The sequence below is a fragment of the Neofelis nebulosa genome, chromosome X (genome assembly GCF_028018385.1).
Source record: "Neofelis nebulosa isolate mNeoNeb1 chromosome X, mNeoNeb1.pri, whole genome shotgun sequence".
In the NCBI taxonomy this organism is placed as follows: domain Eukaryota; kingdom Metazoa; phylum Chordata; class Mammalia; order Carnivora; family Felidae; genus Neofelis; species Neofelis nebulosa.
The window spans coordinates 121,439,685-121,511,773 of NC_080800.1; the positions used below are offsets into that span (position 1 = coordinate 121,439,685).

Sequence of the window (72,089 nt, forward strand, 5' to 3'; positions counted from 1 at the left end):
CAGAGGCTGGGAGGTGGGGTTCATCAGATAGTCTATTCTGGTGTAGGATAAAAGAGAAGCAAAAACTGAGAAAACAGAGTCTAGTTAACAACAGAGTTCTGGAGTGGAGATCCATGAATAGTTTCATCTAAGGGTATATGACAAGAAAACCCACCCTTGGAGCAGCTTTCTTGGATACTGAGTGACAGCTGTCAGCCCAGTGAGGTTACTCCTAGTCTATAGTCTTACAACAAACCCTAATTACTTAAGGTATCTCGAGTGCTTCTCTGCTCTTCAAAATCAAGAGAGATTAACAGACCTGCAGAAACTTTAGTCCCAAGTGTGGTATCTGAGCCTGCCTATTCTCTACTCTACAGGATCTTGAATTGCATTTATCCCAATCCAATATGTTATGGTTTTAACACCAAACTAGTAATGTTAACTACATGACTTTTTGGCCCCTCCCAACCCTGTGAGACTTTGATACTAGGAATATCAGGCATTATAGCAGGTACATAATGAATTTAAATCTGCTATTCTGTTGTGGCTATTTTGGCACTAAACTATTCTGAGTGCCACTGTACCCTTCTATTGCCATTATAATTTTGCCACAACTCTTCATCCATGCAAAATAATTTTAAGAGATGAAATTTTTTGTGCCCAGATTTTGATGATGGTGAAGTTCCCATAAATTTTGATGTTTATGATAATAATTTTACACTAATACAGAGCTCTTTTAGTACACCAACAGCATCTGACATCTTTTATACAACTCATCAGTGGTTTTCATATCAATTCACAGTGTATTAACAGCAATCTGGCACAAATTTTGACCATAAGTAAAAGGGAAAAATTAGTTGGTTATGGCCATGAATTAATGGGAAATTCTTTAGCCCACAGAGGTATCTGTTGCATTTCCTCTATGAGTTAAATAGTTGAAATTTTTAGGATCTGCATTTTAGTGTCACCACAAAGTAGGCATGAAAAATATGGTGTATGGTATTTTTTAATATAATTTATTGTCAAATTGGTTTCCATACAACACCCAGTGCTCATCCCAAGAAGTGCTCTCCTCAATGCCCATCACCCACTTTCCCCTCTCCCCCACCCCCCCATCAACCCTCAGTTTGTTCTCACTATTTAAGAGTCTCTTATGTTTTGCCTCCCTCCCTCTCTGTAACTTTTTTTCCCCTTCCCCACCACCATGATCTTCTGTTAGGTTTCCCAAGATCCACATAGGAGTGAAAATATATGATATCTCTCTTTCTCTGACTGACTTATTTCACTTAGCATAATACCTTATTTGGACCTCATCAAGATAAAAAAGCTTCTGCACTGCAAAGGAAACAATCAACAAAACTAAAAGGCAACCGACAGAATGGGAGAAGATATTTGCAAATGACATATTGGATAAAGGGCTAGTATCTAAAATCTATAAACAACTCACCAAACTCCACACCCGAAAAACAAGTAATCCAGTGAAGAAATGGGCAGAAGACATGAATAGACACTTTTCCAAAGAAGACATCTAGATGGCCAACAGAAACATGAAATGGTGTATGGTATTCTTATACGTGGGATGACAATCAGTGCCAATTAGCCTTCATCAAATACCACATTTCCTTTTCTTCTAATTTTTTTGAGTATAGTTGACATACAATGTTGTATCAGTTTCGTGTGTACAACACAGTGATTTACCTTCTCTATACATTATGCTATGCTCACCCTATCTACCATCTGTCACCATAAAATGCTATTACAATATCATTGACTATATTACCTAAGTTGTCACTTTTATTTCTGTGACTTATTCATTCTGTAACTGAAAGCCTATATCTCTCACTTCCCTTCACCCATTTTGCCCACCTCCCCACCTCTCTCGCCTCTAGTAAACATCAGTTTGTTCTCTGTGTTTATAGATCTGATTCTGCTTTTTTGTTGGTTTATTCATTTGTTGTTTTTTTTTTCTTAGATTCCACATATGAGTGAGATCATATGGTATTTGTCTTTCTCTGACTTACTTAACTTAGCATAATACCTCCTAGATCCATTCATGTTGTCCCAAATGTCCCAATCTCATCCTCTTAATGACTGTGTAATATTCCATTCTGTATGGAACATCTTCCTTATCCATTCATCATCAATGGATATTTAGGTTGCTTCCATATCTAAGCTATTGTAAATAATACTTCAATAAACCTAGGGGTGTGTATATTTTTGAATTAGTGTTTTCATTTTCTTTGGCTAAATATCCAGTAATGGAATTATTGGATCATATGGTATTTCTATTTTTAATTTTTGAAGAATCCCCATACTGTTTTCCACATTGGGTATACCAATTTGCATTTTCACCAACAGTGCATGAGGGCTCATTTTTCTCCACATCCTTACCTGCACTTTTTATTTCTTGTCTTTCTAAATTTAGCCATCCTGATATGTATAAGGTGATATCTCACTGTGCTTTGATTTCCATTTCCTGGAGGATTAGTGATGTTGGGCATCTTTTCATGTGTCTGTTGGCCATCCATATGTATTCTTCACAAAAATGTCTATTCAAGTCTTCTGCCCATTTTTTGATTGGATTGTTTGTTCTTTGCTGTTGAGGTGTATAAGTTCTTTATATATTTTGGATAGTAACCTCTTATTAGATATAACATCTGCAAATATCTTCTCCCATTCAGGTTGCCTTTTTGTTTTGTTGATAGTTTCCCTCACTGTGCAAAGCTTTTTATTTTGATATAGTCCCAATAGTTTATTTTTGCTTTTGTTTCCCTTGCCTTAGAAGATAGATCTACAAAAATGTTGCTATGGCCTATATCAGAGAAATTATTACCTGTGTTCTCTTCTAGGATTTTTATGGTTCCAGGTTTCACATTTCGGTCTTTAATCTATTTTCAGTTTATTTTTGTGTATGGAATTAGAAAGTGGTCCAGTTTCACTCTTTTGCTCATAGCTGTCCAGTTTTCCCAGCACCATTTTTTAAAGAGATTATCTTTTCTTCATTGTATATTCTTTCTTCCTTTTTCATACATTAATGGAGCATATAAGTTTATTTTGGGGCTCTCTATTCTGTTCCGTTGAGCTATGTATCTGTTTTTGTACCAGTACCATTCTGTTTTGATTACTATAGTTTTGTAGTATATTTTGAAGTCTGGAATCGTGATACTCCCGGTTTTGTTTTTCTTTTCACGATTGCTTTGGCTATTCATGGTCTTTTATGGTTCCATACAACTTTTAGTATTATTTGTTCTACTGTGAAAAATGCTGTTGGTATTTTGACAGGGATTGCACTGACTATAGATTTCTTTGCATAATATGGACACTTTTACAATATTAATTTTTTTAATCCATGAGCATAGAATATCTTTTCCTTTATTTGTGTCATCTTTAATTTCCTTTATCAGTGCCTTATAGTTTTCAGAGTACAAGTCTTTCACCTCCTTGGGTAAGTTTATTCCTAGGTATCTTACTCTTTTTGGTGCAATTATAAATGAAACTTTTCTCAATTTATCTTTTTGCTATTTTATTATTAGTGTATAAAAATACAACAGATTTCCGGGTATTAATTTTGTATCCTGCAACTTCAGTTAATTCATTTATTTCTTGTAGTAGTTTTCTGGTATAGTCTTCAGGGCTTTCTATGTATAGTATCATGTCATCTGCAAATAGTGACAGTTTAGCTTCTTCTTTACCAATATGGATACCTCTCATTTCTTTTTCTTATGTGATTGCTGTGGCTATGACTTCCAGTACAATGCTTAATAAAATTGGTGAGAGTGGACATCCTTGCCTCATTCCCAATCTTAGAGGAAAAGCTCTCAGTTTTTCACCATTAAGTATGATGCTAGCTGTGGGTTTTTCATGTATGGCCTTTATTACATTGAGGTATGTTCTCTCTAAACCCACTTTGTTAAGAGTTTTTTTTATCATGAATGGATGTTGGATCTTGTCAAATGCCTTTTCTCCATCTATGGAGATGAACATATGATTTTTATACTATTTTTTGTTGATGTGGTGCAAATACCAGATTTCTTTATTAGTGCAATAACACTAGGCTATGGTATCAAATATAATCCAAATTTCCATGTACTTAACACATCATAAGTTTATTTCTTGTTCATATAATAGTGAAAAGTGAGCATATCTGTTTTTACTGACAGCTTTCCTCCATGCAGTATTGCAAGGACTTAGGCCCCTGCTAATCTGTGTCTCTGTCATCTTCAAGATCTTACTATTTGCATCTAGCCAATGAAAAAAGGGAAAGAGGATAGAAAAGTCATCCATTTCATAAAAGCCTTAACTCTAAAGTGAAATACATAATTTTCATTCCCATTCCAAATAATTAATCAATGGCCACAAGAAGCAATGAATTCTGGAAAATACAGTTTCTGACTGGTCAGCTACCATTCAGCAACACCTGAAGGAATATAAATTGTGCTGCCCAGCATGGTGGTTAATCCAGAGATGGCTCCAAATGAACAATTCTTCACATTACTCATGAATTTGGGTAGGCCCTACCCATAGCAAATCTGGGATGCTCTGTGTCTTGTTTTAATCAACAGAATACAGAAGTGACCCTGTACCTGTTCTGAAACAAAACCTTAAGAATGCCTTACTGCTTCTGCTTTTGTGCTCTCGGATGTACTGAGCCACCATGTAAGAAGTCCAGCAACCACGATGATGAGACCACATGAAAAGGCCATGTGGAGAATGGGTGACCTAGATGTTCCGTCAGCCCAGCCAAGCCCAGCCTTCAGCAATACCCATCAAGGTATCAGACTATGTAAGTTAAAACAGCTTGGATAATTTAGCCTCAACCATCATCTGACTGCAGTCATGTGACAGAAGCCAAGAAAGTCCAGCAGAAAAATCACTAGACTGAGCCTAATCAATCTACAGAGCCATGTGAAATAATATGACTATTGTGCTAAGTCACTGAATAGGGGTAGTTTGTTATACAGCAATAGGTAATTGAAACACACAGCTAAGCTATCTTTGCTACTATTTCCAGACAAATGACCGTCCTTTACTTGAAACGTTTTTCCTGACAAAGACCAAAGACCATATTTTTCTCAAGAGAGAATAAAAAAAACTCTTCCTCCCCAGAGTAAAGCTTCAGTATCACACAAAAGTACCAAAATACCCATGGCATCCAATGGCCACACCAAAATGTCCTTCTTTGGAGGGTCAGGCAGTTTTCTTTGGGAGGAGAGGGTCCTATTGATATTTTCTAGTACTACTTCACAGGTAGCTGAGTAAATTGCTTACTTGTAAGCCCAGTGAAGGAAAAAAGCAGCAGGGAAGAGAGAGAGAAAAGAGAAAACAGGAGAAGAAGTAAGAAAGGGGGGAAGGAGAAAAGGACAGAGAGAGATCTCATGAATTGCCATGCAAATCTCCTGAGGAAGAAAAAGAAAAAAGAAAACCAAAGAAGAAAAGAGCTACCTATTGAGTCAAGAAGATGAAAGAAACTTAATGTCATGTTATGTAGTTCAACATGGGAGAGTAAAAGAAAGAGAAATAGTGTATTTTATTTATCTCCGTGCAGCCTGAGTTATAGTAATCTGAACCGAGTATGACATACACATTTCTCTGTAGTGTGTAATAATTTCCAGTAAGTATGCTCAATTTTGAGGGAATTTTCCTATTGAAACTCTTTTAAGCCTGTTTAGCATTTCTCTGTAGCCTACTACATGTTTGCCACAAATCTGAAACAGTAGAGCAGCTTCAGTTAAAATTCAAAGATTGACGATAATCCATGCATTGAAATCCCACAGCACCAGGATGAACCCTATGTGAAAAGTCCTACACTATACTCTGATAGGAAAAGCCCTATCAGACTAACATTATCTTGATGAATTACCAAGGTAGTTCAAATGTCTGGACTTCAATGTTCTAGACTCTGAAATTTGATTTTATCTTGTATTAGCCCACCTGAAATGGAATGGATTCATCTCCCCAGGGCAAAGCCACATTAAGCAAATCCACAGATACTGACTTATAAAACCAGAGGCCAATATACTAATTTATAAGGAATAATATGATTATCACTAGTACATCTTTTGTTAAGCTTCTACCACTAACAACCCAAACAGCTTTTGTACATACACATTCTTTCATTTGATGTGTTACTATCAAGCTACATTCAAGTCCTGCTGACCCGTGAATCACTGCATTACTTTAAGGTGACTTTGTATGCCATATCTCCTTTATTCAAAGGCACCTCTGATTGAAATGTACGATTGATTCAATAACAGCTCCTAGGAAATAAAAGAAACACTACATAGAATGTACACACTGTAAATGGCATGCAAACTTTCAGCTACATTATTTATACCTCACACTAGGTAAAGGGTTATTGGTTATATTTACCCAGTACATACTATGCACCAGATGTTTTATAAGGCTCTAAGCGTACAATATTGAGCAAGAATTTGCATGACCTCTGCCATCATGAAATTTATATCCTAGTGGGTGAGTTAGACATTATATCAATCACAATGTAGAGTAAGAAACTATAGTAAATGCCACAAAGGAAGCCAATGGAATGCTATGAAACATAAATTGACTGAATGGAGGCATAGACAAGTAAGCTATGGCCTAAAAGATAGGTAAGAGCCAGTGAGTAAAGAGCGTTTCTAAAATATGTTCTCCACAAAACTCCTGAGGCAGGAACTGGTCACCTTGAAGGAACTGAGAAGCAGCCAGTTTAAATGGACCAGAAAGGGCATGGAGGAGAGGATGGGAGTTAAAATGACCACAGGATAACTATGTAGGGATTTTGAGGGACTTTGGCTTTTAAAAACACTGAGTGAAAAAAAAAAAAATAAATAAAATAATAAAAAAAAAAATAAATAAATAAAAACACTGAGTGAAATCAAGAGCCATGGCAGAGATCTGAGAAGAGAAGTAACACGATCCTGACTGCAGTTGCTAAAGAATCCCTTGGCTACTCCATGCATGTTAGACTGAAGGGGCACAAATGAGGAAAAAGAAGTTTAGTGAGGAGGCCATTGCAGTAACTGTAAAAGAGATGATGATGGCTTAGAATATAAGGTTGAAAGAAGGTTAAGATGTGGCATGGATTTAAGATAGTTTCAGGAAGAAGTGACAAGCCAATATCCACTCAACTGATGCTAGAGGAAAATACTTGCTCAATCTTAACTAGTACCTTAGCTTCAATCCACTACTTGCAGCCTTGCAATTAGCAGGCATTCAAGAAATATTTATTGAGTTGAATCTCCTGAATATTAGGATCTACCCTTATAGCAGCACGCCTTCCTCACAAATCTAGGCTTAATGGCTTAGTGAAGGGTAGTGGGCAGAGAAGGCAGGAAAAATCTTTTCCTCCTTTTTCTTTCTCTCTTTCCTTCTTTCTTTCTTTCTTTGAGAGAAGGCACAAATGAGCGAGGGGCAGAAAGATAGGGAAAGAAAGAGAGAAAATCCCACAAGGGGCAGAGAGAGAGAGAGAGAGAGAGAGAAGTGGAACTCGTGCTCACCCAATGTGGGACATGAACTCACGAACCGTGAGATCATGACCTGAGCCCAAGTCAGATGCTTAACTGACTGAGCCACCCAGAAGCACCCCCCTCTCCTTTTTCAAGGTACTGAAGTGAAAAGAGGGGCCTGTCCAGAGTTTTTCTGCTATCAAGTCTATCAAATTGTCTGGTATCATTTGTGTAGCAGAAGGGACTATGATGCCCCACTGGATCCCTCCCCAAAAAGCCAAACACATACTTCACAACACAGACCATAATGTTTCTCAAGGCAAAACGCGTCGCATCGGGATAACAAGCACATTTTTTTAGTGTCTCAAATTATCTAACTCTGGTCAAGACTTAACTACTTACTCTCTTGACTTAATATACCAAATATGCAAATATGCTGCCCCCATCACTTCGAAATCCCTCTAAATTTTATCTTCAGTCAAGCATTTCCTGCATTCCTATTTTATGCCTGTGGTGCAAGATGAACAAGACACAGTCCTACTCTTTCAGAACTTGGAATCTATGAGGGTTAGAAAGTATGCTGCCCTTATCAATATTAACTGCAGTTTATAGGTTTTATTACAAGGCTGTGATCTTTTTCACTTGCTTTCTCTCAAGGATTGCCAAGGGTCTGGTATTGAACTCTACTCTGGTATTTTAACTTGCTCCCCAATAAAATGAAACATGTAAAACCTAACTTCTAAAGTTCATTTACCAGTATGATTTTAGATTTGCTTTGTCTTAATTTCTGATTGACATTTCTTCAGCAGGGGCTTTTGGTTTCTTACTCAGTTGAGTAATTCATGACGTACAAGCAAACATTTGAGAGGTCCTTATTTTAAAGGACCTGCCATCCCTTTTGTAATGAGAGAAATCCTTTTTTTAGGTGACTACTTTCATCTTCATAATGCACTTTCTTCCAGCCAGCAATTAGCCAGACTTTTACCCCCCACTTCTCTTTATCATTTACTCAGGAAGCCTGCATAAAGAGCAATTAATTGGGTTAACCCATTCCTCCTGAGAGCCCAGAGACAGCTACAAACCATGAAAGCCAACTCATGGCTTGTGAGTGGTGGGGCACCTCCATGAAGGACACCTGTGGCAACCTCTTAGGCATAGAGCCCAAATCACTTCCTTTAATGTTTCCAATTCATGTTTTCTTGCTATTTTAGACTTTTTCCTTCTAAACCAGTTATATCTCTTACAGAATTTATGTTCTGAGTTTCCAAATTTTTTCTGCCTCTTCCAGTTTTCCTTTTGATTTCTCAAAGAAACATCTCCAGTAAGTGGATGTAAGACAAAAATAACAAACATACCTTCCTAGAAGTGCCTGCGCTCTTGGCAATAACAGACTGGCAGTGGATGGAAACATGCTTTGGAAACTGTTAAGCCCTAAAATAATGTACGTGCTTATTACAATGACAATGATTATAATGATGAAGGCAGCAACACGGTCCTGACATCATTGCTGATCGCAAAACCCCACCTTTCCTTCATTGAATGTCCATCACATCCTTACTAAGGCTTTGAAAACAAAGCAGTACAACCATTGGACCAATACTACTTTAAACAAGTCAGTGAAAATACACTGCTATATACCACTCACGCTGTTTCTAATCACACAGTGTATGCTACACTCTGTCAGCTGCATACAAACCTGAGAATTGAGAATGTCTGACTCTTGTAACTGACCTTGATAACTTACATACACTCCTAAAACCAAAGTTCTGTACAAATCACAACAAATGAATAGAATTATCAAGCAGAACTACTAAATCATACCTCTATATCAAACCAGGTTGAGAGGGCATTCATTTGTTTCACAACATGTTTTCCTATTTCAGCTAAAAAGCAATTTCATAACAGCCCTCTCTTATGGGTGCTATCATAGTGAACGCTCTTCTGCCATTCCTGGAAGCCAAATCCTGTACTTCTGAGTGTGTGAAAAATGGAGATGGTAAAATGCACTTCCCAAGTGTGCAATTAGATCACCTGCCCTTGCTTTCTCACATGAGTGTCCCAGCAAGTCAAAATGAATCCTCTTGAAGATAAGCCATATAGTACTTTCTGTTTTCTATCAGACAGTTTGCATGTCTGCAAAGTTGGGAATAGGGTTTGTTCTCCAAGGATGAGAACATTTCCTTTGTGGTTTCAGCGAATGGAATGCCAAGCGTGAACAGAGAAGGATCTATAAGAGTAGTAAGAGTCTGATAAATGTGTTGAAATAATGCAAAAGAATTTCACAGGAACAGATTTATGGTTCCTCTTCTGGACAGGAATAACTATGGACAATTCAACATTCAAATTCAAAATCATTTACTGAACCCCATGCTAGGTGCCATGCACTGTGCTGGGATCAGGAATGCCTACATCATTTACAGATCCCAGGGCAAAATGAAGATGAAAGGCCACTTTTTCAAAATCATTATGAATTTGAAGACGGTGACAGCAGAGCATTAAACCTCGTGAGAGACTCCTCTATGTGTAGGATGCTGTGTGACCGTAAAGATCATACACTCGGACTGGGGTTCTGTAAGAGTATAGAGAGGGAGTGAGGAAAACTGACTTGGCTCTGTCCATGGGTTTCAGGCAAGGTTGCTCAAGGGAGGTAGTAACTAAGCAGGATCTTGAGGAGGAGGCTTTCTCTAGAGAAAGAAAGGAAGAGGACCCTGGGAATAGAGAGGCATTCTACAAAGAGGGAACAGCATTTAAACATTCATTTACCAGATACTGAGCTCCTACTTTGTTCTAGACACTATGAGGACCCAAAGATGAAAAACAGCTCCTGCTCTCCAGGAATTTATAGGCTAGTAGAGAAAACACACAGAAAACACAAGCCTATATGGAGGCTACTACAGACTGAATGTTTGTCTCTCCCCGAAATTCATATGTTGAAACCACATCTCCAGTGTGATAGTGTTTGCAAGTAGGGCCTTTGGAAGATGAATACATCATGAAGGTCAAGCTCTCATGAGCGGGATCCGTGGTCTTATAAGAGATTCCAGAGACCTCCCTTGTCTCTTCTGCCATGTGAGGACACAGCAAGAAGACAGCCATCTATGAACAGGGAAGAGTGTTTTCATCAGATACCAGCACTTTGACCTTGAACTTCCCAGTCTCCAGAACTGTAAGAAATACGTATTTGCTATTTATGCCACCCGGTCTATGGTATTTTTGTTGTAGCAGCCCATACGGACTGAGACATTCATCCATTCGTTTGATAAATATTGAGCATCAACTGTGGGCCAAGTACTGGGATAGGTACCTGGGGTACCATTGTAAATATCTAGACTTGGTCCTAGAGTCTATTGAGAAAATAGAGCAAGCAATTTAGCAAGCAATGATAATGAAGTATATGTGCTATGATTGGAGAATCCAGAAAAAAACATCTTAATCCAGTGATGGTAGGCATGGAATGGGAAATTAAGGAATGCTTCCTACAAGAGCTGGGAGAGGGGAGTTGTTAATCATGTTTTAAAATGTAGACTTTATTCTAAGGACAATGGGAAACCTTGAAACTTTCAAATAGGGGTAGGACATAATGATTTTTAAATCATTCTGGCTACTATGTGGATTGACAGGGAAAAGCACAGTATACTTGAGGAATATTCTGAAGGGGAAAAAATGCACATTTCTATCTTCCAATTAACCACTAAGCAAAAATGGCCTCTCTCTATAATCTGCTAAGAAAAAAGCATCACCGTGGCGCTTGGGTGGCTCAGTCGGTTAAGCGTCCGACTTTGGCTCAGTTCATGATCTCAGTTTGTGAGTTCAAGGCCTGCGTCAGGCTCTGTGCTGACAGCTCAGATCCAGGAGCCTGCTTCAGATTCTGTGTCTCCTCTTCTCTCTACCCCTCCCATGCTCATGCTCTGTTTCTCAATAATAAATGTTAAAAGAATATATAGAAAAAAGTATCACCTATGACTTTGTGTCATATTAGCCAGGCTTGGACAAAAAGAATGGCTGTGTGTGTGTGATGTAACAAACCTTATGGTATCATCAAAACTCATCATTAGCTCTTTCAAAATGCAGGCATTTTGCCAGATTCATAAGTGATTACAATGCACATGCTGAAATAAACATGGTGCCCAGATAGGTTGTAGACTAGATCCAGTCATTCTTCAGCAAGGGACCAGGTTTCTTATTTTTGTTTTCACAAGTACAGTCTTTGACAGAAAATGGGTGCTCAATAAATGCTTGCTGGCAAATTCATCTGCTTGGCATTTAAGAACACTGCTCCAAATGATTTGATGTAAGATTACATGGTCATGCTTGCAAGCTATTTCTACATCTCCGTTATCTAACACAACAGGAGAATGTCTGCCATGATATTTGAACAATGTTTTCAAAGAAATTGTTCATGAGAATCTCCTTTTAAATCAGTGACAGACGTGCATTTGGCAACATTATTTATTAACAGTCTTTGTGAAGAGATAATATGGTTTGTGATGTGACTGCTGTCAGGACCGGGATAGGGTAGAATTGTAGTAAAACACCCCTAAGAACTTAGAAATGGGGAAAATAAGGCTACCCTCTGAGTTAAACTTTAAAATCAAAACATAATGAATCACAGCAGGGATATGCAATCACCTTTACAATACAGAAGACCTCCCAAGCCTGCAGGACTATACAATAACCGGAATGAACCCGTTAACATGACTAAAGAATGTGTTAGTCAGAAGAGGACTTGGTTACCTAGGAAATCAGGAAGACATTAAGAGTAGGTGAGGCAGGGGTGCCTGAGTGGCTCAGTAGGTTGAGTGTCTGACTCTTGATTTCAGCTCAGGTCACGATCTCATGATTCATGAGATCAAGCCCTGTTTCAGGTTCCATGCTGTCCACAAGCATTGGGATTCTCTCTCCCTCTCTCTCTCTGCCCTTCCCCCACTTGTTTCTCTCTTTGTGTATCTCTCAAAAAATAAAATAAAAATAAACATTAATAAAAAAGAGTAGGTGAGGCAAATGTTAGCTGGATCATCCAAACTCTGTCACAAGCTAAGACTTTCTAACCCCATCAACAAGGCCATCCAGGCCACCCTTGCAGTGAACATGAATGCCTGAAAGCATTATTCATTCAATTCACATAACTCATCCACTAGGTTTTGGTTCCATTCTCACCATGTAACTTTCTGATTCTGGTCTACTTCCCCTGGAGACTGGCCTATAGCTGCCATTCTCAACCTTGTTTGCAAATTGGAATTGCCTTAGGAACTTTAAAAAAATACAGATGTCTCGGTCCTACCCCAGAGATTCTAATTTAATTTGCAAAATGATCTAGTTTAATCTGCAAAATGACCTGGGATGAGGATTTTAAAAACTCCCCAGGTTATTCTAATATGCGACCAGGGATGTGAATCACTGAGTTAAGAAAAAAGAATATGTGCTTCTACAAACTTAAGGTACTCGAAGTATACACTGTGACAGGTGGCAGGTATGAATTACTATCCACAAACTCAGAAGTATGGTAAAAAAAACTTTACTTTTTTCCATAGCTATGATTAATTGCTATTTTGAATCCCAGGTGGGAGTATTTAATCTTGGTTGCATCCCTTTCTCCTGAGTTGCTAAATTGGTGAGAACATAATAGCATGATTGGTTCAGTCTTGTCCTTGGTCTCATGTTCCTCACTCACATCCACTGAGCCATCTTCATTTCCAACTGGCCTTTGGTCCTCCCTCTGTCCACACAGATCACTGCCACATCCTCCTTGCCCTGACCACAAGACTTCTTCAGGTTTACCATTTCTCTGTGCCAGGTCTGTGTATCTCCCATGTACTCAATAAACATTCTCCTGCTCCTGCACTGCACTGGACTCTGGACTCTGGACAGTCTATGAGGCTGTCTCAAGCCCACCCACTAGCCATACCATTCAGACATTTCTATCTTGGCGTGTCATTGATTCACTGGACTCTATCTGGGAAAAGGGAGTGGAAAGTGCAGGTCCTCTCTGCTCTCCAATAACCCAAAATTATTTACAATGACAACTGTGCTCCTCTACCTGGAGGACTCAACCTAAAGAGGCAAGCATAAGGCCACTTACTCAAAGAACCCACCAAAATCGAAACTCTGGCTTCACACTGACTTCCTGTCCCTCAGTCTGAAGAATCCTTAGCTGAGGCAAATAGTACTCTCATCACAGCCAAATTTAGGGTTCACTGTTGCTGCTCTGGTACTTACTTCCCACCCACCACCCTCCCCAGGGCTAGACTTTTTGAAACTCAAAAGCCAAGAATAAATTTCTCCAACCTAGTCTGTCATCTTTCCCCTAAAGCAAAGAATGGTACAGCTGGAGCAAACAAAATGAAGAGGAGAGGGAATGTTGAAAATACCAGAAAAATAAGCTAAGGTTAATTGTTCAAAAATATTATCTTGTCATACCATTAACAGTTCTCATTAAAGAAAGCAGGGGCGCCTGGGTGGCCCAGTTGGTTAAGCGTCTCACTTCAGCTCAGATCATGATCTCGTGGTTCATGAGTTTGAGCCCTGCGTTGGGCTCTGTGCTGACAGCTCAGAGCCTGGAACCTACTTTGGATTCTGTGTCTCCCTCTCTCTCTGCCCCTCCCCCACTTGTACACTGTCTCTCTCAAAAATAAGCATTAAAAAATAAAGAAAGGACATTTAGGCTCTTTCCATAATTTGTCTATTGTTGAGAGTGCTGCTATAAACATTGGGGTACAAGTGCCCCTATGCATCAGCACTTCTGTATCCCTTGGGTAAATTCCTAGCAGCACTATTGCTGGGTCATAGGGTAGATCTATTTTTAATTTTTTGAGGAACCTCCACACTGTTTTCCAGAGTGGCTGCACCAGTTTGCATTCCCACCAACAACGCAAGAGGGTTCCCATTTCTCCACATCCTCTCCAGCATCTATAGTCTCCCGATTTGTTCAGAGCCTAAATGTCCATCAACTGATGAATGGATAAAGACATTGTGGTTTATATACACAATGGAATACTACTTGGAAATGAGAAAGAATGAAATATGGCCTTTTGTAGCAATGTGGGTGGAACTGGAGAGTGTTATGCTAAGTGAAATAAGTCAGGCAGAGAAAGACAGATACAATACGTTTTCACTCATATGTGGATTCTGAGAAACTTAACAGAAGACCACGGGGGAGGGGAAAAGGGGAAAAAAAGTTACAGAGAGGGAAGGAGGCAAACCATAAGAGACTCTTAAATACTAAGAATAAACTGAGGGCTGATGGGGGGTGGGAGGGAGGGGTGGGTGGGTGATGGGCATTGAGGAGGGTACCTGTTGGGATGAGCACTGGGTGTTGTATGGAAACCAATTTGACAATGAATTTCATATTAAAAAAATAAAGAAAGGAATTTAAATTATAATTTGGACTTTCCTGGCAGTGTACCTACAGTGATTCTTAACCTTTACATCATTCATAGACCTCTTTAGGAATCTACTAGAACTATAGACCCTCCCTCAAGAAAAATGCAATAGACATATATTTTGCATACCATTTTCAGATGTTCTATGATCATCTGAACCCCAAGACGCCAGATTAAGAAGTGCCAACCTAAGGGAAAAGAATATGTTGGTCATGCCATTCCATATTTTCACTCCTGTGAAGATTATTTCTCATTGTATATTAGTAACTGCTCATTCTGGCTTTATACATCAGTCTTATGAACTTGGTTACTGTGAGTTCAGCTCTGAGGACTGAATTTGCTCTCAGTGAGTTAACTAAGCATGTTCCTGTGCTTGCAAGATTGACAGATGGCACTGGACTAATGCCAAACACTGTAAAGCCTCCTGTGTTAGAACAACAGCCTTGCCTCCAGCACACATAATTTTCCTCTCATTTGAATTTTTAATGAATGAAGCATCTTATCCCCATGGCAAAGCCACCTAGCACCAAGGATGCATAGAGCACTGCTATGTGTCAAAGACCGTGCTAGAGAAAATAGTCATGGCCCTCAAGGAGTTTACAATCTAACATAGTAGGAAAAAATAAACTACAGTCCATCTAGGACACAGCTTGGCCAACTACAGCCTATAAGCAACATACAGCCCAGCACTGCTTATTTTTGTAATACACTTTTATTGAAACACGGCCACACCCCTTCATTTACACGTTGTCTGTGGCTGTTTTCATGCTACAAGGCAGAGCTGAGTGGTTGCAACAGAGACCATATGGCCTGCAAAGCCTCAAATATTTACTATCTAGCCTTTTACAGAAAAAAAAAAAAAAGTTGCTGACATCAGCCCCAGAGCCATGCTTCTCCGACTTTCATGAGCCTATGACTCACCTAGGGAATATTGTTGAAATGTAGATTCTGAGTCAGTGGGTCTGAAGTGGGAGCAGACATTCTACATTTCTGACAAGCTCTCAGATAACATCCGTGCTGCTAGTCCAAAGACCACCCCTTGGGTAGTGAGGATTTAGAACTCTGAACTGCTTGTTGGGTTCTTCACTGAAGAGTTCCCCTGTGTCTGAGGAAGTTCCGTAAGGAGATTTTCTCATCTTTACAATAGGGCAAAACATTTACCTTGCACAGTTGTTGATTATATACAAAATATATTTAAAACCTCACACAGTTCCTGGAACATAGTTGTCTCTTCATAAACAGTAGCTAGTGCAATAGAATGTTTTGCATTTTATCTCTCCTTTTCCTAGAAGAAGAGGTGATGGAAAATTCTCACATTGGGAAGGACAAATCACTGTACAAATATTAAATAATCCTATTATTTTCCATAGATCTAGGCTTTCAAGGGGTAAGTTCTACTATCCAGTTTTCTAGACCTTTCCCAAAATGGTTGAGGGTCTTGAAGATCTATCTTAACCTTTGTACTATAAGCCCAACTCAGGCCCAATTTATAGAAAGAGAAAATATTACTCCTGACTTCGGTTTTCCTTTTCAACTACTCTTTCTGTTCTTTTAGAACGTATTAAAAGAGTCTTATGGCCCATATATAGCCCATAACACACAAGGTACAGGTATGTATAAAATGCCATATTCAGAACAGGCATGACAAAATATATACTGTACCCTGAGTTCAAACGTCTCACACTGTTCCCTATCAAATGTTTATGGCAACTAAAAACAAAGAAAAAACTGCTTTCATATGTTCTGAAAATGATGCCTCAAGTTGTCTCAGTTGCTAGTGAATGGGGACAAAAAGTATTTTGAAGTATTAGGTTATTTAAATAACATGACCTTTCAGTGGACCTTGAAGGTGATACACCCCCTTAAGATACTAGTATCTGAGAAAGGCATGTCTGAAGCTGTCCCTTGGTAAACAGCAGTTCCAAAAGCCTCAGTAAAAAATACATCAGATATACAGAGTCCCAGCACATGGCAAGCCACAGACCTCAACATGATACTGGTCGAATTCCACTAACCATAGAAAACTAAAGATCTTCCTGAATTTAATGTATTCTAAGAAATCATTATGAATAATCAATCCAGATTTGCCAAACCATTTCATGACCGTATTCATTATTTCCCAATTTTCTTTGATCTCCAAGCCCACCCTTCTACAGTTGGTTCTATGATTCTGGGGCTGGGAGTCTGCATACCATATTTTCCAGATTTCAATGCCAGCTGGTTCCTTGATGGTTCTGCTGATGAGGAGAACTAGCAAGAGACTAGAAGGTAGGAGGAGGGAAGAACACACTTCTTTATTGTTTGTGCTTACCACTGGCATGGCTTCAACAATAGAGAACAGTTTTGGGTCTAGCATCCTGCTTATTTGGGAACCCCAACATTGCTATAACCAGTTCCCCATATTAAATCCCTGCTATTTGAAACACCTAAAGTGGATTGGTTTTCCTGACTAGATCTAAGACAAAGTTATCCGGGCGAGACCAGTAAACCAATAAAGGAAGAAGTCCCCAGGACAAGGTTCTCAGCCTCCTCAGGTTCTCTCCAACTTCTTCAGAGGGAGAGAGAGGTCTGTGATCAGAGGTTCAGACAGTGATAGGATGTTGTATACAGGCATACGTTCTAGCACTAATGGCTCTACTAAGTCCTGTACTGTGCACATAGATACCAAATTTGAAAGTTTAGATGGGTTGCTCAGCCACTAAGACAAAGGGAAAGGCACTGAGAGTCATTCACTGTGAGAAATACTTCGGCTAGAAAAGGTGTGGAAATCCAAGGTCACTATTTACCACATACATGAAATCTCCAAACACAAAGGTTTTTCTTAAAACCTGTAAATTAGGGGTGCCTGGGTGGCTCAGTCGGTTAAGCGGCCGACTTTGGCTCAGGTCATGATCTCACAGTCCGTGAGTTCGAGCCCTGTGTTGGGCTCTGTGCTGACAGCTCAGAGCCTGGAGCCTGTTTTGGATTCTGTGTCTCCCTCTCTCTGACCCTCCCCCATTCATGCTCTGTCTCTCTCTGTCTCAAAAATAAATAAACGTTAAAAAAAATAGAAAAAAAAACCTGCAAATTAAATTGTGGGCATAATCCCAGACTGAGCAAAAAGAAACCAACATGACATTTTAGAACATGACTGATAAGTACCTGGAATGATACCACAGGATTTACCTCATATTTCTTGATATGTAGGGGGGAATCTGTGGCTGCTATTCAATTTCTACTTTGGAGTAAGTAAGGCTAGAGAGACTTCTGGGAACCTGACTCAGAATACATAGGACCTTAGAGACCAATTATAGGACTCATGTTGGCCAACTTCTGAAAGAACACATCTAATTCCTGTGTTCAGGTAGCCTCAGGAGCCTTCCTGTGCTCAAATACTAAGGAGTGAGCGAGAAAGGTGAGAGCCAGCCGCAGAAATTGCTTCACGCCCCAAGGAGAACTAGTAGGGGAAATTGCCCCCACCCATATATGATGAATCAGAGTCAGGGAGGTATCTGGGTGCAGCCACCCAAGCAGAACTTGAGGGTGTGCTTCCAGACTGAGGGTGTGGGAAAGAGGAGTGAAATTAATAAATCAGTAAGGAGATTAGGGTAGGAAAACTACCTTTGAATTATAGGAATGCTATAGAGGTAAACCGAGAACCATGTAAATTAAAATTCTGGCCCCAAGTGGCAAAGGAAAGCAAGAAAATCATCCAGCATCCAGGCTCAGCTACACAGCAGTTGGGAAGCCTGGGGAAAATACCACCCACATACCAGAGCACTGCTTTCTATGTGCAAATTTCCATTCTAAGGATCCGGATGGAAAACAGAGCTAGGAAGACCTTGGGAAAAATGTTTTCCATTCCCTGAAGACAAACTAAGGAGGGAGATGAATACAAAAAGATTTTTAACCTGGGCTTTAAGTGAGAAGGGTACCAAGAAGTCACCTTGGTCATATCTCAAAAGACAATCACAGTAAGCAAACAAAACGGGGATAGGCAGAGATAGACAATCCACCGTGCCCTTCTTCCCTCACCCAAACATGCTGAAAATGTGAGTCCCATCTTTTAAGAAGACATAATAGGATTCTGAGGCAAGAATGCAGGGCGTTGCTCAGGACAGTAAAGGATGGGCATTTGAGTGCATCTGGCCCTGCACTGTAGGCTGAGGCCCCAGAGACAGATGCCAGCACCTGGGGGAGGGGACCTATGGTGAGTGCTGAGCAATATCACAGCCTGGGTCATAGCCCGCCGAGGCAGTCCACCACCATAATGACCCTCAACCAGGGCAGCTGCAGGAGACAAAGCCAGCCCATCAGCAGTCACTACCTCCCCGTGCCTGTACTTAGGTGGCCGTGTTCACTGTTTCCCTTAGTCGCTATGTGTGCTGGGGGCTGGAGCTTACCTTACACACTCTAGGGATGGACTGGAGAACACTAGTGCCCCCAAAGCTGGCAGAACAAAGGAATGGCCATCCTGGTTCCACCTTTCTTATGGTGACCCAGCATGGTTTAGAAGAAAGCATACAGCCTCCTGAGCCACAAGGAGCTATTTACATGTAAAGAAATTCAATTCAAATTTTAAACGAAGTTCCTCAGTTGCACTAACTAGTGCATAAGCACTACAGGAGTTAGTGTAAAGATAGAACATCTCCCATCATTGCAGAAAGTTCTTTTGGCCAGTGCTGCTCCAGAATCTGAAATCCTAGCCCTGCCACCTCTTAATTATGTGTCTGGGCAAATGATTTTAGCTCTCTGAGCCTCAGTTTTGTCTGTGAAGAAAGCTAGGAGGAGAAGCAAACTCACAGAGAAGGATCCAGTGAGGTCACAAAAGTGAAGTACTCAGCAGAATGCCCGGCACATAAATAATAACAAATCATTAATCATCTAAGTAAACTAAAAAAATCCTTGAAAGGAAATACCATGCAGTCTGGTTCACTGGCATGTTCTCCGGAGTCTTGCATAGGGCACACACATGGCAAATATTTACAGGATGCCCTGCTAGACAAAACAGTTGGTAAGAAATGGAACTGCCCTTTTCAAACTGTACCCAGGCAGACCAGGCTGCCTTTGACGCTTCCTATTTCACAAACAACTGTGAAGGCTTCCAGTGAGCCGCTGTTCATTTTGAGAAGTGCCAGATTATTCCAGTTTCATAAGAATGAGCTTTTAACCACGAGCAAAGCAGAAAACCAGCCAGGTTTAAGATAAGCTTGGAAATTCTTAAGTAACAGATAAATTACCTCAGATAAAAAGTGGCCAAGGAAAGAGGTAATCTCGTGGGAATGATGAGCTTGGAGCATTTGTATTCAGGCATTGACATTTTCCCCAAACACTTTTAATTATCGTTATTCCCAGTACATTTGCAAGAGAAAGCCTCAAGCAGACTCCGGAGCTAAGAGGAAATATTATTGGCAATCCTGGCAGCAGCATCGGTTGGGACCGGAGTCCATCAGCTGTGGCTAGTCACATTTTGCGATACGGGGGTCAAGCTATGTGACTTCCTCCACCCCCTCCTCACTCTATATCCGTAGCATTTGTCCCAACCCACAATCCTAGCCCCACATTCAGAGTATGGCACCCACTCTCCCTCATCCCACATCTCTCTTCAACTGCAGCTGCACTTCTCTGCTCCCCTTAACAGCAGGACCATGTTTTCCTCAACCTGCTCCAGTCAAGCTCTCTGTCTCCATTTCGCCATTGAAACCATTTCCAGAGCAATGACTTTTTCCACATTGCCAAGTCCGATACCAGTTTCTGATTGAGAATCAATCATTGGATGTAACCTCTCACTAGCGATCAACACAGTTGCCCACATGCTTCTTTTTGAAACTCTTTTTGTGGCCTCTTCAGCTCCTGGTTTCCCTCCAATGTCCCTGGCTTCTCTGCTCCCTTGCTCAGCTCCCTTCTTCACATGCCAGTCAGTGGAAACTTGCTCAGAGTTCATTTAGATTATGTTATTTCCCTGCTTGAAGTCCTCAAAAATCTTCCTACTCCACTTAGAACGCAATCCCGACTCCTTAGCTAGGCCAGCAGGGCCTCCTGTGATCTGAGTCCTAACTCCCTCACTAACTCCGTTCTGCCCCTTTCATCCTTGTCTGTCTTCAGCAACACTGACCTTCCCTTTGTTCCACGTGTGCCAAGCTCATTCTCACCTCTTGACTTCTGCCCTAGCTTGATCCTTTACCTGATCCTTTACCTTCCTCGTGATCTTTACATGGCAGGTGCCATCTTGTCATCCAGATCTCAGCTCAAGTGTTACTTCCTCCACAAAGCAAAGATGTGACCTGATCACACATTAGGCTATTTATAATGTCTATCTCACTCATTGTGAATATTCATACATTTTGCTGCAGAAATATTAATGTATTTGATTATAGGATGTTGTCCCTAACCCTGTTGAGGGTGTTACATGATACAAGATGTATTACCTTTTAGTATTCTGAAAAACTTTGAAATCTTCTTCATATCTGGCAAGAGCTTTGGGTAAAAGACAACAGATCTGTATAACTCCATATTTATTACACACATGAAGAAGCCAAAGTTCCAGAAAAAAGGGAAATGAATTAAGGTATCATAGCTAGATTGAGAACTCAGCTCTCCTATTCATTATATCATGTTATCTCCACTATACCATGATACCACCCTCTGGACCATGCTACATACCTGGGGTGTCTTGCAAGAGAAATTTGTCTTGCATCATTTGAGAAACAGAAAAGCAGGTTAAAAGAAGCCAATTCCCTTAATCCCCATTGTTCACTTAATGTTCTCAAGAGACAAAGAAGACAGTTATACTTCCAAGAGGTGATTTGTAGATGGGAAAGGAGAACTGAAGATGTTAGAGTTTAGAGAAAATACTATTCTTCTCTCTCTTTATCCTGTCAGTTTCCATATGGGTGAGGACAGATCAGAATATTGAGAAAAATTAAATCCCAAATTGTGTACATGGGAAGAAGTAGAGGCAGTGCCATCCACTGTCTGTAATGACAGAGCACTGTTACCACAAATCAGTCTGGAACAGTACTGGGGAACTAGGTGGATTTTAGCACCAGGACAAGATGGAGTCATCCCTTTGGTAGCTGGCTCTCTATGTCAGCTGCTCATGAAGCGGAAGGCCCTAGGCTGTCCTCTCCTTATTCTACATTCCTCCTCTGAAGTTCAGACTTCATCCTTATGAAGCTTCTTTAACTGGACCTACTATGCCTGGTCCAGCAGTCAGGACAGAGAACCATGGCCAACTGTCAGAACTGGAGCAGGTTGGAGCCATGGAAAGTACAAACCATCTTCCAACCAATGGCCATACTTCAGAGGCTTCTGAACAGAGAAAGGATTCAAAGGTACAAAGATAGAACACGGGCTTTTGCTCTGAGACAGAACAGTTAGAGTAAGTAGTTAGTTAGGCTTTAACAGGATGCACATTAGTTAGGCTTTAACAGGATGCATGGAGCCAACTAAGGGAGGGTCAAGCCCCATTATTGAGAAGGTTAGCAGCCTGTTCTGGCAGTACTCTGCAAAGTCACAAGAAGCCAGATCAAACCAGACAGGCCCAAGACAAAGAAGGCCACGGAATCCTTGACCAAGTAGAAGAGAAAAGGTGTGAACCCCTGCTGGCAAAGAAATCTCCTTTCCAAATACTAAATATTCCTCCCCTTAGTTAGCAACTCTCAATAAAAGATAAAGAGCCAAACCCCAGGCACAGCCCTCCCTTGAGTTCAGTGCTCTCGTATCTCGAGAGTATACTCTCTCTAATAAACTCTTCACTTGTTCCACTCAAACTCTGCGTCTGGTCCATCCTTGAATTCTTTTCTCATCTATCAGACTAAGAGCCTCCAGAAAAGTCCCAGGGATAGACTAGCAGAGTTGTGAGGGTCCAGAGGTCTCCCCAGTTCGCCCAGTACCAAAATGAGAAACAGAATAAATCAAGTCATTCTCCTGATGATTATAACAATAAGGCAGCTACTGTGGATTGACCATCTGCTCGATGCCTGTCAGGTTCTGTGGTGAGTGCTGTACACATAGTATGGATTTCATCCTCACAACCACTCCAGGTATCTGTTAGAGCTTACCAGGAAAACAGAAACTCTGTATGCTAAATAGAAAGGTTGAATGCAGGGAATTAGAACCTTTGCAACCTTTGGCAGGGCTAAGGGAGTGAAAGTCAGGAAGGCCACTTCCCAGAAATCCAAAAGCGCAGAAATCTCACGAAGGCCACTGTGATGATGTCAGCTGCTACAGCACTTTGGGGTGGGAATCTCAGGAGGACAATGAAAACCGAGGGAAGCATCTGCAAAGGATCCAGCTTCTCTTCCTCTTTTCACCTTTCAAAGCTCACACAAGTCCCTCCCAGTGGAACATTACAAACCCAGACTCACACCAGAAAGGCATTCTGTGAAATGTTGCTCTAAGTGTCTCCCCTGTGAGCCAGAGAAATTTTAGAGAGTGGCGAGGATGATGCTAGGTTGACAACAAACAATCCAACCTACTTATAAGATGGGCATCTTGACCCCAATTGACAGATGAGGAAACTAAGTAAATGTCAAAGGTCACACAGCTAGAAAGCAATAGAGTTAAGACCAGTCTTTTCCTATTTTGTCAAACTGTCTTTCTCAAAAAGAAGACCAGCCAGTGATCACGTTTACTGGATGTGAGAGGCTACAGGGACCCCAATCAGAAACAAATACAGTCCACGTTCAATGCAAGTTTAAAGGAACTTTATCCGTGAACGTAATGGGTTTTCCTAAATTGAGTCAAACATAAGATGCCCGGTTGTCCAGGGCAGTCATAGTATATACCTATTGTTCCAGAACCCCCATGTAGTTTAGCATTTGCTCTGGTGATTTTTAAATGAAGCATTAGTAGTAGTAGTTGCATTAAAATAAGCTGGGATGTGTTTGGTACCCTCTACTTTGTGGATCCAGCTTCTGCCATGGTTTCCTCTCGAAGTGTGTGAGAGGCATGTACCATGCACGGAGTGCTCACTTTAAAAAACTGTTAAATCTCGGGGCATCTGGGTGGCTCAGTTGGTTAAGTGTCCCACTTCAGCTCAGGTCATGATCTCACGGCTCGTGAGTTTGAGCCCCACGTCAGGCTCTGTGCTGACAGCTCGGAGCCTGGAGCCTGCTTTGGATTCTATGTCTCTGTCTCTCTCTGCCCCTCCCTAACTCGTGTGTGTGTGTGTGTGTGTGTGTGTGTGTGTGTGTGTGTGCGTGCGCACTCCCTCTCTCTCAAAAGTAAATGAACATTAAAAAAAATTTAAAAACTGTTAAATCTCAAAGATAACCATCTCTGCCGATCCATGATCAACATTTCCTATTCAAGGACATAACTGGAGCACAATCACTGATGAAATGAAGTGTTCTCTGACATAAGGGCTTAGTAACAGCTCCTTCGGCCTAGCCAGACAACTTGATGTACAAGCAAGTTCTGCTGTGGCCCAGGCCTTGACCAGCAAGTGGCTCAAAGCAGGATATGTTAGGTGTATATAAACAGGGAATAGAGACAGTAGCCTTGCACTAGTGTATGGAAAGTAGCCTGATTGCTCCTGCTACAGTGAATCTGTTATTTATTGTATGGTGTAATATTGTTTGGCAATGCTTTTTTTTTATTTTGCAAGAATCCTTCTGGGAATCAATAAACTCAAAATATCAAAGTGCATATTTAATGAAAAATTAAGTACCAAATTTCTATTTCTCAAAAAAAATGATGATGAATGGGAAACTTGCACAAAATGCTTGACAGCATTTACTCTCTACCATGGGAGCCAAAGTGATATCACTGTGCCCACAATGACAACCAGAAGACGCAAATATGCTGAAGAAGCATCAGCATCTCCTTCAAAAACGAGTAGTTATTTTAAGAAGAATCTGCCCAAAGAAAACGTGCAGCTGCAGAAGGTAGACTTACATAACACTGTGAAATGTAATTTTCATTTCGATCCAATGACTGCTCTTAATTCATATAAATCATTTTCCATTCCAAATTTCCTAATACTTTGAGGGAAAGTACAGCTGTTAATATACCAGTTCCATTAGCAGAAAAACTTCACAAAGAGTTAAAAGATGCTAATTGTATCTGGGCCACCAAATGCTTCAAATAGAATATCCAATAATTATTTGATTTCTTTCATTCAATTCACAGAATCACATTAAAGATATAGAAGGTGATTCTGGTGAAACATCCGACTTCATTGTGAATTTGTAAAATCCATAAGAAGTTTCAAGATTGAACATAAAATATTTGTTTTCGAGTGGCAATACACAAGGCACAATGTCACTGTAAAAACGTTGTTTTCACTAATTCAAAAAGAAACCTATGGAGGATAAAATGTACTCTGATTTATTTGTGGTACACACATCATTCATATGTACACCCAAAGGAATCAGATGTCTCCCAGTTGAACTAGAAGCTGTACTTCTCAAAATGTATAAATAGTTTTACATATACACAGTTATACAAGTCAACTATAGCATTTTCATCAAGAAGCCAACTGTAACACCAAAAGTTACTCCACTATATTGGTATGTGCTTTTTCACTTTGAATACCTTCATCTATTACATTTTAGACATTTTTGAGCCTTTAAAGAACTACATTTTAAATCAACCTAAGTATCCTCTACAAATTGAACTTTCTTATAAATTAGTTATCTAGAGTTTGGTTGAATTTTGTTCAAAATCATCTAAAAATTTTATCTGAGTCTTTAAGGGGACTGATAAAAGCTTTACCTTTTGAAGCTTTTCGTGAATTCTATTTACTGAAAATGAAGTCTGCAAAAGATACTAAAATATATTTCCACAAAAGCAAGGAAGAGACTGAAACAAATCAAACAATGGTAGGGCATATGGTGAGCAAATTTTGATTTTTAAATTCTATAACTGGGTTTTGGATTATTCTTATTTGTAAGAAGAGTTATTTTCAAGGAATTCCTTTTTTAATTGGATAAATATACATTATGTACCATAATGGAATGAAACCTAGAAGGCCTATGATCTTGTACCATTTAAAATTGGCAAAGAATTCCCAAAATATCATAAATTCAGACAACTTACTTAACAAGTTTTGTCTTATAAAATATTTGCTTAAGAAAGCATCTCTGAGAAGAGATAAAAAGTCAGTACCTGTGAAAAAGTCGGGATGAAAATATTTACAAAATTAAATATGAAAACATAAGAAGACTATCCTCTATTTAACAGAATTTGCTCTGAATTTACCATATACCGGATACCTCTGCAACCATGGAGATTGAATGTTCTCAATTAAGAATTTTATGGCCCATAGAGAAGAGGTCATTAAAGGTATCAACAGGACCTTCTCTATTCCCTGCCTCTGGCCTTCTTTGCTCATCTTTTGTCGTCTCTCACTGCAAACTCTATTTTTTCATATGGCAGAAAACCTAGCAACCAATGTTCCTATGTTTTACATCTTGTAGATGTTTTACATCTTGTAGCTTCAGCCATTAAGAGGCCCTCTAAGTCCCAAATCCAAAAATCCAAGAGAATGGATTTATTGAAGATTTGGTCAGGTGCTTTGGGCCACACAACACAGAATGTCACTGCGCAGCCATGTAAAGGGCTGAGAGAAGTAGTTTCTGGAAAAGTGTGCTAGGCGAGAAATTTATAGGTGCCCACTACACTGAAGACTATGGTCCTATTGGCAAATCAGGAAGGAAGAGCTGGTGTGGGACCAGTGAAGAGATTATAAAAATTTTGCCCAATTAATTACTATTAAATTTTTTAAACATACCAAAACAAGTCACACAATGGTACAATGAGCACCTCTCTATAGCAACTATCTAGATTCCACAATTGCTACCATTGTGTTATATTTGCTTCCTGTCTCTATGCATGTTTGTGTGTACGTATATCTTTTCTCAACTATTTAAAAGTATGTTGCAGATATCATGACAATTTACTCCTCAATACTTCAGCATGCATCTCCTAAGAATAAGGTTGTTTTCTTATAAATCCACAATACTACTATCACACCCTGAAATTTAATAATTCCCTAATATCAGAGTTAGTTCATATCCAAATGTACCTGATTTCACAAATAATGTCTTTTATAGTTGGTTTTTAAACCAGGATCCAATCAAGTAAAATATCTGTTTTTAGATATGTAGTTTTGAATTACTCTTCAAATTTAGATGTTCAGCAGACAGTTCAAAGTGCAGGCCTGGAGTTCATTCAAAAGGCAGTCTCCAGTTAGAAAGGACATTAGAAAATGATGAGCTTCCATAAGAAAGGGGAGAAAAGAGATGAGAAGCTATTGAATGGAGTTTTAGTGAATCAAAGGAAGGAAAAAAAGAGGCTGGCAGTATCCAATATTGCAAATCAGATGAGGGGGATAAGGTCTGAAGGAAAATCCATTCACTTGGTAAGCCAAATCCTGTGGACCGCAGTTCTGGCAACACAGGAAGTCAGACTACAAGGGGTTAAGTACAAGTGAGTTGTGAAGAACTAGAACTGAGTATAGTCCTCTCTCCAGAAGTTTCCAGTAGAAAGGAAGTAAAGAAGTTACGTGGACCAGAGTTCCCATTTTTTTCCACACCATGAGCCTTTTTCATATTTCTCTCCCCTTACTAGCACCACTACCCTGGAGGCAATGTTTGCAAAGTTACTGTTTATCAAATGGTGTTTAATGATAATGGAGTTCATAATTTTTCTTAATCTAGGCTAGTTGCTCACTAGAGCTTCTCATTATCACAAATCAGAGTTCCCCTGAAGGGAACAGTTGGTAAGCAGTATAGGTAAGCCCTGGCAAAAGGGGGGAAAAAAAAAACATCATCTTCTCTAAAACACAATGGAAAGAGAGACAAAATGTTGAGGTAGAGAGGGCACCCATAGAGACAAATTTAAGCTGTAAGCATGAGAAAAAAGATGTTAAAGAAACACTGTCAAAGGACCTCAAGCTAAGTCATGTGATGAGGGTATGAGGAATATGTTGAAAATATATGGAAAATAATTGAGAAAGCGGCTGGGTCAACTATGAGAAAGTAGAAGTCAGATTAGCAAGTTGCCTGTTTCAATTTAACAAATATTCCTCGAGCCTTTGTTACAGCCCAGGCACTCTGACAGGCCCTAGGTTACAAAGACACACAAATCCAGATTTCACCTGCTTTCTAAGAAGACATAGCACCTCCCTGCCTTGGTACTCATGACAAAACACTTTGCTGGTTTTCTTCCTGGTTCTTGACCCTCCTTAATTCACTTGGATGGCCCCTTTTCTTCTGTAGCTCCCTTAGAATTTAAGGCTTAAATGTCTTTGGACCACAGGTTTTCGTCCTAGGCCACCTGCTCTTCTCATTTTACACGTTCTCGATGGGTGCTCACATCTATTTGTACTGCTTCAAATAGAAGCTCTCTGTTGTTGACTGTCAAACCCCTACCTCCAGCCCACTGTCAAGAGCCAGAGTTATATAACGAAGGGAAACAAATGAATATTTAAAATAAAAACGAGCCATGGCCATTTCTCTTCTAGGGAGTACTATTCCTATCAGTGGTGAAATAACTCATACCCCTTCTTCTCCATACAGAGATGTGGTGGCTGGAGGAAGAGAGGAGGGACGATTGGGGAGAACTCAGAAGATACAGACCACTGTTAGCAGAAGACATTATGAATCTTTGGATGTTCAAATATGGCTTGAAGAAAGCAACTATAAAGAAATTTTGCATAATAAAATAGGAGGCTTGGTTTTGTTTTACTTGTGTTTGTTTGTTTCCATTGCTAGGAGGCACTGAGAGAGACAAAGTAGAGAGGTCAAAGCAATTTAGGAGGAGGTTGCCACTGAGGTTGACAGGTTGGCCCAGGGCTTCTCAAGAACAAGGATGACAGTTATTCATTTTAAAATTGCTCTGCATTGCTGCCACTGAACCCCCTTGCATCTCCACAAATCACTGAGTCAAACCTGCTGCATATACAATGGCCTTGTGTGATTGAGTTTTTGGTCTGGGCTTTGTGAAAATTAAGGCGAAGTAGCTGAGTTCAACAGCTGGGGTAATGTGGCACGAAACCAGGGCAGAAAAATGATCCATCAACTGAACCAACTCAGCAGAGGCAAGAATTGAAGTCTAGAGGCAAGGAGGAAAAACATTAATCACCCCCTCAAGAATCTACCGAGACTTAGGGAAGGATGTAGAGCTCCCACTGCATGTGGAATGTGGTTTGAATCATTTCCATTTGAATTTCAAAGGCCAGTGTATCTCAGCAGACTCTAGTTACACAGAAATCCAACCAACTGCAGGACATACACACTTGGAGCCTGCCCATGGGACACCAGCTGCAGGTGTCCACAAGTGACCTCATGCTCTCATCACCCTCTCTAAAACCTGCTCCACCTGCACTTTTCTGTATTTTAATGAATGGCAGTTACCACCATTTACCCAGTTTTCCATGTCACTCCTCCGTATCCCTCTCCCCTTACATCTCATCAAACACTAAGTTTTATTATTTTTACCTCCATAAATACCTATTAAATTCTGACTCCCTCCCTTCAGTCCCTTGGTTCAAGCCCCCAGTGTCTCCAGCCAAGGCCTCACTGATTTCAATGCTTCCATTCTCACCCTACCACAGCCCCTTAACCTTGAAGTCACTGAAGTGTTCATTCCAAAATGCAACCAGATCATGAAACCCCCCTGCATAAAATATTGGGATGATCACTCATTGTCCTGGGGATAAAATAAAGTCCAACTTCCTCTTTATCGGATGTCATTTGCAAATAATTTCTCTCATTCCATAGGTTACCTTGTAGTTTTGTTGGTTGTTTCCTTTGCTGTGCAGAAGGTTTTCATTTTGATGTAGTCCGAATATTTTTGCTTTTGTTTCCATTGCCTCAGAAAGCATATCTTAAAAGAAGTTGCTCCATCCAATGAAAAAGAAGTTATTGCCTGTGTGCTCTTCTAGGATTTTAATGGTTTTAGGTCTCACATTTAGGTCTTTAATCCATTTTGAATTTATTTTTTTATAGTGTAAGAAAGTGGTCCAGTTCCATTCTTTGGCATGTTGCTGTCCAGTTTTCCCAACAGCATTTGCTGAAGAGATAGTCTTTTTCCCATTGGATATTCTTTTCTGCTTTGTCAAAGATTAATTGACTATACAAAAGTGTGTTCGTTTCTGGGTTTTCTATTCTGCTCCAATGATCTGTGTGGCTACTTTTGGGCCACTACCATACTGTGTTGATTACTACACCTTTGTAATATAACTTGAAGTCTGGAATTGTGATGCCTCCAGCTTTGCTTTCTTTTTTCGAGGTTGCTTTGGCTATTTGGGGTCTTTTATGGTTCCATACAAATTTTAGGATTGTTTGTCCTAGTTCTGTGAAAAATGCTGTTGGTATTTTGACAGGGATTGCATTAATGTGTAGATTGCCTTGGGTAGTATAGACATTTTGACAATATTTGGTCTTCCAATCCATGAGCACGGAATGTCTTTCCATTTCTTTGTGTCATCTTCAGTGTCTTTCATCAGTGTTTTATAGTTTTCAGAGTACAGGTCTTTCACCTCTTTGGTTAAGTATGTTCCTAGATATCTCATGTTTATTGGTGCAATTGTAAATGGGATTGATTCCTTAATTTCTCTTTCTGAGGCTTCATTATGGGTGTGTAGAAGTGCAACAGGTTTCTGCACACTGATTTTGCATCCTGCAAGTTTACTGAATTCATTTATCAGTTTTAGCAGTTTTTTGGTGGAGCCTTCCAGGTTTTCTATATATAGTATCATGTCATGTGCAAATAGTGAAAGTTTTACTTCTTCCTTACTGATTTGGGTGCCTTTTCTTTCTTTTTGTTGTCTGATTGCTTTGGCCAGGACTTCCAGTACTGTGTTGAATAAAAGTGGTGAGATTGGACGTCCTGTCTGATTCCTGACCTTAGGAGAAAGGCTCGCAGTTTTTCCCCATTGAGGATGATGGTAACAGTGGGTTTTTCATATGTGGCCTTTATTATGTTGAGGTATGTTCCCTCACAACCTACTTTGTTGAGGATTTTTATCATGAATGGATGTTGTACTTTGTCAAATGCTTTTTCTGTATCTGTTGAAATGATCATATGGTTCTTATCCTTTTTCTTATTGATGTGATATATGACATTGATTGATTTGTGATTAGTGAACCACCCTTGTAACCCAGGAATAAATTCCACCTGATCGTGGTGAATGAGTTTTTTAAATGTATTGTTGGATTCGGTTTGCTAGTATTTTATCAAGGATTTTTGTATCTATGTTCATCAGGGATACTGGCCTGTAGTTCTCTTTTTTAGTGGTGTCTTTACCTGGTTTTGGTATCATGGTAATGCTGGTTTCACAGAATGAATTTGGAAGTTTTCCTGCCTCTTCTATTTTTGGAATAGTTTGAGAAGAATAGGTATCACTCTTCCTTATATTTTTTTTATGATTCCCTATGAATTTTTAAAAATTTTTAAAAATATTTATTTTTAAAAGAGAGAGAATGAGCATGAGCAGGGGAGGGGCAGAGAGAGAGGGAGACTCAGAATCCAAAGCAGGCTCCAGGCTCTGAGCTGTCAGCACAGAGCCCGATGTGGGGCTTGAACCCAGGAGCTATGAGATCATGACCTGAGCCAAAGTCAGATGCTCAATTGACTGAGCCGCCCAGGCACCCTTCATTGGATAAAATTTTTAAAATAATTTTTCATTTAACTTTTAGTTAACATATAGTAAAATATTGGTTTTAGGAATAGAATTCAGTTATTCATCACTTATATATAATAGCCAGTGCTCATCACAAGTGCCTTCTTTAATACACATCACCTATCTGGCCCATCCCCCACCCACCTCCATAAACCCTCAGTTTATTCTCTATCATTAAGAGTCTCTTGTGCTTTGGGGCGCCTGGATGGCTCAGTAGGTTGGGCATCCAACTTTGGCTCAGGTCATGATCTCACAGTTCATGAGTTTGAGCCCTGCATTGGGCTCTGTGCTGACAGCTCAGAGCCTGGAGCCTGCTTTGGATTCTGTGTCTCCCTCTCTCTCTGCCCCTCCCCCACTAGTGCTCTGTCTCTCTCACTCTATCAGAAATAAACATTAAAAAAAATTTTAAAGGGGCGCCTGGGTGGCGCAGTCGGTTAAGCGTCCGACTTCAGCCAGGTCACGATCTCGCGGTCCGTGAGTTCGAGCCCCGCGTCAGGCTCTGGGCTGATGGCTCAGAGCCTGGAGCCTGTTTCCGATTCTGTGTCTCCCTCTCTCTCTGCCCCTCCCCCGTTCATGCTCTGTCTCTCTCTGTCCCAAAAATAAATAAAAAACGTTGAAAAAAAAAATTAAAAAAAAAAAAATTTTAAAAAGAGTCTCTTGTGGTTTGGTTTCCTCTCTTCTCTCCCTCCCCTTCCCATATATACCTGCATTTCTTTTCTTGAATTCCACATTTGAGTGAAATCATATGGTATTTGTCTTTCTCTGATTGACCTTTTCACTTAGCATAATGCATTCTAGCTCCATCCGTGTTGTTAAAAATGACAAGATTTCATTCTTTTAGACGGATGAGTAATATTCTATTGTATATATATACCACTTCTTTATCTATTCATCAGTCGATGGACATTTGGACTCTCTCCATCGTTTGGCTATTGTTGATAATGCTGCTATATAACACCTGGGTGCACATACCCCTTAAATTCAAAAAATGTATTTTTGCATCCTTTGGGTAAATACCTAGTAGTGCAATTGCTGAATCACAGGGTAGTTATAATTTTAGTTTTTTGAAGAACCACCATACTGTTCCCTCTTCTTTAAATGTTTGGTAGAATTTGCCTGTGAAGTCATGTGGTCCTGGACTTTTGTTTGTTAGGAGTTTTTTGATTACTGATTCAATTTCATTGCTGGTATCAGTCTGTTCAGTTTTCTATTTCTTCCTGTTTCAGTTTTGGTAATTTATATGTTTCTAGACATATTATATGTTTCTAGAAATTTATCCATTTCCTCTAGGTTGCCCAATTTGTTGGCACAAAGTTTTTTATAATATTCTCTCATAATGGTATTTTTGTGGTGTTATTTCTCTCTCCTTTGTGATTTTATTTATTCATGGGTACTTTCTATTTTCTGTTTGATACATTTGACTAGAGGTTTATCAATTTTATTAATTTTTTCAAGGGGCCAGCTTGTGGTTTCAGTAATCTATTCTTTTGTTTTTTGGGTTTTTTTTTAGTTTTTATATCATTTATTTCTGCTCTAATCTCTACTATTTCCTTTCTTCTATTGGCTTTAGGCTTTGTTTCTTGCTATTTGGTTCCCTTAAGTGTAATTAGGTTGTTTACTTGAGATTTTTCTTGCTTCTTGAGGTATTCCCCTACTGCTATAAGCTTCCCTCTTAAGACTGTTTTTGCTGCATCCCAAAAGTTTTGTACCATTGCATTTTCATTTTTTTTTTGTTTCCATGTGCTTTCTAATTTCTTCTTTGATTCCTGAGTGACCCATTCATTGTTTAGTAGCATGTTGTTTAACCTCCATGTATTTGTGGTCTTTTCAGATTTTTTCTTATGATTGACTTCTAGTTTCATAGCATTGTGGTAAGAAAAAGTGCATCGTAGACTTTAATCTTTTTGAATTTGTTGAGACTTGTTCTGTGACCTAATATGTGATCTATTCTGGAGAATGTTCCATGTGCACTTGAAAAGAATGTGTGTTGTGCTGTTTTAGGATGGAATATTCTGAATATATCTGTTAAGTCCATCTAATCCAGTGTGTCTTTCAAAGCCATAGTCTCCTTGTTTATTTTCTGTTTAGATGACCTGTGGCTTGATGTGAGTGGTGTGTTAAAGTCTCCTACTATTATTGTGTTATTATTGATTAATTTGTTTACATTTGTTATTGTTTTATATATTTGGGTGCTTTCATGTTGGGTTCATAAAGATTTATAATTGTTATATCTTCTTGTTGGATTGTCACTTTTATTATTATATAGTGTTCTTTGTCTCTTCTCTAAGTTTTTTTTTGAGTGAGAGAGAGAGACAAAGAGAGGCAAAGGGAGAGAGAGATAGAGAGAATGAATCTTAAGCAGGCTCCATGCTCAACATGGATCCTGAAGTGGGGTTCAGTCCCAAATCCTGGGATCATGACCTAAGCTGAAATCAAGAGTCAGATCTTCAACTGACTGAGCCACCCAGGCACCCATGTCTCTTCTTATAGTCTTTGTTTTAGAGTTTAGATTGTCTGATATAAGTATTGCTTACTCCACCTTTCTTTTGACATCCATTTACATGATTGATGTTTTTCCATCCCCTCACTTTCAATCTGCAGGTGTTTTTAGGTCTAAAATGAGTCTCTTATAGGCGCCATGTAGATAGGTCTTGTCTTTTTTATCTATTATGACACCCTATGTGTTTTGATTGGAGCATTTAGCCCATTTATAGTCCATGTAATTGTTGATAGGTATGTATTTATTGCCAGTTTTAAACTTCTTTTGTGGTTGTTTCTGAAGACCTTCTCTGATCCTTTCTTGCATTTCTCTCTTTCTTGTTTTTCTGATTTTCTTTAGTGATATATTTGGATTTCTTTCCCTTTATTCTTACATGTATATTAACGGTTTTTATTTATGGTTACCATTAAGTTTGTATATAAACCTTAATATAGACTGTCTATATTAAGTTGGCCCTTCATGTTTGAACCCATTCTTATCTCCTCTCCCCCCCACATTTTAGGTATATGTTATTATGTTTTATATCCTTATTTTCCGTGAGTTCCTTGATTGATTTTTACACAGATATTCATTTTTGCTACTTCATGTTTCTTGCCTTTATACTGTCACTTTTGGTCTCTCCTTTCCACTCAAAGATTCCCCTTTAATATCTCTTGCAGGGCTGGTTTAGTGGTCATGGTCTCCTTTAGTTTCTGTTTGTCTGGGAAACTCTTTATCTCTCCTTCTATCTTGAATGATAACCTTGCTGGATAGAGTATTCTCGGCTGTAGATGTTTCCCACTGAGCACTTTGAACATATCATGCCACTTCATTCTGGCTTGCCAAGTTTCTTTTGAGAAATCTCAAGCCAGCCTTATGGGTTTTCCTTGTAAGGTACAGACTTCTTTTGTCTTGCTACTTTTGAGATGTTTTCCTTATCACCATGGTTTGCAAATTTAATTATAATATGTCTTGGTGTTGGCCTGCTTTTGTTGATTTTGATGGGAGTTCTCTGTGCCTCCTGGATGTAGATATCTGTTTCCTTCCCCATATCAGGGAAGTTTTCAGCTATTATTTCTTAAAATAAATTTTCTGCCCTCTTTCTGTCTCTTCTTCTTCCAGGACTCCTATAATACGAATGTTATTCGTTTGATGGAGTCATTGAGTTCCCTAAGCGTATTCTTGTGTTGCATAATTCTTCTTTCTCTCTTTTGTTCAGCTGCGTTATGTTTCATTACTTTGTCTTCTGGTTGTTCATTCCTCTCCTTCTTTAGTCCTGCTGTTCATTGCATCAAGTGTGTTTTTAATCTCATTTATTGCATTCTTCATATCTGATTGATTTTTTTTATGTCTTTTATCTCTGAAGTAAGGATTTCACTAATGTCTTCTATTTTTTTCTCAAGCCCAGTGAATATCCTTAGGATTGTTGCCTTCAATTCTCTTTTAAGAATGTTACTTAAATCTGTTTCTCTGGCTGTGGCCTTATCTCTTCCTTTCCTTTGGGATAATTCCTCCATGTTTGCATTTTGTCTAAGGTTTTGCATTCTTCTCTGTTAGGGAAGCGAGTTATGTCTCCTGCTCCTGAAAGCAATGGCTTTATGAAGAAGATGTCGTATTGTGCCCAGGGCCTACCACTTCAGGAATTGCCTCTGGTGTGTGCTGTATGTGCTCTGCTGTTGTGTTCTGGCTGCTCTCTCCTTCATGCCAGTCATCTGCAGAGGCTCTAATTGCCTGCTATGGGCAGTATTTGGTACCTGACCTAATGTGGGGGAATTTTAACTAGGCGTTCTCTGGTCTGCCTGTGAAATGAGACCTGTCATCACTTCCACCAGAGCTGAGGCCTTGCAAAACTCTCTGGTTGGGAGATGTGTTGTGGGCAGGGGTTTGTACTGTTCTTCTGGGAGAGGAGCCCACTGAACTGGGACTGAAGCAAGCGGTACAGAGAAGGGCAGCCCCACTGGAGCACAGGGTGGTGGGATTAATGTAAGCAAGTTAGGCAGCCAGTGCTGGTGCTGTGCTGGTTCCAATATGTGACTCTGTGTTTCTGCTAAGAGGTGGGGGAGGATAATGGCACTGTAAGCTCCTCTGTTCTCAGTGAGATGTCTCTGTGAATGCTGCGTCTCGGGGACATGCTTCAAGAAGAGCAAATACTCTTCCCCCTGTGCCTCAGGTGCTCTTCAGATCATTCTTTCCATACTCTCTGATCCCGGGTTGTTTGCCTGCCTTCTCTCTAGGATCAGGATAGTGCCCTCTGGGCTCTATCCCAGCCAAGCCCCACTCCAGGCTTTAATCCCCACTGGTTGCAAGAACTCAGGAAATTTAGTCCTTCTCATTTTCCAAGCAAGTGCCTTTGGGAAAATGTTCTCCTTGTGCATTCCCCTGTGTGCTCTCCTCTCTCTCGCCCTTCTCTGCAACCACAGCTCCCTCCCCTCTGTAGCAGCTATGATCTATATCTCCCCTAAACTACATCTCCACATTTCCTACCTTCTTTGATGTGGCCTCTTCTGTCCCTTTAGTTGTGGAGTTTCTTCTTTCAGTCTTCAGGTTGCTTTCTGGGATATTTAGGATGATTATCTACTTGTGTTTGTGGGATGGGGCTAGTCTAGGGTCCTCCTACTTTGCCGCCATTCTCCTGCCTCCCCAACTGCTGTGAATTTTTAAATGATAATCCTCCATCATACAAAAGTAAAATGTTTTCCTATCCATCAGCATGGAATATCTTTCAATTTTTTTGTGTCATCTTTAATTTCTTTCATCAGTGTTTTATAGTTTTCAGAGCACAGGTCTTTTACCCCCTTGTTTAGGTTTATTCCTAAGTATTTTATTATTTTGGGTATAATTATAAATGGAATTTTTTTTCTTAATTTCTCTTTCTTCTACTTCATTATTGGTGTACAGAAATGCAACTGATTTCTGTACATTAATTTTTTATCCTGTGACTTTACCGAATTTATTTATTAGTTTTTGTATTTTGGTAGAGTTTTCTGTATATGGTATCCTGTCATCTGCTAATAGTGAAAGTTTTACTTCCTTATCAATTTGCATACCTTTTGTTCCTCCTCACCTGATTGCTGTGGCTAGGACTTGCAGTACTATACATGTTAAATGAAAGTGGTAAGAGTAGACATCCTTGTCTTATTCCTGATCTTAGTGCAAAAGCTCCAGTTTTTCAGCATTGAGTATGATAGCTATGGGTTTTTTATATATGGACTTTATTATGTTGAGGTATGTTCTCTCTATACCTGCTGTGTTGAGAATTTTATCATGAATGGATGTTGTACTTCGTCAAAATATGTAAACAAATAAATACATAGATGCATGCATACATACATACATAAAAAAGTCCATACTACCCAAAGCAATCTATAGATTTAATGCAATCCCTATCAAAATATAAACAACATTTTTTATAGAATTATAACAAATAATACTAAGATTTGTATGGAACCACAAAAGACCTTGAATAGCTAAAGGTATCTTGAAAAATAAGAATAAATCTGGAGATATCACAATCCCAGATTTCAAGATATACTACAAAGCTGTAGTAATCAAAACAGTATGGTATTGGCACAAAAATGGACACATAGACCAGTAGAACAGAGTAGAGGGCCCAGAAATAAACCCATACTTAATTGGTCAATAAATCTATGACAAGGGAGGCAAGAATATACAATGGAAAAAAGGTAGTCTCCTTAACAAATGGTGCTATGAAAACTGGACAGATAGGTACAAAAGGATGAAACTGGACAACTTTCTTACACCATACACAAAAATAAACTCAAAATGGATTCAAGAGCTAAATGTGAGATATGAAACCATAAAATCCCTAGAAGACTACATAGGCAGTAACTTCTTTGATATTAGTCACAGATACAGTTTTCTTGATATGTTTCCTCAGGTAAGAGGAACAGAAGAAGAATTAAACTATTGGGACTATACCACAATAAAATGCTTTTGCACAGCAAAGGAAACTATCAAGGAAACAAAAAGGTAACCTACTGAATTGGAGAAGATATTTATAAATGATATATCTGATAATGGGTTGACTGAATTGGAGAAGATAATTGTAAATGATATATCTGATAATGGGTTGATATCCAAAATATATAAAAATCTTGTACTATTCAACACACACACACACACACACACACACACACACACACACACTACATGATTAAAACATGGGCAAAGGACCTGAATAGACATTTTACAAAGAAGACATGCAGATGGCTAACAGACACATGAAATGATGTTCAGCATCACTTATCATCAGGGAAATGCAAATCAAAACCACAATTAGATATCACTTTCCACCTGTAAGAAAGAGTAAAATAAAAAAGACAAGAAATAACATATGTTGGTGAGGATGTGGAGAAAAAGGAACCCTTGAGCACTGTCAGTGGGAATGCAAACTGGTGCAGCCATGGTGGAAAATAGTATGGAGTTCCCTCAAAAAATTATAAATAGAATTACTATGTGATCCGGTAAATCTACTATTGGGTATTTACCCAAAGAAAATGAAAACGATAATTCCAAAACATAATTCACTCCTATGTTCATTTTGGCATTATTTATAACAGCCAAGATTTGGAAGTACCCCAAGTGTCCATTTATAGATGAATGGATAAAGAAAGCATGGTATGCATATGTATACATATATATACACATCAGCCATAAAAAGAATGAAACCTTGCCATTTGCAACAAAATGGAAGGGGCTAGAGGGTATAATGCTAAGTGAAATCAGCCAGAGAAAGACAAATACCATATGATTTTACTTATATGTGGAATTTAAGAAGGAAAACAAACAAACAAACAAAGAAAAAAGAGACAAACAAGTAGACACTTAAATACAGAAAACCAACCAGTAGTTGCTAGACGGGTGGTGGGTGGGAGGATGGGTAACATAGATAAAAGAGATAAGAGCACACTTATCTTGATGAGCACTGAGAAATGTATAGAATTGTTGAATCATTATATTGTACATCAGCAACTATTTAACAATGTATGCTAATTATCCTTCAAAAAAGAGTAAACTGTTTTCTCTACTAGGTGCTTTCTACCAGTTATAAAAGAGAAGGATCATAGTTTGAGGCATTTTTGATGAAGGTCCTTATGATATAACTTCCTGGGACATTGTCTTTGGGAAAAGTCTATAACTCTTGATCTCTTTCCCAAGTTGGAATCTGAGGTATAAGTATAGTTTGTGTTGTCCAAATATGTGCACATCTAGCTTTTTAGGACTACAGTGATGAGGTGACATTAATGTACCCTGAATGGTCCTCCAGTCAATCAGATTGCTGTATAAAATGAAATGAACCTGACTAGTTAAATAGAACATCCCTCTCCAAGGTGATGTCAAGCTTCACCCCTCATCCTCTTTCATTAATTTTCGGTTTTCAGTCTGGAACCAAATGCAATTCTACTTACACTGTTACCCATAATGAATTCATTGAGGAGTGCCTAGAAGGATACAAGCAGTTGTCTATTTTTCAGGGTTTTCTTAAATGGAAAATGAAAACATTATTTTAAATCCACTTGCACGGTGATTCAGTTTCTTATTGCCAATTGGAATAAATGAAAACCTCATCTTAAAGCCTGAAGAGAACAACACTTTTGAATAAAAATATTATTAAGCACCCGGGAGCTCTGGTTTTCATGGTTCCAGCTAGGGTTGCCAGATTTAGCAAATAAAAACACAGGATGCGGTTAAATTTTATTTTCAAATAAACAAGTAAGTTTTTAGTATAAGTATATTCCATGTAATATTTGCAACATACGTTTACCAAAAAAATTACTTTTCTGAAATTCAAATTTAACTAGGTATTCTGTATTTATCTGGCAAACCTACTCCTAGCTTTGCTAGGTCTCTTGGGCTAGGTGGCTAGTATAAGTCTTAGGAGCAAGCAGTTAGCAGGCAGTTGGTATCAATCTGGTCCAACAGCAGGAAGACATTTTGACATTAGGTAGCATGTGGCAGGTAGAAAATATGACAGTAAGTATTATAGACAGGTGTTCAGGCAGGTAGACAGGCATGACCATGGTGATCCAGCAATAAGGATACTGCCTCAAGGTCTAAGGACCTAAGACCAAAACAGGACCTCAGTGGGAAAGAAACTGAGATATACATCATTGGATTAAGGCAGCCCACAGGAGTTAGGTAGTAATTGAACAGAGCCAAGTTTTTAGAGTGGGAATATATGATAAGGTCTCAGCTACTATAACCAGGGTACAAAGTTAAAGCAAGATCAGAGACAAAGTGATTCATATCCAGTTATTGGCACACAGCTCCTTACATTTCCTGATCAGAATAGGTTGTTAATTACATGGTCCCAAAGCCTTGGCTGGGGCTGAGCGTATGTTTAGGATTAAGTAACCATAGCTTCATAAACTGAAGAGCTATTAACATGTATTAGCTATTAGGGGATTGGGCTGCAGAAAGTTACAAGAGTCATTTACTGGCATTCAATTTCAATTGAGTTCAATTGAAATTCAGTTTTCAGTTGAAAACTGACATCAATTTTCAAAGAAAGGGTATTTATTGAGACTCCACTAGATGTCCAACACTAGGTTAGGTGTTTAGGGCACTGGAAGACATTGTGCTTGTCTTTATTTTTCTATATATATGTTACTGAGTAAATGATTGGATTTGGACTTCAGTCTGGAGGTTTCTTCCTGCTTCTCTTTACTAAGTACAGCTTTAATCTCTGGAAATAATGTAAGAGGCAACCAACAGGAACTTGGAAAAGTAGGGAGATTTGGTAAAAAGAACAGAAATTGGTGTTTGGGCCCCAACATCCCACGTTTTCCCTTACCCAACAACATAGGCAACACAAACCCAACATTTACTGGCCCCCACCGTCTGGCAACCAAAGGAAGTAACCTAGACAACACCGGGTGAGCCACTACCTTCAGGAGGGGGTAGACTGGTAGTCGCTCTTTGTTAGTTTGTGAGGGCTGCCATAACAAAATACCAAAGACTGAAGGAATGCTTGCAGCCTGTACATCTCATAAACTCCAGACTCAACTTTCTAATTAATATATTCAAACTGTTGGCTAATAAACATCTGAAATTCAACATGTTCAGACCTAAATTGATTGTTTCCATCACTAAACCAGTTCTTCCAATATAGCCTTCCTTTCTCTATTGAGAGCAATTCCATCTTTGTAATCACTCAAGCCAAAAATTTAAGGATCACTTCCTGAATTTCCTCTTATATCCTGCCTCCAGTTTTTATTTTTTAGCGAATTTTATTGATTTCAAAATATATACAGAATCTCACCATTTTTCACAACCTCTACTTCTATACTTGTTCAAGCCGTCATCATTATCTCCCTGGATTACTATAATAGCCTATTAATGGTCTCCCTGCTTTTCCTCTATTCTTCAATTTATTCTAAATGTTTTGACACCAGTATGGTCCTTTAAAAACCTAAGTTTTACCATACCATACTTCTAACTCAGAACCCTCCAGTGGCTCACTGTGCACTCAGTAAAACCTAAAGTCTTCAAAATGGCTTAAAAGCCTTAAGTCATCTGATCTCTCATCACCTATTGGATCTTATTCTTTCCCACTCCCCCAGTCACTCTACTCCAGCCACACCTTGTGGTGCTCTTCAGATACTCCTGCCTTTGCTTTGGCAGTTCTATTCTCCTACCATTTCTCTGTTTAACTAGTTCACTTTACTTACCTCTTTCAAATCTTTGCTCAAATGTCACCTTGTCAGTGGGGGCATCTTGGACCATCCTTTTTAATAATGCAATTGGCCCCCAATCTGACACTTCTCACCCCCTTTATCTTCTCTATTTATTTTTCCATAGTATTTATCCTTTTTAAAATATCCTATATAATTTGTTGTTTATGCATGCCTGCTTCTCCCCACTAGAATATAAGCTCCTTGAGTGCAGGGATCTTTGTCTGTTTTGTCCACCATTGTATTCCAACTGTCTAAAACTGTGCCCCTTGCATAACTGATGCACAATTGGTATTTACTTACTGAATGAAGGAATGGCCTGTATTCCTGAGAACGAGGTCTGTGGCACATTTTTGTAGGAAGAGTTAGGCCTTACACAACAAATGATAATTATTTGTCATCATTATTGAACATATGATAGGTGCCAAAAAACTTTCTGAGCAAGGGTTGTCTGCTCCCAGTTAGATGGAGGATTTTTCCTTTGGGGATTGGTGATAAGGACTTAATATTTTTATTAAGACCCAGATAAAGTCCTCTTCATATATAAACACAATTTTAGCTACTACACAGGTAGTAGTGGGCTCTAATTGAGGCTTAGAGTCAATTAGATACTTTGTAGGACAAATTTATGCTTGAATTTGATTCTGTATCTGTAGCTCCTAACCAGATGCATAGTGGATATTCAGTCATTGTTGGTCGATTGAGGGAGTTGGCTGAATGGATGAATAGAAAAATCTCCTGATTTATGTTCCCATGTGCCTTCTCCTCCAGTCACCCTGGGTTATTTCCCTTTCTTCATGTATTATTTATCCTTATACCCTTAACACCTAGCATTTTGCCTGTCATATAGTAAGTACTCATAGTAGTTTGGATGGGTTGGCGAATGAATAATGAGTCACCGATGTACTAGAAATGTTCATTAAATTCAGTCAGGTCATTGCTTTGTCAACTTCACCTGACCATGTGGTATACACAAAAGTTAAATCCATCTACACTGTTGAAGGATTCATTCTGTATCCTTCACTGATACTGGCCTGTACAGTTTCATCTATGAAGAAGGGAATGTAACTTTCCTAGTTTAACATGGTTATAGCCTCAGTGTTGTCACTCTTTTTAAATAATTCAAAAACTCCCTAACTCCAGCTTTTCCATTCATTCATTGTCATGGGTGCAAACTATATTGCCTCCATGGGAGGGCTGCCAGCATGTTAAAAATAAGAATATAATATTTCCATAGAAGAACCTTTTAATATTAACATAAAATGTGTAAGCATTGACAGAACAATTAGATTAATTCAGCTCTTAGGGCTAGCTTGTTGGGAGCTGACTCATCTAAAATGGTGTTAAACGATTTAGTTATACAATGAATCTATAAAGAGCTGACATAAAATATAAGCTTCATTTTTATATTTACCTTTGCATTTTAACATTATTAAAATAAAAAATGAAAACATTCTTCATGATAAATATTTGTATTAATTTAGGTTTCTCATTCATGTAACAGTAGCATTAAACTTACAAAAGATATGTAAATAGCACAAAGAATATTAGGCACTTGTCTTCTGGTTTCAAGATGGTATAAGGCTGTGTATTCACAGAGAAAAGGCTATTAGGAATTTTAATTCAGATGAAATAAAGTAGACTGATTAAGGACATTTTTTACATCAATTAGGATTAGGCTTGTCTATGAGTAACAAATATGTGAAAATTAGTGCCTTAAACAAGATGTGGATTTATTTCGGTCTGGACAGAGGCATTTCAGGGCTAGGATGGCAGCTGCATGGTGTTGGGGACCCAAACTCCTCTTACTCTGATGCTCAGCCATGCTTGACTTAGATTCCCAATGTCACCTCAGAGACCAAGTTGGCTCCAGCCATTGCATCCACATTACCTATAGCAGAAAAGGGGAAGAGGGAACAAGAAGGGTACCACTTCCATTTTTCTTGGAAGTATCATGGCAGACTTCTGGTTGTCTTGAAGTCAGTCATAATGCTATTCCAAACTGCAAAGAGGTCTTGGAAATGTAGTTTTCTTAGCTAAGCAACAATGTATCCAGCTTAAAAATTGGGATTCTTTTATTAAGAAAGAAGGAGAGAATGGAAGGCAAATGGTCTTTCCCTTATCCAAGGAAGGCCTTTGTGTCCCTTATCCAAGTGGACTGCTGGGAAAAGAATGCGTGCCTCATGTTGCCTTTACGTGATGATTTCATTAATCTTCATCAGAGCTACAATGGATTCTACTGAATTCCAACAATGCCTCTGGGGTGATTGGACTTTCCCCCGCCCCTTTCATGGCCATGTGAAGTTTGTTTCACATCCTGGGCATAAATATTTCTCAGCAGTATTCTTCATGATCAGCTAGCTGGCTTATGACTGATTTTGGAGAGAATTAACTGGTTTTTCTGTTTGGTTAAAAGTCTTCTAAGAGAAACGTAACCTATTTCTACCTTTTAATTGACCCACTGACTACACAGGACTTCCAGATCACCAAGAATCTGATAAAGATTGAGTCTGTTATAGTCAGGATATTTTTTTAAATTTTGGATTTCTCTCCAGCTCCTCCCAGATAAATAATGGACAAGAAAATGAGAGAAATATCACTTGTTTTGATATTAAGCATTTTCCCAGTGATATAATAATAACAAATATATTCATACTAAAAATGCAGGACTGTTTGGCATGATGTAATATGACTAGTATTATCCGGTCATTGTTTCAGTTGACATTTCCTCTCTTATAAACTTTTATTGTGCTAAGAATACTTAAAAATTTGAGTGAATAGATCCCATGTTAAGTGTACAGTATAACAACACATTATTGTTGACTATAAGTAAAATGTTTGACAGCAGATCTCTAGAGCTTATTCATCTTCTTTGACTGAAACTTTATGCCTGTTGATTAGTAACTCCCACCTTTCTCCCCTCCCCAGCCCCTGGCAACCACCACTGCACTCTTTGATTCAGTGAATTTGACTATTTTAGATATCTCATGTAATTGGAACCATGCAATATTTGTCTTTCTGTGACTGGCTTATTTCACTTAGTATAATGTCCTGAAGTTTTATCCTTTTTTTTTAAGGCTGAATAATTTTCTGTTATATGTATACACAAAATTTTCTTTATCCATTCATCTGATGATAGGCATTTAGATTGTTTCCACATCTTGGCTGTTGTGAATAATGCCGCAGTGAACATGAGAGTGCTACTATTACCTTTTGAGTTTCTGATTTTAATACTTTTGGATAAATATCTGGAAGTGGGCTTTCTGGATCATATGTTAGTTCTCTTTAAAAAATTTTAAGGGACATCCACATTATTTTCCATAGCAGCTACACCATTTAGCATCCAATTGCTTCACATTTTTACCAATACTTGTCTTTTGTTTACGCATTTGTTATTTATCTCTTTTCAGGAACCTGTCCCACCTTCCTCTGGGGAAATTTTTTCTGCCCTCATTGCAGTTTACAGGTGGATAGATAATCAAAACCAAGCCAATCATAATATTCCATCATCCTGGCCATATTGATCTGTCAGGGGTAAGTTAGAAGGATTAGAATTGAAGGCCAATTGTAGCTCTAATTTCTATAACAAAGAGGAATTCTTACTGTATTAGGAAAGAATGGAGTCAAGCAAAAACCTGTGATCTCTGGCAGGAATAGGAGAGGGAGAGAACCTATGTAACTCAGTAGCATGAGGTCTCCAGTCTAAGCCCATTCTTTGATTCTTTGGTTCTGAGAGCCAATCTATCATTCTATGCTTAAGCTGGTTTGGATTGGGTTTTTGCCATCTGCAACCAGAAGAATTCTAACCATACAACTTTACTTTTTAGAGCATTTAGCCATGATCTACCTTGGATTCTAGTTATTTGTGTTTTCATCTTATCTCCTGCACGTAGGTGTGAACTTCTTGAGAAATAGAATCACGACAGACTCTTCCTATGTCTTAGATGATTCCTACTTCATACCAAGTGGGTCTTAATAAGCATTTTAATTTACCAAATTATATATATACATATGTATATGTATATATATATGTATACGTATATATATACACACACACATATATAAATAACTTCTTTACCATATTATATATATATATAATTATATATATATATATATATATGTATATATATTTATATATTCTATCCATAGAGTCATACTAGCTACTATTTGTTGAGTATTTGCTGTGTAGTAGGTACCTTTCAGAGTGATGTATATGTTATTTCATCTTTACAGCCCATTTGGGAGGTAGGCACTATTACTCATTTTACACATAAGTGAACTAAGTTTAAAAGAAGTTAAAGCCACTTTCCCAAGGTATCAGTAAATGGTGAATGTTAGACTTGAGCCAGGACTCTTGATTACAAAGCCCGTGCCTTCAGTTATTGCCAATGGTTATTGGCCATTTACTCTCTAAAGTTTAGATTAGACATGACTCCCAAATACCTACCTACAATGGGATAATTTTGTGCCTTTAAAGAAAGTTCTGATGTTTGTTACTTTTTAAAAGATTACAGTCGAATTGAATATAGGCCTCAAAGGTAAAATTATCCTGTCTTTCCCTCATATTAGATTGGATTTAGACAAGTGGGCTTTATATATCAAAAAAGTCCTGCTTCCTGAAGGAAGAGAAACTGTTTGAGTACTTATTGTGCTAGAGATCAGGTCAAATTTGACCATGAATGTTTAGGCTTACAGTATACTTTTAGGGATAGAATTTCATATTTACCTCATACCATGATAGAATATGATGCAATGACCTAATGGCCCTGCCACTGTTAACTGGAGAAAAGCCTTATAGAGATTCAAATCACTGTCAGAAAAACTTAGCAAATGTTAGCAGTGGCAATTCCAGAGGTGGTGGGATTAGGAATTACTTTTATTTTTGCTTCTCTATATTTTCTGTTTTCTTGTTTAATAATAAACATAATTCTTTTGCCAAAAAAGACAAACCTAAGGATGGCCTCCATCCCTAGGATGGATCTGCAGCAGTCCCCAGAGCCTCAGTTGGCTTGTGACCAAGCCCCAGAGAGACTCTTACTTGTCAGAGTAGGTAGGGTATGAGACCAAACCTGGGTCACCCAAATGCTGTCTGTTCCCTGCCACTCACTAGGCCGTGTGTGGGCAGGCTACTCTCTATCTTGGGAGTCTCACATTTTCTCATCTCTAAAATGAAGAGCCTGGACTAGAACATCTTTACGATCATTTCTAGCTCAAAATTTCTATTTCTATTCTAAACCCCTTACTATGAAAATTCTTGTGGCTATATTTTGCCCTAAGAGGAGCATAGCACTGACTGATAAGCAAAATTTGGGCCAGTGAAGCATCCACGCACAGACCAGGGAGAGAAAAATAGTTGATATGCTAATTTTTACTTTCCCTTTCCTTAGCCCTTTATACAGAAATGCTAATATTGCTAACATTCTTAGGGAACAGGAGCTGGCCAGTAGGCCTTGGATTCTGGCTTATACATTTGGAGAGAGGTTCCTCATAAGCCAAGGCTGAAAGGGTCTTTCCAGAACATCTCTATTGTCTCCTAAAACAATATCAGGTCCTTTTCTGCTTTGATGGAAAGAAAGTTTAGAACAGGAAGTGCAGGGAACATAAAGAAGTTGAGGAATGCCACTGAGATGCAATGGAAAGACTTGCCGGTGTCATCACACTTGCACTGAGGACTGATTGTTTGTGCCGTCTGTTGTTTGGAAATGGATAGAAGCTGCAGAGGAAATGGCTTCATTGTGTAAAGACACAGAGCCATGCAATATAGTAGGAACATTGCCATTGAGTCGCACAGTTCATACCAATATATGATTTGGCTGTTTTCTTTGTTGTATTAATACTGGTAATGTCATAAGGAGAGCTTTATTCCAGTAGAGCTTATTAATTGACTGAAGCGGGATGAGGAACTGAAAACCTCTAAAAAAAAGAATCTAAAATGAGCTGGTGCCATTCCATGCTGTGAGGTATTGAGTTATTCATAATAGCAGTCAGCACTGCTCCAGGTACAAAAGATATTAAGAACATTAAAAAATGGAAGAAATTACTTCACCAGTTCTTTGTACCTTGATTTTCTCATCTGTAAAATGGGAATTGATTTTGCAAATTATGAAGCCTTTAAAAATATGAATAGTAATCCCTATGAAAATAACACCAGTATTCTTCACAGAGCTAGAACAAATAATCGTAAAATTTGTATGGAACCAGAAAAGACCCCAAGTAGCCAAAGCTATCTTGAAAAAGAAAACCAAAGCAGGAGGCATCACAATCCCAGACTTCAAGCTGTACTACAAAGCTGTCCTCATCAAGACAGTATGGTACTGGCACAAGAACAGACACTCAGATCAATGGAACAGAATAGAGAACCCAGAAATGGACCCACAAACGTATGGCCAACTAATCTTTGACAAAGCAGAAAAGAATATCAAATGGAATAAAGACAGTCTCTTCAGCAAGTGGTGCTGGGAAAAGTGGACAGAAACACGCAAAAAAATGAACCTGGACTACTTTCTTACCCCATTCACAAAAATAAACTCAAAATGAATGAAAGACCTCAATGTAAGACAGGAAGCCATCAAAATCCTCGAGGAGAAAGCAGGCAAAAACCTCTTGGATCTTGGCCGCAGCAACTTCTTATTCAAGATATCTCTGGAGGGAAGGGAAACAAAAGCAAAAATGAACTATTGGGACCTCATCAAAATAAAAATCTTCTGCACACCAAAGGGAACAATCAACAAAACTAAAAGGCAACCAACAGAATGGGAGAACGTATTTGCAAATGACATATCCGATAAAGGGTTAGTATCCAAAATCTCTAAAGAACTTATCAAACTCAACACCCAAAAAACACAGAATCCAGCGAAGAACTGGGCAAAAGACATGAATAGACACTTCTCCAAAGAAGACATCCAGATGGCCAACTGACACATGAAAAGATGCTCAACATCACTCATCATCAGGGAAACACAAATCAAAACCACAATGAGATTCCGCGTCACACCTGTCAGAATGGCTAACATGAACAACTCAGGCAACAACAGATGTTGGCAAGGATGCAGGGAAAGAGGATCTCTTTTGCATTGTTGGTGGCAATGCAAGCTGGGGCAGCCACTCTGGAAAACAGGATGGAGGTTCCTCAAAAAACTAAAAATAGAACTACTCTATGACCCGGCAACTGCACTACTAGGCATTTATCTAAGGGATACACGTGTACTGTTTCGAAGGGACACATGCACCCCCATGTTTATAGCAGCACTATCAACAATAGCCAAAGTATGGAAAGAGCCCAAATGTCCATTGACAAATGAATGGATAAAGAAGATGTGGTGTATATATATATATATATATATATATATATATATATATACACAATAGAGTATTATGCGGCAATCAAAAAGAATGAAATCTTGCCATTTGCAACTATGTGGATGGAATTAGAGGGTATTATGCTAAGTGAAATTAGTCAGAGAAAGACAAATATCATATGACTTCACTCATATGAGGACCTTAAGAGACAAAACAGCTGAACATAAGGGAAGGGAAGCAAAAATAATATAAAAACAGGGAGGGGGACAACACATAAGAGACTCTTAAATATAGAGAACAAACAGAGGGTTGCTGGAGAGGTTGTGGAGGGGGGATGGGCTAAATGGGTAAGGGGCATTAAGGAATCTACTCCTGAAATCATTGTTGTACTATATGCTAACTAACTTGGAGGTAAATTAAAAAAATAAATTAATTAAAAAGATATATAATTTATTGAACATTACTAATTATGACATGGAAACTTAGTGGAATGAAAGAGTTAAGGCAGTTCCTGAAATAATTAATCCCGTCCTGGGAGCTCATTTATTCAGCATGAGAGCCTCACTGATTTTAAAAAATATTTTTTAACATTTATTCATTTTTGAGAGACAGAGACAGAACATGAGTGGGGCAGGGGCAGAGAGAGAGGGAGACACAGAATCCGAAGCAGGCTCCAGGCTCTGAGCTGTCAGCACAGAGCCTGACACAGGGCTAGAACTCACAAACTGTGAGATCATAATCTGAGCTGAAGTTGGATGCTTAACTGACAGAGCCACCCAGGTGCCCCCTCACTAATTATTTGACTAATGTCAACCATGTTATACCTACTCACATTTATGCAGGTTTATATTGAAAACAATCATAAGAACATGGTGTATCAATTCATAGGAAGCTCAAAGCTCTCAGATGAATTTTGGCTGCCATGGATTGAATTTCTCTTGAAACTCACCCTCACTGACTAGGGTTTGGGGAATTGCTGGTGCTAATCAGTTTAGGGAGAGACAAAGGAAGGATTTCTCTAATTTATTGTATTAAAATAAACTTTCAATTGGAAGTAAGTGTTCATGTAAATTGGTGTCATGTACAAGCCTAGGCATTAGCATTCCATTAACTGTTAGTTGTAGTTTTGTTGTCTTACAGTGGAATTATTCAATTCAGGAAGGGGACAAAGAGTTAAAATGTATGAATGGCAAAACAAGCCCTCTTCATATGTGAGTGATGCTTGGATGGAGGCAGAAGATACTAGCAGCAGTTTGTCCTTGCCCTGTATGAATTAATGATTGAGATGTGAGTCACAAGGGAAGTAAGACTGTCCCCAAACAAGGTAACTGAGGGGACTCCCAGGGAGGGGAATGTGGAAGGCATTATGAGATAGGATATTCTTAATCTTTTCATAAAATCCATCAGAACAATTGGACAGTCCATTAAAACTTGGCATGTTACCAGCCACATCTAGACATCCAGAGAGTATACTGCCATCAGTCACAAAGGACATTCTGTCCTAGACACCCTAAGCCGACACCATGTAGCAATGGTAGTGTGTCAGTGGGATCATGGCACAAGTTCTGTCTTAATGGCAGTCATGAGGGTTTCTGTTCACCGTATCCTAGATGTTACCAGAACTGTAACAGGAGACACACAGAGTTCATTTTATCAGGTCTCTTCATTGTATGGCAGGAGATATTGGCAAGCTGTCTTACCCAAAGATACACAACAAACCTCCTGTTTCTTAGTCTGATGATCTTCCTACTATAAGAAATAACTTATTTTGATTCTTGCTTATGTTCCTTAAACATACCTCATAAGGCATTTAAACTGTATGTTTAATATATACAAGGAAAATCAATACAGAAGGAAAATCATTGCCATCACAGTGGCCATATAATAGCACTTTTCTTAGGCTGCTGTGGTGGTCATATCCAAAAGAATAGTAGCTTTATTAAGGAGACCAATTATTTTGACTCATTGTGTGCCAACACCCTTCTACCAAACACATTCTTTCCTGTTTATGTCACACCACCTGAGAGGTCTTGAAATATAAGTCCAGCAAAAGAGAAATGTCAAGTTCTATTGCCAGTTGCTTCTAATCTGGATCATATCAAAGGTTGCATAATATTGCCCACATGTTCAGCATACTCCCAGGGGAAAGAATAATAAGTGCTGTCTGAAGGACATTTTGTTTCTTGAACATATTCCTTTTATGCCAATAGCTGTGGTGGGCTGGTGGGCTCCAGGGCTAAACGCATAGACCCACAATGATTTCTTATTGGCAGACAAGTTGCTATTACTTTCCTTGCATGCTCTTTTCCATTCCCAAATGGTCTCCCTTTTGGGCCTCCTATGATTACCCCCATCCCTTTCTCTCCCCACTCCCTGCACCCACCCCCCCACCCTTGAAAGCTATCTGTTGTATTACACAAGTCTGCAGTGTTACAGCAGTTTGGACCCAGCTCCCAGACAGATACTTTGATTCAGGAAATACTTGTCAGAACGCAGACTCAGCTTATCTCCATTTAGGATGAATGAATTACAGGAGCAAGTCTTCTGTTCTTTTGCCAAGTTCACAGTCCATAAGCACAGAATGCTTTCAAGCATGTGTTGACTGGAGATGTATGTTAGTTATATGTTGTGATTCATTGAGGCATCCTTCCTTCCTTGTAGCACCTCATTTGTCAAACTTCGGTAGGAAATGAGCTATTTCACATATGTGAGTTATTCAGGTAGGATGTTACTCTTTAAGTACTAAAGCTTGACTTATTTTAGTTTCTCTCCTTTTTAAATGTGTGTATATATACATATATATATATATGTATATATATATATATATAATTTTTTTAACGTTTATTTATTTTTGACAGAGAGAGAGAGAGAGACAGAGCATGAGCAGGGGAGGGGCAGAGAGAGAGGGAGACATAGCATCTGAAGTAGGCTCCAGGCTCTGAGCTGTCAGCACAGAGCCTGACACAGGGCTAGAACTCACAGACCGTGAGATCATGACCTGAGCCGAAGTCAGATGCTCAACTGACTGAGCCACCCAGGTGCCCCTATTTATATATTTTTGAGAGAGAGAGAGAGAGAGAACAAGCTGGGGAGGGTCAGAGAGAGAGGGAGAGAGAGAATCCCAAGCAGGCTCCACATTGTCAGTGCAGAGCCTGATGCAGGGCTCAAATCCACGAACCATGTGATCGTGACTTGAGCCCAAATCAAGAGTCAGATGCTTAACCGACTGAGCCATCCAGGCACCCCTATTTTAGTCTCTTTTATGGACAGGTTGCTTAAATGAATTGTATACTCCTCTGACTTATACACTGAATAGAATACACCATACTGATCCTGTTGTTAAAGCTTAAGGGTGAATATGAGCATCAGTGATTTTATTGTGTCCTGAGACAGTGCTTTCCAAAGGAACTATTAAGGGGTGTGAGACAACTCCCTATACTCAGTGGCCCCAGCTTGTCATACTAGAGTATGTAAATTCTGGTTCCTGATTTGGGAAATTATCCATGTTGCTTTCATTCCTCGGAGCTACCAGTTGCAAGAATCTCTTCTTTCCTCGTTGGCTACATGGTCCCCCGGCATTTCCCCCTCCCCCTCCCCCTCCCAACTACACTGTGTCCATCTTCCAGTTTCCTGCAGCTGGTATTCTGTTCACTGGGAAACCACAACCAAGCATGTTAGAATTGTGTATGCAGGCAGAGGGAATGAACAGATTCTGTAAGGTTGCAGAGAGCACTAATAAGAAGGAAGCGTGGGAACAGAAACATCTGAAATTTGACACATCCCATTTAAATGCTCAAGGTTTCTTTTTGTCTCCTTCCCAATTCTAGGCTGTGTTGTAGAGAGTGTTGTTTACATTGTTTATTATGGCAGGGCCCTAGGATTCTGCTGAGGTGCCAGAGGCACGAGAGGTGTGTGTGTATGTGTAGGGGGATGGTTGCAGTGTCAGGGTTGTGGCTTATTGCAGAGGGAGGCCATTGATCACACTCTGTCCATTCTAACCAGAGCAGTATCCCTTTACATATTTTGCACATTGAAGGTAAGATTCATCAACAGACATACAGATGATAAAAAACAAAACAAAAGCAACAATTACAAAAATAAAACAATTTATGTTCCTTGAAAAAGGGGGGGCACCTGGGTGGCTCAGTTGGTTAAGCATCTGACTCTTGGTTTGGGCTCGTGATCTCATGGTTTTGTGAGTTCAAGCCCCACATGGGGCCCTGTGCTGACAGTGAGGAGCCTGCTTGGGATCCTCTCTTTCTTTCTCTCTCTCTCTCTCTCTCTCTCTCCCTCTCCCTCTCTCTGCACATCTCCCACTCACATGATCTCTCTCAAAAATAAACATAAAGAAAAAAGATAAATTGGTATAACTAATGTGGTAGTATAATTAGGTAAATAAATGCTCAGTTACACTCTCCTAGAGCATGCTTTATAACCTGCTGTTATTATGGTTGGAAAGGCATTTAGCATTTTCTAGGTATTAGGATGTCATCTAGTCCAAAGAGTTTAACTCAGTTTTGAGGATAAATAACACAACATTTAAAAATTGCAAGTACCAGGACACCTGGGTGGCTCAGTCGGTTAAGCGTCCACCTCTTGGTTTTGGCTCAGGCCATGATCTCACGGCTTTGTGAGTTTGAGCCCCACATTGGGCTCTGCGGTGACAGTGTGGAGCCTGCTTAGGATCTTGTCTGTCTGTCTGTCTGTCTGTCTGTGTCTCTCTCTCTCTCTCTCTCTCTCTCTCTCTCTCTTTCTCTCTTCCCATCCCCTACTCATGCTGTCTCTGAATCTTTAAAAAAAAATTAACTTAAAAATAAATTGCAAGTACCATTTTACCTAAACTGTACATTTCTTTTTCCTATCTGAGTTGAACAGTGGAGCATGTAAAAGTCCAATAGAAACAGTGAAGTCCAATAGAAATGTAATGTTAACTAAGGTATGGAATTTAAGATTTTCTAATGGCCATGTCAGAAAGTAAAAATAAATAGGCAAATAATTCTAATAATTTTAATATTTTATTTAATGCAGTATATCCAAAATATCTTAATTTTAACATATAATCAATGTAAAAAAAACATACTGCTTTAGTTTTTAACTTCAAATTACTTAAAATGATGTAAAATTAAAGATGCAATTCCTCATTCACACTAGCCACGTTCTGCCACATGTGTCTAGTGACTACTATATTAAATAGTATGATTTTAGAACATTTTGATACATTTAAAATGTTCAACAAAGATTGGATGGCCCTTTCATAGGAAGAGCTTAAAGCAAAATCTCATTAATTTGGGCTCCACTAGTTTGGAAATATGATAATTTTATCAGAGTTCAGCTGAAGTTTACAGTCTGATTGCTCTGTGGAGAAAGGTTTGACTTGGCACATTCACCATATAAATCAGATCACAGAAGGCATGCTTAATCCACTTAAGAGTATTAAGCATTTTTTGGGACTTTAGCACATTTATGAATGCAAAAATATTCTGTTATGCATAGCAGAGTGTCCTATATTCATTAAAAGGCATAACAGGGTAATGTTTGCTTTGTGATACTTTGTAAGCAGTTAGTTATTATTACACTGTTTTTGAAGGATTTGTATAAGTCAGATTTCCTTTAAAGTTGTCCAAAAGTGTGATTTGTTAATATTTCAGTTAATTGTTACTTACATAAAACTTCACAAATATAGTCTATGTCAGCTTAAATGTAACAGTAACATGGTGCTTTGTTTTGCGGTGATACTGTCTCCCAGGGCAGTGAAGTTAAAATGAGACAAGGTGCTTCATAACTTATAAAATATCTCATGCATGTTATTCACTCAATCAGTAAGGAGTTATTTACTGACTTTTATAAGCCAAACTTTGTGGTAGATAGTAGGGATATAGCTGGGAACCAGATGGACACACATGACCCCAGCCCTCAGGAGCTTACAAGCTGGTGGGGAGATACAGGAAAATAAATAGGGAATTAACATAGAGGGTGGTAAGCAATATGATAGGGGAAACTCCAGTTGCTAAGAAAACATATAGGAGAGCCATATAACTCAGACTAGTTGGATAGGATAGTCAGGGAAGCCTTCCTGGAAGAAATGACATCTAGGCTGAAACCTGCAAGTTGATTTGGAGTTAGCCAGGTGAAGGAGTGCACTGAATGCCTCAGAAAGAGGAAGCAGCATGCACAAAACCTAAGAGGTGAGAAGGAGAACATGAAGTTGTCTTGGAACGGAAAGTAGTTCTGTGCTACTGTAGTAGGGAGTCCAGATGAAAGAAGGAACCATGGTGAAGGTGGGAAGGCCAGTAGGAACCGGATCATAAAGGACCTAAGGAAGTTTGACTTTGTTTGTTCATCTGTTTGTTGGTTTGTTGGTTTATGGATTTATTTATCGGTTTATTATTTTAAAGTTTTTATTTAAATTCTATTTAGTTAAATACAGTGTCATATTAGTTTCATGTGTACAATATAGTGTTTCAACACTTTCATATGAGGCACGAGTGCGTTCCTTAATCCCCATCACCTATTTCTCCTTTATCCCCTCTACCTCCCCTCTGGTAACCATCAGTTTGTTCTCTACACTTAAGATCTTGCTTCTTGGTTTCTCTGTGTTCTTTCCCCTTTGTTTATGTTTGTTTTGTTTGTTAAATTCCACATAGGGGTGAAATCATGGTATTTGTCTTTTTCTGACTGACTTATTTCACTTAGCATAATATTCTCTAGTTCCAACACGTCATTGCAAATGACAAGATTTCATTCTTTTTGATGGCTGAATAATGTCCATTGTGTGTGTGTGTGTGTGTGTGTGTGTATAATGTATGTATTGTATATATATATTGTACGTATGTATATACATATATGTATGTATGCATGTGTGTGTGTGTGTGTATACACACACACACACACACACACACACACACACACCACTTCTGTGATGGATACTTGTGCTGCTTCCATATTTTGGCTTTTGTAAATAATGCTGCTAAAAACATATAGGCCTATGTATTCCTTTGAGTTAATGTTTTTGTATTCTTTGGGTAAATACCCAGTAGTGTGATTACTGGATCATAAGGTAGTTTTATATTGAACGCTTTGAGGAACCTGCATACTGTTTTCCAGAGTGGCTGCACCAGTTTGCATTCCCATCAACAGTGCACAAGGGTTCCCTTTTTTCCACATCCTCATCAGTACTTATTGTTTCTTACATTGTTGATGTTAGCCATTCTTACGGGTGTGATGTGTTATCTCATTGTAGGGTTGATTTGCATTTCCCTGATGATGAGTGATGTTGAGCATGTTTTCAAGTGTCTGTTGGCCATCTGCATGTCTTCTTTGGAGAAATGTCTTTTCATGTCTTCTGCACATTTTTAATTGGATTATTTGATTTTTGGGGTGTTAAGTTTTATAACTTCTTTATATATTTTGAATAAAAGTGAAAACATAATGGTCCAAAACCTCTGGGATGCAGCTAAAGTGGTTCTAAGAGGGAAATTTATAGCAATACAGGCCTATCTCAAAAAGCAAGAAAAATCTCAAATAACCTAATCTTGCACCTAAAGGAGCTAGAAAAAGAACAATTAAGAAAACCTAAAACAATCAGAAGGAAGGAGATAATAAATATTAGAGCAGAAATAAATGATATAGAAACTAAAAAAGCCATAGAACAGACCTATGAAACCAGGAACTGGTTCTTTGAAAAAAATCAATAAAATTGGTAAACCTTTAGCTAGACTTATCAAGAAAAAAAGAGAGAGGACTCAGATAAATAAAATTACAAATGAGAGAGGATATATAACAACAAACACCACAGAAATATAATCATAAGAGAATATTATGAAAAACTATATGCCAACAAATTGTGCAACCTGGAAGAAATGGATAAATTCCTAGAAACATATAAACTACCAAACCTGAAAAAGGAAGAAATAGAAAATTTGAACAGACCAATAACCAGCAAAGAAATTGAGTCAGTAATCAAAATCTCCCAATAGCTTCTCCCACAATACTTCGTGCTTTCCAACTGGGGCCTTGCAGAATTGCTCCTGCAAAGAAGGACAGCGAGGAGGGCTATTCTGCCATTGACAAGGTAATGACCAGGGAATATACAATCAACATTCACAACTGCATCCGTGGAATGGGTTTCAAGAAGCATGCCCCTTGGGCACTCAAAGAACTGGAAATTTCCCATTAAGGAGATGGGAACTACAGATGTACACATTGATACCAGACTCAACAAAGCTGTCTGGGCCAAAGGAATAAAGAATGTTTCATACTGTATTCATGTGCAGTTGTCCAGAAAATGTATCAATAATGAAGATGCACCAAACAAGCTCTATACGTTGGTTACCTATGTACTTGTCACAACTTTAAAAAAATCTACAGATGAATGAAAAGTACCCACTGATTTTCAAATAAAGGTATAAAAATGCCCTCCCCAAACCTCCTGACAAACAAAAGTTCAGGACCAGATGGCTTTGCAGGGAAATTCTGTATAACATTTAAGGAAGAATTAATACTTATTATTCTTAAACTATTTCAAAAAATAGAGGAAGGGAAACTTCCAAATTCATTCTATGAAACCAGCATTACCACGATACCAAAACCAGGTAAAGACACCACTAAAAAAGAGAACTACTGGCCAGTATCCCTGATGAACATAGATGCAAAAATCCTTGATAAAATACTAGCAAACCGAATCCAACAATACATTTAAAAAACTCATTCACCACGATCAGGTGGAATTTATTCCTGGGTTACAAGGGTGGTTCACTAATCACAAATCAATCAATGTCATATATCACATCGATAAGAAAAAGGATAAGAACCATATGATCATTTCAACAGATACAGAAAAAGCATTTGACAAAGTACAACATCCATTCATGATAAAAATCCTCAACAAAGTAGGTTGTGAGGGAACATACCTCAACATAATAAAGGCCACATATGAAAAACCCACTGTTACCATCATCCTCAATGGGGAAAAACTGTGAGCCTTTCTCCTAAAGTCAGGAATCAGACAGGACATCCAATCTCACCACTTTTATTCAACACAGTACTGGAAGTCCTGGCCAAAGCAATCAGACAACAAAAAGAAAGAAAAGGCATCCAAATCAGTAAGGAAGAAGTAAAACTTTCACTATTTGCACATGACATGATACTATATATAGAAAACCTGGAAGGCTCCACCAAAAACTGCTAGAACTGATAAATGAATTCAGTAAACTTGCAGGATGCAAAATCAGTGTGCAGAAACCTGTTGCACTTCTACACACCAATAATGAAGCCTCAGAAAGAGAAATTAAGGAATCAATCCCATTTACAATTGCACCAATAAACATGAGATATCTAGGAACATACTTAACCAAAGAGGTGAAAGACCTGTACTCTGAAAACTATAAAACACCGATGAAAGACACTGAAGATGTGAAAGACACAAAGAAATGGAAAGACATTCCGTGCTCATGGATTGGAAGACCAAATATTGTCAAAATGTCTATACTACCCAAGGCAATCTACACATTAATGCAATCCCTGTCAAAATACCAACAGCATTTTTCACAGAACTAGGACAAACAATCCTAAAATTTGTATGGAACCCTGTATAGCCAAAGTGATCTTAAAAAAGAAAAGCAAAGCTGGAAACATCACAATTCCAGACTTTACATCATATTGCAAAGCTGTAGGAATCAAAACAGCATGGTACTGGCACAAAAACAGAAAAAAGATCATTGGAGCAGAATAGAAAACCCAGAAACGGACCCACAATTATATGGTCAATTAATCTTCAGTATAGCAGGAAAGAATATCCAATGGCCAAAAAAACAAAAAGCAGTCTCTTCAACATATGGTTTTGGAAAACTGTATGGTGACATGCAAAAGAATGAAACTGGATCAATTTCTTCCACCATACACAAAATTAAGTGGCTTAAAGACCTATATGTGAGACTTGAAAGCATAAAAATCATAGAAAAGCACAAAGCCAGTAACTTCTTTGACAATGGGCAATAGCAACTTCTTTCAAGATATTTCAGGATATGTCTACTGATGCAAGAGAAACAAAAGTAAAAATAAACTATTGGGAGTTTATCAAAATAAAAAGCTTCTGCACATCAAAGGAAACAATCAACAAACCAAAAGGCTACCTACAGAATGGGAGAAGGTATTTGCAAATGACATATCTGGGTGAGTATCCAAAATCTATAAAGAACTTCTAAAACTCGATACTCAAAAAACAAATAGTCTGATTAAAAATGGGCAGAAAACATGAATAGACATTTTTCCAAAGGAGATGTACAGATGGCTAACAGACACACGAAAACATGCTCAACGTTACTTATCGTCAGGGAAATGCAAATCAAAACTACAATGAGATAGCACCTCACCGTGGTCAGAAAGGCTAAAATCAACAACACAACAAACAACAGATGTTGGCGAGGGTGTGGAGAAAGGGAAACCCTTTGGCACTGTTGGTAAGAATACAAACTGGTGCACTCACTGTGGAAAACAGTTTAGAGATTCCTCAAAAAGTTAAAAACAGCACCACCGTACAGTGCAGCAATTGCACTACTGGGTATTTACCCAAAGGATGCAGAAGGACTAATTCAAAGGGATACATGCACCCTGACATTTATAGCCGTATTATCTACAAGAGCAAATTATGGAAACAATCGATGTGCCCATCAACTGATGAATGGATAAGGAAGATGTGGTATACATACACAATGGAATATGACACAGCCACAAAAAGAATGAAATCTTGCCATTTGCAACAAAGTGGATGCAGCTAGAGAGCATAATGCTAAGCAAAATTAAGTCAGTCAGAGAAAGACAAAGACCACATGATTTCACTCACATGTGGAATTTAAGAAACAAAACAAATGAGCAAAGGAACAAAAATGAGAGGCAGAGACAAACCAAGTAACAGGCTCGTAACTATAGAGAACAAACATAGTTACCAGTGGGGAGGGGAGTGGGGGATGGGGGACATCGGTGATGGGGACTAAAGAGTGTACTTGTGATGAGCACCAGGTGACATATGGAAGTTTGAACCAGTATATTATACACCTGAAACCAGTATTACAGTGTATGTGAACTAACTGAAAGTTAAATAAACATTTAACAAGTTCCTAGCAGTTACTTTTCTTTTTCCAGAGTTAGAGAGCAATTCACTTCTAAAACAGTTTTCCTTCATTCTGGAAAAAAAATCATGCACTATCCTCTTTAAATTACATAAATGAAATCAGTATTCTACCATTGTTCTTAAATAAGGATGTAATTGGGTACTGCCATAGAGTGGGAGAGGTAAACGAGACAATGGTTTCGTTTTTCAATAATCTTACTGAGTGATAGTAGTGTTTTTCTTATCATTCCCATCCATATCGATTTGTACCCGCAAGTTTATGTAGGAACCAAGGATCATTATGGCAGAATGAGTAGAATTTCCACCTCCCACTACACTGCAGTTCAAAAATACAGTAGTAAAGCCAATCTGATGGGTGGGATGGCCCCTAATGAGGCCAGATGGTGAAAGACAAAAAGGATTCCTGAGAGAGAGAGAAAAAAAGTCTGGAATAGTGACTCAAATGCAACACCAGAAGTCAAGCTAGTTCTGGTTAGAGGGGGTTGATGTTTCTACCAGCTTTTGCTGGCTTAACTCTATTGCTGGTTGGACCTTGGGAAAACAACTGGTGTGGGCGGGTGAGCTTGTGCACACGTGTCCTCGTGTGTATGTGTGTGTGTCTGTGTCTGAGAGAGATTATCACAAGTTGTAACTCTTAAGGCCCTTACCAATTAAGATGTAGCATATCCTGAGATGATCATAAGGCCAGGAGGTGGAGTATGTTATCTTTTCTTCCAAGTTTGAATGGGGCAGAGACAACAGCAGCGCCAGCAGCGGTAATGAGAGCTTAGCTTGCATGGAGATCCTAGACCTTCAGTGTAGAATAGCAGCAGCAACTAGAACACCTCTTTTCACAGTTTGTTCAATCTTCAGCAACAAATAAGAACATTAGGGATTAAGCCTTTGGACCAAGAACCCTGGGAACTTTGGGAACTATAAGAGGCCAAGTCCCAGAGAGAAGGGTCCCAGAGAGAAAGATCAGACTGCTTGAGCATTTGTATGGGTAAGGGTTCCGGGTCACTGTAATCTAAGGACAAAATAGGAAAGAAAACACAAAGTGCACTTATCTAGGGACCACAGACATAGATGTGGTCTGGCATCTATGACTGTTCTGGATATCTTACTTCTCTGGAAGGTAGAAGCCTTTCCTCAGAGACCCTTTCACTTGCATTCTCCCACCTGGCACACCATGTGCAGTGGCCAGGCTACACCCTAAAAAAGTGTACTATACTTGGTTTTGCTACAGGAAAGGGTAATATAAATGATCAAAAGGATGTATGCTTGCAGGAGGGCTGACTTATGAGAACAGATTCAAATATGTTCAGATTCTTTGCAGAGAAGGATGAAGACTGAGAAGGGATAGGTTCAAAATCTATAAAACTGAAAATATGGCTTGAGTGACCTTAGACTGGTTAACAAAATCACAGAATACCAGAGCTACAGGAAAACATTACTGTTTCCATCCTCACCCCACCCTAAAACTTTAACGTGGTAATTTTTTTAATTCCATGTGATGACATAACTCTGTTCCAAAAGAGATTCCCTTAATGTGTGGGTTCTTTCCAGACTTGGTAAGAAAGAGTATGGTGACTACTCACGATCCTTGACCAATGCCCTAGGTCACGTTCTGAATGGAATTTCTCAAGTTCTTAGGAATCTGTATAATTTTGGATGTGTGTGTCTTGTATATGATAATTTTTAAATGTACTGGGATTATACTGAAAGAACTACTGATGGGGAAAAAAGATAAAGGAACAAAAGATTTAATAAAGAAAATTTTGCCTATATGGAACTACCTTACAAAGAATCAAAAACAGACCTTCTCCCAGAGATTTTTTTATAAGGGAAAAAAAAAAGCTGAGATTTTTTTTTTTTATTTGACACACCAGTGAAGAGATTTCCTAAGGAATTCTCTGAGGTATAAAAATCAGGAAACTTTAAGCAGTAGAAAAAAAAGAAGCTCATGATGGTTATGCTAATGTGGCAGTAAAAATTTGCCTTGAGTCTACAGGTCTTTGTATGGGACTCAAAATGAGTCTCATTTTCATGGATCAAGAAAAGAGCCTTCATGTATAGATCTAGCACAGGTCTAGCTAACAGGGGTCACTCTAGCTCATGATCTTTAATCAGCAAGGGGTGTGTATGTGTGTGTGTGTGTGTGTGTGTGTGTGTGTGTACGTGTGGTTATGACCAATTGTGGTGAAAGTCAGAATTCAGTTTTGATTATGCCTTAGCAAGTACTGCCATAAAGAATTTTCCTCCTCCTTTCCCAAGTGTCCATTTGGTGAGATGAACCTATCTCTTTCCCATAAAATACAAACAGGCTCATTATGGCAAGATTCTTTCCACCACAAAGTGCTTTCTAATGCACAAGGCTCCTTTGATGCTCTTTCAATTTGAGTCAAAACAGTTTTCAGTGCATAGCATCTCAGTGAAGTAGTCTCTTTGAGGCTGGCCTGTGTCCAAAATATGCAGGGTCAATCCCTGGGTCCCCTGAGCTATCTAAAGCCATGAAGATCTGCCCAGCCAAGTTCACCCCACCCAAAAGTAAACGATAATTTTTTTTTTACTTGTATTTCTCAATAAGTCACCATACCCTTGAAACAATTTGCATTCCTTTCTGCATGGCAGTAGGAATAGAGTGTATCCTATCTAAGGAAAGAAACCACCAGGACAAGGTCCCTTGCAGGCAGGATAGGAACTCTGAGTAAGTCTAATGGAAGAGAAGCATGAAGTAAGGTAGGAAGTCTTGACACAAAAGGATAAATTCTAGTAGATTAGATAATAGGTTTTCAAGGATTTTCCCTTCTATTCCCAATAAAAGGATTATGGACCCACACCCATAGTGTCATGTGACTTGCAATGTCTCATATGGGAGGGCTAAGAGGCACACCTTCTCAGTCCATTGATGTAAATGGCCAATGGGATGTGAGTGGACATGACATCTGTCACATCTGAGCAGAAGTCTTAAGCTAAATTGCATCGTATGACCATGATTCTTACTTTTTTCCCTAGGCCATGAATGTAACGTATCCCAAACAGAATGAACATGCTCCTTTAGCCTAGGTCCTAGAATGAGAAAATGCATGAAGCCACCTCACAGCCAAGAGCAGACCCAGACCCACCAGCATGTAACATGAACAAGAAAGAAATCACTGCTGTAAGTCACCAAGAGCTTGTGGTTGTTTATTACTGCAACAGAGTTGACTAATACGCAAGGGATGCCAAGGCTGTGTCCAGAGACAAGGTGGGAGGGTAGAGGAGTGGACACGGGAGACAAGTATGCTGCAATAGTTTTTTTCTCAATTCCCAGGTCCACTTGAGAAAATTCTATGTCCTTGTATCATAGAATGGCATGACATCTTTTGCTGTTGCCCCCAGGACTGGAGCTTTACCGTCTCTGGGGGATCTAGTATTAATTCCTTGGGGTCATTCCCTGTTCCTTGGGTCCCCTGGATGAGGAAATTCATGCCAGTAGAGCCCTGTACGAATTGATTTTTTTCCCTCCTACTACCACCATCTTCACTGTAAAAACAGGAAATCAGAGCTGACTTGTTTCAGCAGTAGTGGAAAACCGATGCAGTTACCCAGCATAATATCTCCAGTGATTTATTAAAGTTCATTTAAATATTTACTGCCTCACAACACTTCCTTGCATCACTTGTCACTGGAACATGCTATTTTTTTTTTAATACTCAGCAGAAGCAGGTAAGCAGATGTTCTCAAGCTGTTACCAACCAATGGCCAATCAGTGTAATACAAGTCAGCTAAACTTGACCTTACGCAAATGTAGTTTCACATATGAACAAAGATCCTTTTTCTTTCTATTAACATCTCTTCTCCTCTATTTCTCATTCTGGTCCTTCCACCTATGAAGCTATCATTTAGTAGCTACCTATTATATGCCAGGCAATTCACAAATGTAATTTCTAATCTTTACAACAACCCTTCAAGGTAGGTATTGTTCCCAATTTACAGTCAGTAACTTACTATATAAGCTTTCTATGGCTGTTATAACAAATTACCACAAACTTAACTGCTTAAAACAACACCCATTTATTATCTCACAGTTCTGCAGATCAGAATCCAGGTATGGCATTGCTGAACTGGGTCTCCCACTTAGGGTCTCACTGGTTGAAGTCAAGGTAGGGGCAGGGCTGTGCTCTTTACCAGGGGGTCTGAGGAGAATGGGCTTTCAAGTTACTTTAGCTTCTTGGCAGGATTCAGTTCCCTGTGGTTGTAGGTCTGAGATTCCCATTTCTTTACTGGCTGTCAGCCAGGAGTTTTACTCAGCCCCTTCAGGCCCCTACATTCCTTATCTCATTGCCCTTCCTTCTTCAAACCAACAAAGGCGGGTCCAGTCCCTCTAACACTTTGAACCTCTCAGACTTTCCCTTCTGCCTCCTACTTCCTGCATCTCTCTGACTTCATTCAGCTAGAAAGTTTTCTGCTTTTAAGGGATCACGTGATTAGATGGGGCCCATCTGCATAACCCAGGACATGCCCCACCTCAAGGTCCATAACCTCAATCACATCTGCAAAGTCAATTTTGCTATGCAAGATAACATATACACAGGTTCTGAAGATTAGGATGTGGACGCATGCCATTGCAGGGCTTTATTCTACCTACCACTTTTCCCCAGATCACACATTTAGCAAGTGACCGAAGTTGATGCGAATCAGGTCAACTTGGCATTAAGGCTCAAGCTCTTCCCATGTGTCTACCCTGCCTTTCTAATGTGTTTAATTTGTTAGAGTATGTAATAAATAGGAAAACAAAGGAGGAAAACTGTCTTAAAGCAGAAATGTATTTAGTAAATACAGTCTGTTCCCAATTTTCAACATGACTTATACCTTTGGAATAAAGGACTCAAAACAAAGTTTCAAATAATTCAATGCTGTTTCACTCCATATTCTGAAGGAATAGTGAGTGTGTATATTAAATATACATATGCTTTTCACAACAAATGTAGATGAAATTGTCAGAATCATTCTGCAAATTCATCCAAGACTGAAGATGCTTATTCCTGGCAGAACTGAAAGCACTTTAAACAGAAAATACTCTCTTAGATCCACTAATACCAGAAGATAGCACAAGGGTTTCGATACACTAGGCACACATTGCCTCCAATTGTCAGGAGTCACCCAACCCTCACAGTATTTCCCAGAAAGGCGCACACTGACATCCTGGTAGGAGCAGGGTTTGTTTTTCCTCTTACCATGCACTTGATTATAATACCCACACTTCTGTAGATCCAAATATTAGCAGAACCTCATCAGAGTTAAAACTGTAATGTCGAGCAGAATGATGACTGGGGCCAGGACAAATCACTTTTGAAGTTAATGTGCCTGTCACTAAAGCCCAACCACAGACAAGGGACACACACAAAGTAGGTGATTAAGAAATGCTTGCTTGCAAAGCTGTGGGAACTTCAGAGCAGTAGCTGAGACTGGCTCTAACATCTTAAATTTTGATCACGTGTCTCAGTTAAGCTGAGTCTGATCAAAAGGGAGGGAATTGTTAAAAAGAAAACCACAGGCCTAAAATGGTGTCACTTTGGGGCGCCTGGGTGGTTCAGTTGGTTAGGCGTCCAACTTCGGCTCAGGTCATGATCTCGTGGTTCATGAGTTCAAGCCCCGTGTCGGGCTCTGTGCTAACAGCTCAGGGCCTGGAGCCTGCCTCTGATCTGTGTCTCTTTCGACTTCACCAATGAATTCCCATATCCAATGATGATTTATTCATTTATTTACTCAATATGTATGTTAGGTATTTTCAAGTGGCCATCCCTGAGCAAGACATTGGAGGCATGTCATGTCTTTGTTCTCAAAAAGCTCATGGTCGGGGCGCCTGGGTGGCGCAGTCCGGTTGAGCGTCCAACTTCAGCCAGGTCACGATCTCGCGGTCCGTGAGTTCGAGCCCCGCGTCGGGCTCTGGGCTGATGGCTCGGAGCCTGGAGCCTGTTTCCGATTCTGTGTCTCCCTCTCTCTCTGCCCCTCCCCCGTTCATGCTCTGTCTCTCTCTGTCCCAAAAATAAATAAAAAACGTTGAAAAAAAAATTTAAAAAAAAAAAAAAAGCTCATGGTCTAGTTGGGTAATTCTAAGCCATGTAAGAGGATAAGGGTGAGTTGCCCAAAGTAGGAATTAGTAAATATCTGTTGAATAAACAATAGTTAGAATCACAATGGAAACACGTGAAAAGATGCTAAACGTCATTAGTCATAATGGAAATGCAAATCAGAACCACAGTGTGAGGGGTGCCTGAGTGGCTTCAGTCAGTTAAGCATCCAACTTTGACTAGGTCATGATCTCGCAGTTCATGAGTTTGAGCCCTCTGTGTTGACAGCTCAGAGCCTGGAGCCTGCTTCAGATTCTGTCTCCCCCTCTCTCTGCCCCTCCCCTGGTCACACTCTATCTATATCTCAAAAATAAATAAAAACATATAATTTTTTTTTTAAAAAGACAGTGTGATACCATTCACACCCACCAGAATGGCTATAATTTCAAAAAATGGAAAACAACAAGTGTTAGTAAGAATGTAGAGGAACTAGAATCTTCACACATTGTTGACAGCATTATAAAATGATGTAGCCACTTTGGAATATAGTTTCCTCAAAAGATTAACCAGATGACCTAGCAATTCCAGTCCTGGTGGAATTTATTAAAGTTCATTTAATAAAGTACATGAATTATGGAGTATATGCAGTAATGCTATATATATACTCCTAGGTATGTGTGTGTGTGTGTGTGTGTGTGTGTGTATATATATATATATATATATATATATATATATATATATATCCCCAAAGAATTAAAAACAGATATTCAAACAAAAACTTGTACATGAATGTAGCCTTATTCATGATAGCTGAAAAGTAGAAACAATCTATTTATCCATCAAATGATGAATGGATAAACAAAGATAGTAGAGCCGTATAATGAATATGACTCTGCAACAAAAAGGAACGAAGTCCTGATACATGCTACAACATGGATAAACCTTGAAAATGTTATGCACAGGGAAATAAGCCCCACACAAATGGACAAGTAGAGTATGATTCCATTCATATGAAATAGCCCAAAAAGACAAATCTATAGAGACCAAAAGTAGATGAATGGCTGCCTAGGGCTGGGGTTGTTGGGGGGAACTGGAGGGTGACAGTAGATAGAGGGTTTCTATTTGGGATGATGAAAATATTCTAAAGTTGTATCAGGGTGATGGTTGCACAGCTCTGTGAATATACTAAAAACCACTGAATTACACATTTTTAAATGGTCAATTGTGTGATATGTGAATTATATCTCAAATAAAGCTATTATTTAAAATATCTTCTAGGGGCGCCTGGGTGGCGCAGTCGGTTAAGCGTCCGACTTCAGCCAGGTCACGATCTCGCGGTCCGTGAGTTCGAGCCCCGCGTCAGGCTCTGGGCTGATGGCTCAGAGCCTGGAGCCTGTTTCCGCTTCTGTGTCTCCCTCTCTCTCTGCCCCTCCCCCGTTCATGCTCTGTCTCTCTCTGTCCCAAAAATAAATAAAAAACGTTGAAAAAAAAAATTTTTAAATATCTTCTTGAACTCTTCTAATGGCAGGAACTTTGCTAAATTATTTACACCCATCTTCTCACTTAAGTCTGACTATCACCTTATAAGCAGATGCTGTGTTTTATTCCATTTTATAGTTAAAGGAAGTTGTAGCTTAGAACTGATCCCATATCACCTGGCTAATCAGCAGTGGACCTCAGATTCAAACCCAGTGAGCCTGGCACCAGAGTCCTCTCTTTCCCTTCCTCTCTTTACTGAACTGAGTAAACTATTCTGACCAGAGAGGCAACTTGGTAATACAATCTGGGGAGTGAGTCCAGATATAAATGGAGAGCTCTATTAGAAGGCACTTGAGAAGCAGTGGAAGGGATCATGGAATCTGGAATCACACATCTGTGCTTGGCTTCTGTTCTTGCCTCCACTCAAGACGATGTGACTTACAGGTGCCAAAGATTTGTAACTTCTCTGACTTCAGTCTCTGACTCCATGAAGGGATACAAATAACCAGAACCGCCTCTCAGAGTTGTTAATAGCAGCCAAAAGGATAATAACTGTGGCCATTCTTGGAACGTAGGAAACACTGTGCATATGTTAGGGATTATTACATTCACTGCCTCAAATTCTTTCATGCAAAAGTCTGGAGCCATGTGCACAAAAATGTATACATAAGGACAGTCACCAAAACATTGCTACTAATAGCAAAATCTAGGGAGACAATCTAAGTGCTTATCAACAGGCAAATGATTAAATAAATTGTGATACATGCATACTATGGAACGCCATGCCCACTGAGTTGGTAGTTTTGCATATAGTGATATTACAAAAGTGATAAAATAACGTCACAAAGTTGCATGCATGCTACTATCCTATTTTAGTATTTTTTTTAAACTACACCAGTGATTTCTCTCTTAATCTAGATAATGGTTACATAGGTGTATACAAATATAGAAAAAAAAGGGAATATATACTTAATACCTGTGCACTTTTCTTTATATATCTCAATAAAAAGTAATATATATATGTATATTTATACTTAGTCTGTGCAATGATAAAAGTTTTTAAGTATACACATCAAACCGTCAACAGAGGTTACCCTTGGGGAGTTAGACTGGAGAGGGGGTAGAATGAAAAGGGGCTTTCTTATACTTTTCTATGCCTCGACATCATTTTTAATTTTTCAAATTAACATATATATCTTCCATTACTTTCTTAAAAAGATATTTAAAAGTAGCCAGGGATCAGGGGCGGCTGGGTGGCTTAGTTGGTTAAGCGTCTGACTTTGGCTCAGGTCATGATCTCGTGGTCTGTGAGTTCGAGCTCCATGTCAGGCTCTGTGCTGACAGCTCAGAGCCTGGAGTCCACTTTGTATTCTTTGTCTCCTTCTCTCTGCCCCTCCCCTATTCATGCGCTCTCTGTCTCTCTCTCTCTCTCAAAAATAAATAAACGTTACCAAAAAATCCTGAATTCTATTCGAACTTAATTCAGAGAGCACCTGCCGTCAGATACTTTCCCCAAAGAGCAAAATCCTTAGCTAGGTGGAGGGGGTGCATGGGCTTATAAGGCCCCTCCTTCTGCCTTGGCTTGAGGCACATGTAAATGGTAGTCTCTGATGCCGAAATACCCATTTTTAAAGGACTTCTGTTCACAGCCGTCAGACTGTGGTGGTACCTTCAAGTACCTGCTACTCATAAGTATTCAAATGAGTGTGTACATATGCCTAGAGGAAACCACAGCTTGGATTCAGATCTCCAGTGGGTTTTCCAAACTCCTATGAGGGCAGACATCTTCCAAGTTGGTGGCCAGCCAAGGTATGACAAAAGGCTACAGAACAAACAAGGCATTAGAGTCCTGTCTGTTGGTAACCACTAATGAAGCACCTTTATCAGAGGCCATCCTTCGATCTCCTGCTAGAACTTCAAATGAGTACGACTGGCTTCATTTGAGTGCTTAGTAAATAATCACTAGTGGGGCTCTGCCAGAATTTGCATTTTACCAAATATTGACATCTGCTCAAACAAGAAGGATAAGTGATTCCTGAAACACTCTCCTTTCTTCTCCCTTAACATTAATCGTTTATGTGGTAAAAACCAGCCCTGGACTCATGTCAACCGTCGGGGTGATTGTGGGCTCAAGCACATTCCTGCTGTATACCTTGGGCAAGCTCCTTATTTCTCTGAGCTTCAGCTTCCTCTGCTGTTTAGTGGGGATGATGTTGCATGGGGTTGCTGAGAAGCACAAATGATGTGTGTGAATGTGTTTTACATCGGAAGGACATTGACTGTAATAGTAGCAGAGGTTATTTCTGCATAATGGGACTATAATTTCTTTTTTTTTTTTTTTTTTTTACGTTCTTCACTACACTCATGTAGACTTCCGAGATTTCCACAGAAAGCTAGAGAGGAAAAGAACATGCTCTTATAAAATACAATGCAAATAGTAGACATTGCTTCTATTTAATAAATTGGATTAGGGAATCCAGCGAAATAGTTTTGGGGTAGGGAAACTGATTTGGGTTTGGCACACGAGAGAGAGCAGGCATGTGGGGAGCAGACACACTAGTCATATAACCTTGAGTGGATCACTTAACCTCAGGGATCCTCAGTCTTATCATCTGCAACACAGTGATAAGTCCTACCTAAAAATATTTTGTGATGACTAAATGCATGTGAAAGCCATCTTCTAGCACAAGGGCTGATTCATAGTAGGTGTTCAATATATATTTCTGTTCTCTATACTTGGAAGGAAAGAGGGAGGGAGGGAAGGAGTTTAGCTCCATAAATCTACCCTACCCAACTTAGTGTAAGTACTTTTTAATTAATAGAGAGGGCTCTAATTGAGAAATTGTAAAGCATTCTAAATCTCTCAGATAAAAACACATGTCATCTATTTCATGTGTCTAGGAAAAGCAAAATCAATATTTGAATTAATGGAAGAAATTAAATGGCTGCAGAAATAGTTTTTGAATTTAACAAGTTTCAACAAGAAAGTAGTTGGTAAATGATGATACAGAGACCCACAGAGCACTTGCCTTTAAAACAGTCTTCACCAAAGTTCAGAAAGAAAAATCAATCTATCTATTGCCTGGTGGGTGCTCTGGCAGATTACCAAAGCTAATAGACCTGGGGTAAGCCCAAGCACCATTACTCACTTAAAAGTCAAGCCACCTAAGGAAATGTGATAAAAAGAAAAAAAAAAAAAAGATTAGCAGTTTAAGTACTGAGCTGACTGGGTTTAGGCTCTGTGGCCAGGTAGCACATAAAATCCTAGACTATCACTGCTGAACAAGCCCACAGAGACAGAGTCCACAAGCACTTCGTCTCATTTTGGAGATGGGGGAATAAGACCCAGAGAAAGGAAACTAGCAGACTCCAGGTCCTTGAGCTACGTGCAAGGGTTGGGACTCCAGCCCAGAACTCCAGACACCCAGTTTGTTCTTTTTAACTCCATTTGGAGCTTAAGGCCCAGCCAACACAAAAAGACGTGGTGAATACATGCCTGCAATTATTCTCAAGGTCGTTAGAAGGAAAATTACTTACTACTGCTCCCCACTCCCCTTTGTATACTTCTTGGAAGCCTATCTCTGCAAGTCTCACCTGGAATATGCTGCCCCGGGGCTGAGCCCTGCCTCCCAACCAAGTTCCTGGACACTCACACACTCAACGACGTACTCCCTACTCCCGTAAGTGCCTGCCTTGCAGGGCATTTCAACCCACAAGTCCAGGAGCAAAACAAAGGTGTAAATGGGAAAGGAAACTTGAAAAGTCAATAGCCCCAGAAGATCCGAAGCTAGATAAAATCCAGCGGATTTAGGAAGTGGTTCAGAGCTAAGCCTGGGAGGGTGGGCATGGTCTGAAACTGTCCTCCTGTCAGTGGTTAGTTTGTGTCCTAGCGCAGACGGTGGCGCTTAAAGGAGGCAAGTAGGCCACACGCAATGCCTGTCTCGTCAGATGCTGTGGCTGTGTTCATCAGACAGATGTGCGGATCCAAGGGTAAACTTAGAAAATGAGAACTCTACAGTAGCTTGTTTATTGCTTTGTTCTGATTTCAGTAATGGTCCATGAGACACTTCTTCAAATTATACTGGTGTTTATTTTACCCTAACAATGGGGAAAACAAATCGTACTGACCACATCTCAGTTTCAAATGTCCTGGTCAATAAGGTCTGGCCACCAAAGCTTGGCTTCATCATATTAGTTAACTTGGTCTCCCTGTGCAAGATAACGTGGCTGAGATAACTTCTCTGAGCAGGTCTTAGGCATAAATAGGGCAATAAGAAATAGGTCCCTTCTTGTCTCTTGCTTCACTAGCTCAGGTGACATGGACCCTGTCAGAGTTCTGAGTCATAGCCACCAAGTGAGAAGTAGTTTCCCCAAGAAGGAGGGTGCTGAATAATTGATATCCTGTTACTCCCAGTCTGGTCCTCAGGCTAGAAGACTTGGTATCACCTGGGAGCTTGTAAGAAGTGCAAAAGGAGGGGCGCCTAGGTGGCTGAGTCAGTCAGTTGAAAACACAATCCTTGATTTTGGCTCAGGTCATGATCTCACCGTTGGGGGGGGGGA

General features: G+C 39.3%; 1 pseudogene; it reads left to right on the forward strand.

Moving 5' to 3' along the window:
• Nucleotides 1-24,564: 24,564 nt before the first annotated feature.
• Nucleotides 24,565-59,562, forward strand: LOC131502162 (large ribosomal subunit protein eL31-like; annotated as a pseudogene).
• The last annotated feature ends 12,527 nt before the right edge of the window (nucleotides 59,563-72,089 follow it).